The 72089-nt window shown below is 39.7% G+C and overlaps 1 pseudogene; it reads left to right on the forward strand.

The window, feature by feature from the left end:
* The first annotated feature begins 22131 nt into the window (after positions 1-22131).
* On the forward strand, positions 22132-56464 carry LOC118854940 (annotated as a pseudogene).
* The last annotated feature ends 15625 nt before the right edge of the window (positions 56465-72089 follow it).

Below are 72089 nucleotides of genomic sequence, written 5' to 3' on the forward strand. Positions count from 1 at the left end.
TGGGAGAATGCTTTTGCCTATTTGGACTTGCAAAGGCATATAAAACACAACAACAAATAATTCCAGTGCACCCCACCCCACCCCTGCCAAAATACAATGTTATATGTCTGTTTCATTTCCAATCACCTTAAAATTAAATCTGTATACTCAAAATAATTCTACTTTAGTAGGTCAATAAAAAGGACAAAAAAAACTGCAAAGGAATTTTTATGTCTGGGTGGTTCATTGCTTCTCAGTGGCATTATATTTGTTCTACCTGACTTTTAGCTCCAAGGATGATGAAATAAATATATTTCTCATTTCCCAAGTTCCCCATAGGGAGGGCCATAAGTAATAGATAACTCCAAAGCCCAAGGAAAGAAAAAAAATGCAATGAGCCACACTTAAGGCTCTAGCTATTTTCTCCTCATCATTTTGACTGATGAGAATGGAGAAAACGGATCTATTTTAATGTACCATCTTTCTTCATTTTTTTTTAACTTGGAAGTCTCCAAGTGCTGTGTGGTCTTTGGAAAAGGTTGGATTGCAAAGAAAGGGGCTATGGTCGAAGGGAATTGAATTCTTGGAACAAAGGGAAATACAATCATAGTAATTATAAATACTTTCTGCTTTCCTAGAAATTCAGAGAATGATAGACTCTGTAGTTGTTGAACAACTTTTATCTTTCTGCTTCTTTTGGTTTTATATATGCATGTTTACAATTAATACATTTGAGCCTGTGTTGACTCGTCAAGGAAAAATGATGGAATTCTGCTTGGTCTAGTGAAATCAGGAAGACTTCTGTCAGAAAATTGGTTTGGGTTGAAATAAAGACTGGGCAGAAGTCCAGGTATCCACCTAATGGCCCTTTGTTTTCAGAAGCAGATGGGGTTTTAGTTGATCTAATTTAAAAGGATGAAATTATATTGTTACAAAAAAAATCTAAAAACAATTATTGCTTTCACAGAATGTGTGTTTCAGAAATTATAAAGTAGAGGCAAAGTAACTTTTTAATTCTTAATATGTAGGACTGTAGTTGATACATAATCCATGTCAACAAATTAGGGCAACACTCCATTAAACATGTCATTGATGTTCTGGAAGGCAAAGGAACTAGTTTTACAATCAACAAAACTGAGTATAATACTTCAGGGGCAAATGGATATTTAATGAAATTGAGGAATTCCCAGCATTCCTGATGAAAAGAGCTTAATAGTTTCCTATTAAGGAAATTACATTCAAACAGAAGATTCAAGAGCAGTATATAAAAAGTGAACATGAAAGAGTAATCATAAGGGACTTAATAAGGTTAAACTGTTTACATTCCAACATAGGAAGATGATATTTGTAAATCCTAAGAACTGTATCATTTATTAATGCAGTTAGGAGGAATATACGTAGACAGAGGGTATGGGTGTGAGTTGACTATGATAGGATGATTTAAAAATAAGGGGTGAGAAAGAGGGATGCATTGGGAGAAAGGGGAAAGAAGAGGAAGAATGGGGGAAATTATCTCACCTAAAAGAGGAATAAAACATAGAGCTTTTACAGTGGAGCAGAAAATTGGGAGTGGGGTGGCAGGCAACACTTGAACCTTATTCTCATTGGAATTGGTTCCAAAAAGGAATAACAAACACACTCATTTTATTATAGAAATATAAGTCATCAAACAGAGAAGTAGGAGGGAAAGGGGATAAAAGAAAGAGTTGATAGAAGGGAAAGCGGATTGGGGGGAGTGGTGGTCAGTAGCAAAGCAGACTTTTGAAGATGTCTGGGGTGTTTACATCCTCCCATTTTGCCAAGGGAATTCATCACATACTCGGGGTAGGCATTTTACCTATTCTCTGATTGGTTTGAAGACTATTGGTTATCTTCAGCCTGGTTTAGCACATCTGCCAAGACAGTTTACCAGGGTGTGGCTGCTGTGCATGCTACTTCTTGGAGCCACAGGTGAGAGTTGAGTGAATCAGGTAGACCCCAAAGGTGGATGAACAGCCTTGAAAAGGGCTCAGAAAACCTTTACACCAAAGGTGCTAGTTCTCCCTGAACACCCCAAATACCCCAGAGATTCTAAGTAGCAGAGGTGAAAAGGAAGAGGATTTCAGTATGGGGGACATCCTGTATTAAGATATATATGTGAAGGATTGAATGTCACCTTGAGAAAGGACCCAACAACTTGGATAATTTGACTGGATCATATAGTATGTGAAAAAAGACCTGTAAATTGAGGGTAGAGCCAAATTTTAAATGCCTCAAAAATATAAGGTGAAAAAGTTTGCATCTTACCTTATCATTGAGTCACTGAAGATTCCTGAGCAGTAATCTGTCATGGTCAGGCTTTTGATTTAGGAATCTTATTTTGGTAGCTGTTTAGAGATGAGTTGGAAAGGGGAGACACTAGAAACCAGGATTCTAATTAGGAGACTTATCCTGGAGAGCAGTGATAAGGGCACAAACCATGGTAGTAGTCAGTTGAGTATAGAAAAGTGGACAGATGTAAGATTTCATCTGGCAAGGCTGAAGGAAATAAGAGTTCAGAAGGACTTGGGAAGTAGGGGGTTAAATCTAAATAGACAAGTAAGATGGTGGTATTCTCAACAGAAATTGGAAAAAAGGTGTTAAGTTTCAAGTAGGAAGCCATGTTGAATCTGAGATGCCAATGGGACATCTAGTTGGACATGTCCAATAAGCAACTTTTGAAATCAGGAGATAATGAGGCAGAATATGTACTCCTGGCAGTTATATTCATAGGGAAGATAACAGCCCAGAGGGACTTATGACATCACCAACTGAGAAGTTATAGAAGGAAAAGAGAAGAGCTTTCAATAGAGAACGTTGGGCATGCTACAATCATGGCACTCACAACATATAATCCTAATAATGTGGCCACTTCAGTATGTTTCCAGTTAGAAAGTAAGAAATGTTTTCCCTATTCACCATGAACTTAAAGCTTGCCATCCTTTGTTCACTGATTTTTATCTAAGCTCATGTCATTAATGCTCAGTGTTTTGGAAAATCATTTGGGATCATGTTAAGATATTTTTGAATATCAAATGATATAATTTATTAATGATTTTTTTCTCTTATACCTAAAAAAGGATGGATGCAAATAATTTTCAACTGCTGGAAGAACAGGGAAAGATAATATTTGCTTTAAAAATATTAATTTTTTAACACTCATTTTTTGAAAAATTTGAGTTCTGGATTCTCTCCCTCCCTCCCACCACTCCCCAACCAATTGTGAAGGCAAGAAATGTGATATCAATTATATATGTGAAATCATACAAAACATATTTTAATGTAAACCATTCTGAAAGACAAACAAACAAGAAAAATTAAGTTTAAAAAATTATGCTTCAGTCTCCACTAAGACTCCATTAATTCTTTCTCTGGAAGTGAATAGCATTTTTCATCATAAGTCCTTTGGAATTGTCTTGGACTATATTGATCAATTGTATTGATCAGAATAGCTAACTCATTCACAGTGGATCATTGTACAATATTACTGTTACTGTGTACAATAGTCTGCTGGTTCTACTCATTTCACTTTGCATTAGTTCATGTACGTTTTTCCAGGTTTTTTCTGAGAGCATCCTGCTCTTCATTTCTTATAGCACAGTAATATTCCATTACATCCATATACCATAACTTGTTCAGTCATTCCCCAACTGATGGGCATCCCCTCAATTTCCAGTTCTTTGCTACCATAAAAGAGCTGCTTAACACAATACCTGGCACAAAGTACTATATAAATGTTATCTAGATCATGATGATGATGATGATGATGATGATGATGATGATAAGAAGAAGAAGTAGTTGGTTGCTGTCCTTTGTCCTTAAAAAGGACCCATGTGACATCAGTATGCTAGAGGTAAGTAACAGTATGTCCAACTGTGACTGATCAGACCAATACAGGTTTGGAGTACTCTACCACACAATTAGTCTATATGAACATTTTGGGTGGATTCAATGAATTTGCACCTCTCACTTTTATTTTGAGCTACTATAATTCTGTTTTGCTCGTAGAATATAACACCTTGACTGATGAGGGCACACCATGCTGGGAGGTCCTGTGCCAGTGTCTCCCATGTCACACTATCACTTATAAACTTCTTAAGAGAGACCTTGAGAGTGTCCTTGCATCACTTTTTCTAACCACCATGTGAATGCTTGCTCTGTGTGAGTTCTCATAAAATAGTCTTTTTGGCAAGCATATGTTTTACATTTGAACAACATGTTCAGCCCATTGGAGTTGTGCTTCCTGAAGGAGAGTTTGAATGCTTGGCAATTTAGTTCAAGAAAGGACCTTAGTGTCTGGTATCTTATTCTCTCAGGTGATCTTCAGAATCTTCCTAAGACAATTCAGATGGAAATGATTCAGTTTCCTGGAATGGTGCTGGTATACTGTCCAGGTTTCATAGGCATACAACAATGAGGTCAGCACAATAGCTCTGTAGACCTTCAGTTTGGTAGGCAGCCTAATACCTCTGCTCTCCCACACTTTTCTTTGGAGCATCCCAAACTCTGAGCTAGTTCTGGCAATGTGTGTATGAACCTCATTCTCAATGTGCACATCCCTGGAAATTATACTACCAAGGTAAGTGAACTTATTTACAGCATTCAGAACTTCTCCATTTGTTGTAATCGATGGTCCCACATATGGATGGTGTGGTGCTGGCTGATGGAGCACCTATGTTTTCTTGGTGTTAATCGTTAGGCGAAAATTAGCACAAGCAGCAGAGAATCAATCCATACTTTGTTACATCTCAGCTTCAGAGGCTTGATAGAGTGCACAATCATCTGCAAACAGAAAATCATGTACCAACCCTCCCTTTGGTCTTGGCATGTAGTCTTTTCAAGTTGAAGGATTTACAATCAGTGCAGCAGCTGACCTTGATGCCACGTTCATCCTCATTGAAGGTATTTGACAACGTGGCTGATAAAACAATAACAACATTATCATCATCATCGTCATCATCATCATCATCATCATCATCATCATCATCGACAACAACCATAGACTCATTGTCTCCTCAGGAGTCAGGCTCTAAGAAAATCTTGGCCAGACTCTGGCAGCCCTTTGACACCTGGGGAGCAGGCAAACCTCTCCATGCTTTTATATCCTATATACCTGTGGTATCTTCCAGATGTGCAGAGGAAGGAAACGGGGTATTTGATTTGGCTGCCCTCTCTTCATTGGTCAGTAAATGGTCAGGAAACATGAAGCATAAGAAAGGTCACGAACACGAAGTGTAAAAATTAGCTGTATGACCCTTGGAAACTAATTTGACCTTTCTAAGCCTCAGATGTCTCATCTGTAAAATGGAAATATTGATGGTTTCATTGTGTAGTGTAAGGGATGGGGCTGAGGGAGGCAGAGTAGCTTGTTTGGGTCAATGCCAACTGGTAAATAATTGTATAAACATGGGTTGCAATGAAGCTAGACTAGCATTTTCTCTGACACAATAAATATTTGCCCTCAGCAGAGAATCTGGGACTTCAAACAGATCAGGGATGAAAGCCCACCCCTTTCCTGCCATTTCAGATAGATAATATCTTTTATGGTTCACTTTCTCTTCTTTAACCTCCATCCCCTCAGGTATCTGGCATACTACAGCAACTATCCTCTCTGTTCTGAATGCCTAATATCCATTCTTGTGGCCTTTGATAGCAAGACTCTAACATTTAAGTCCTGGAATACTCAATACAGCCCCCAAATATTTTAACTCAGCAGAATGGTTTATTATGTTCTTGCGGGCCTGTAAGCAGCCAGTACCATATAGATAAAGCTTCAGTGAAAGCCTACTAGTAATAACTGATATTCATAGAGAACTCTAAACTGCAGTGCTTTGTATGCATTTAACTCATTTGAGCCTAACAGCTCTGTGAGATGACGCTTGAATTCATCTAATGCTTTAAAGTTTATGAAACACCTTGCATAATTCTTTTTTTTGCCATTTTACATCTTTTATTTTATTTTTTTAATTTAAATTTATTTATTTAACATTATTTAGTTTTCCGCATTGATTTTCACAACAGCTTGAATTACAAATTTTCTCCCCATTTCTACCCTCCCCCCACTCCAAGATGGCATACATTCTGGTTGCCCTGTTCCCCAGTCAGCCCTCCCCTCTATCACCCCCCTCCCCTCTCATCCCGTTTTCCCTTCCTTTCTTGTAGGGCAAGATAAATTTCTAGGCCCCATTGTCTGTGTATCTTATTTTTTGGTTGCATGCAAGAACTTTTATTTTTTTGTTTTTGAACATCTGTTTTTAAAACTTTGAGTTCCAAATTCTCTCTCCTCTTCCCTTCCCACCCACCCTCCCTAAGAAGTCTAGCAATTCAACCTAGGCCACATGTGTATCATTATGTAAAACCCTTCCACAATACTCATGTTGTGTAAGACTAACTACATTTTGCTCCTTCCCAACCATCCCGCTTTATTGAATTTTCTCCCTTGACTCTGTCCCCTTTCCAAAGTGTTTGTTTTGATTACCTCCACCCCCATCTGCCCTCCCCTCCATCATCCCCCCCCCTTTTATTTCATTTTATTTTTTTATCTTCCTCCCTCTTCTTTCCTGTGGGGTAAGATACCCAACTGAGTATGTATGGTATTCCCTCTTCAGGCCAAATATGATGAGAGCAAGGTTCACTCATTCCCCCCTCACCTGCCCTCTCCCCTCCTCCCACAGAACCGCTTCCTCTTGCCATCTTTATGCAAGATAATCCACCCCATTCTATCTCTCCCTATCTCCCTCTCTCAGTATGTTGCTCTCTCATCCCTTAATTTCCTTTTATTTCTTTTGGATATCTTCCCTTCATCTTCAACTCACCCTGTGTCTGCTCTCTCTCTTTTACATATATATATATATATACACACACACACATATATATATATATATACATACATACACATACATACATATACACATAGATATATACATACATACACATTCACTTATATATATATACATAAACATATATATATATATATATATATATGTATATATGCATATTCCCTTCAGCTACCCTAATACTGAGGTCTCATGAATCATACATGTCATCTTTCCATGTAGGAATGTAAACAAAACAGTTCAACTTCAGTAAGTCCCTTGCAATTTCTGTTTCTTGATTACCTTTTCATGCTTCTCTTGATTCTTGTGTTTGAAAGTCAAATTTTCTATTCAGTTCTGGTCTTTTAACTGAGAAAGCCTGAAAGTCCTCTATTTTATTGAAAATCCATATTTTGCCTTGGAGCATGATACTCAGTTTTGCTGGGTAGGTGATTCTAGGTTTTAATCCTAGCTCCATTGACCTCCGGAATATCACATTCCAAGTCCTTCAATCTCTTAATGTAGAAGCTGCCAGATCTTGGGTTATTCTGATTGGGTTTCCACAATACTCAAATTGTTTCTTTCTGGCTGCTTGCAATATTTTCTCCTTGATCTGGGAGCTCTGGAATTTGGCAACAATATTCCTAGGAGATTTCTTTTTGGGATCTATTTGAGGAAGTGATCGATAGATTCTTTCAATTTCTATTTTGCCCTGTGGCTCTAGAATATCAGGGCAGTACTCTTGATAATTTCTTGAAAGATGGTATCTAGGCTCTTTTTTTGATCATGGTTTTCAGGTAGTCCAATAATTTTTAAATTATCTCTCCTGGATCTATTTTCCAGGTCAGTGGTTTTCCCAAGGAGATATTTCACATTGTCTTCCATTTTTTCATTCCTTTGGTTCTGTTTTATAATATCCTGATTTCTCATAAAGTCACTAGCTTCCACTTGCTCCAATCTAATTTTTTAAGTAGTATTTTCTTCAGTGGTCTTTTGGACCTCCTTTTCCATTTGGCTCATTCTGCCTTTCAAGCCATTCTTCTCCTCATTGGCTTTTTGGAGCTCTTTTGCCATTTGAGTTAATCTATTTTTTAAGGTGTTGTTTTCTTCAGTGTATTTTTCAGTATTTTTGAGGGTCTCCTTTAGCAAGTCATTGACTTGTTTTTCATGGTTTTCTCGCATCCTTCTCATTTCTCTTCCCAATTTTTCCTCTACTTCTCTAACTTGCTTTTCCAAATCCTTTTTGAGCTCTTCCATTGCCTGGGACCAGTTCATGTTTTTCTTGGAGGCTTTTGTTGTAGGCTCTATGATTTTGTTGTCTTCTTTAGGCTGTATGTTTTGGTCTTCTTTGAATCCAAAAGAATCCAAAGTCTGAGACTGAATCTGGGTGTGCTTTCGCTGCCTGGCCATATTCCCAACCAACTTACTTGACCCTTGAGTTTTTCAGTGGGGTATGACTGCTTGTAGACTAATGAGTTCTATATTCCACATTTGGGGGGGAGGTGCCAGCTCTGTCACACCCGCACTACTCCTTCCCCAAGAACCACCAGCCCGGGCTGGGCTTAGATCTTCAGCAGGCTGTTGCACTCCTGCTCTGATCCGCCACTTAATTCCTCCCACCAGGTGGGCCTGGGGCCAGAAGCAGCAGCAACTGTAGCTGCCCCACCTCCGCTGCCCCCGGGGCTGGAAGCCGAACCGTGAACTCCTTCCACTCCTGCAGCTTTTCCCACTAACCTTCTCTGCAGTCTTTGGTGTCTGTGGGTTGAGAAGACCAGCAACTGCCGCAGCTCACCGACACAGGGCACCAGGGCCCGCTCCGCCCGGCTCCTGGTCTGGTTGATCCATGCCACTCAGGCTGGGCTCTACTCCACTCTGTTCCCAGCTCCCAGCTCCCAACTCCGTGTGGGATAGACCTCACCCAGAGACCATCCAGGCTGTCCTGGGCTGGAGCCCTGCTTCCCTCTGCTGTTCTGTGGGTTCTGCCATTCTAGAATTGGTTCAGAGCCATTTTTTTGTAGGTTTTTGGAGGGACTCGGTACTGAACTCACACTAGTCCCTGCTTACCAGCTGCCATCTTGGCCACCTTGCATAATTGTAAATCTCGTTTGATCCTCACTACAATCCTGTGAGTAGATTTTATACTTTTACCCATTTTATAGCTGAGTAAAGTAAGGCTGGGAGAAATGAAGTGTCCTGCCTGTGTTCTGAGTGAATTAAGAGCATTGGAGGAGCAGGTGGAGGTAGGATTTGAGTGAACCATACTGATTCCATCTTGTGACTCAATTCTGGCGCTAACTCAGTTTCCTTTTTTTCAATTATGGATCTATTCCAATTCCTGTCTTGGGGGAAAATTTTAGTTGTGTTAATTGTGAGCAAACTTTATTGAATTGTTTGAACCTCACCCTGCATGTCTGGGAAGCTGGGCCACACCTACCTGCTGCTCAGAGACCCTTAACTAAAGACCTAGGTTATACTGACCAGAAACCTGGTCATATCCAAAGATTGATGCAAGGAGTTTTCTCACAATTATACGTCTCAAGCAACCCATATGTCTTATCTGAAAACTCTCCCCATAATGATTAATCAGTTATCGTTTCCATGTTCCTTTGTTCACTTACATTTGAGGGGAATGGGACACATCTTTTTCTGAATTCAGAGTTGTGCCTGAATTCATTCTCTCCCACCCAATTTGTAAAGTCCTCAATCTCTCCTCCAATTAAAAATCAGATTACCTAATGTTGTATCCTAGTTAATAGTTTCCTTTTAAGTAGTTGTTATTTGATTTATTGTTTTTAATGTGCAAAAATCTGTTTCCCCCTGTATTTGGGGTTCACTGGCAGAACTGAGGAGAGTGACTGGTCCTGATTTGTTAGGCGATTGGCCTGCATTGCTTGTAAATCAACATGCTCAAAAACTTGAACCTTTGTTTCCTCAGTCATTTCCTCTTTCATGTGCAACAGATCAAACAATTAGTAAGTGTACAGCATTTTAGTCCACATTTTATAGATGAACACACTGAGGTTCAGAGACTGGTCACAAGGCTGTTGGATACCAGAGATGAGAAAATCAGAACAAGGTCTTTCTGATTCAAAGTCCAGGACTCTGTCCCGTCTACCTGGTTTCCTTTTGCTAAGCTAACCAATTAATAAATAAAACATGGAGTGTGCATTAATGATAGTGACATTGATTCCATGCACATGCAGAAATTATAGTAGGTTCTATGACAGACTACAGACAACATTTTATCCAATGATCTTCTGAGTAGTGATACTAATCAAGATGTAAGATGGGAGGAGATGTGCTCTGTGAAGATATTCTCCATTGTCAAGAAAGATGTCCTGTACCTAGTGCCTGAAAGGAGAATCTTTCTCTACTGATTAAAAATTTAAAGAGTTCTCCAAATGAACCTCCAACAATTCACAGATAAAATTTTCTAATTGTATCAAGTCCCAGAATACTGAAAGGCCTGATTCATAAAATTTATAATTATTTGAAAGATGTAAGTCTAACAATCCTCAATGGAAAAACTCATTATTAGTCCATCACAGGCTTCTGAGTAGGAAGCCTATTGAATTATTCCATCTGTCTCTGAATCATTGTATCTGTATCGGTTATCTTCTTTTGCTTCTATACTGCATCTGTAGCATACCTATCTGAGTTTTTTTTTCATTGATATCTATATTTCTATCCATATTAATGTCTCTACCTATTCTGTGCATCTACATCCATACTTCTGTCTATAGTAATAGGTCTCCATCTCATCTGTATCTGAATATATTCTTTCCTATGTTTATTTATGTTATCTGACCTTGGCTAAGTGCTGTAAGTGAAGGATGAGCTGTGGCAAAGTTTAATTAGCAAAATAAAATGAATCTAGATGTTATTTAGGAAAGTATATAGTGTTGTAAATTATTCCAAAATCTTTGTTACTATCAAACCCCATTCCTTTAACAAAACTCTCAAAATGACCCAGAAAGCTATAATCCTGGAGAAATTCAAATACACATGTTGGTAAGACACATAAATGGGAGAGGGGCGGAGGCCGACTGCAGCATACTACCAGAGATAAAAAGCACATGAAGTGATATAGAAGATTTAATTGAGGACATGCGTGGGCAAAAACAGAGGATGATTCAAGGGGAAGAGCAGTGAACCTGAAACAAAGAGCTTACATTCAAATCTTGCCTCAGACATATACTTCCTTTACGATCTTGGGAAAGTCATTAATCTTCATTTCTTTCCTCACCTAAAAAATAAGGAATTTACAGTAATGGGTCCTAGAGTCCTTTATTTATAGACCCTATCTATTATACTAGGTACTGAAAATGAAAGATAGATGATCTGAGTAGTACATTGGTTCTACTGAAATATTAAGTAGAAGAAGACTTCTGGTATTATACACAGATCTTCCATTGAGGGTTTATCTAAATGCACAGGCAAGAATTATGTGAGATCGGAAAGTAAGGGGAGATGTTACTGTATGTGCATCAGAGAAGAGAAAACTGATCTCTTCAGGTATCAATGTGGTAAATAAAATTACTTTCTCTTGGAATGTAAACCCTTTGAAATATTAGCTAAAGAGGTGGCTTCTTGGTCTTTTTGATGCATAGAATTAACATAGATTAAGTGTTCAAGTTAATCCAGAAGGACTACTTTTATGTGGGAAAACTAGAGTACCTATCAAAGGCACATGCAGCCAGAGTGTGTTTATATTGATTTATTATTGTTATTTTATCTTATCCCAACAATGATAAAGCCTTTTTGGGCAAGGACACTAAGTTTTCAACATTGTAATCCTTGGACTGTCTAAGGAAAGTGATTGCATTTAATAGGTACCTAATAGATTGATGAATTTTGTTAAACTCTACTGATTTTAACCCTCTCAAGATTTGAGGTGGTTGTAATATTTCTACAGATGATATTTTTATTCCCATGCAAAAAAAGGGTTTTTTTTCTTACATGATCATGGAGATAAATTGCTGGATTAACCTGTAGTTCCTGAATTCTATCTAAATGGAAATAAACTAATATTCTGTGGTTTTATTTACGAACATTGTGCAAACACAATTTCAGGAATTTTGTGCTCTTAGAGTTATGAATGGGTGTCCTCCTTATTGTGCTTTGGTTTAGTAAAATTAGGTGCTGTAAGAGGATGAATTGTAGCATAATAATGATCTCTGAAATGTGGTTTTTGTCATTTCATCTCATTATTCTTCTTGATTTTATTCTTTTTAGTGTGTTATGGGCAGCATGATTTTGTCTTTGAAAAAAATGTTAAATTCATAGTTTCATGGAGCATCAGAACTACAAGGTACTGTCAGGGTCATCTTGTCCAAGCCTCTCATTGTACTGAAGAGGAAGCTGATGTTAATGGAGATGAAGTGACGTGTCTATTACACAGAGAGTAAGGAGCAAAGTTAAAATTTGAACCCACATGCTCAGAATCTCATAGTCTTTCTTTTGAATTGAATTGCCCTGAATTTATGTGGAGTTACTAAAAGAATGTATATATAAATAGTAATAGAGATTATCTTTTCAGGGATGGGCTGTTCTGTATGGTTTCTGAGATTCCTTGAAATTCTCAAATTCTGTAATAATATGAGACCTAGCCTCAGAGTCAGGAAGACCAGTTTTCAAGTTAAAACTCAGACACATACTGGTTCTGTGACCCCAGGCAGGTTACTTAATTTCTCAGTTTCCTCCAACAACTCTCTAAGACTCTAAGTTTCAGATCAAGTGCTGACCTGCATTTGTTGCGAGGCTTCAGAGGAAATTGGGTGCCACAGTAGATAGAGCAATGGGCCTGTGGCAAACCTAGCTCCAGACACTAGCCATGTGACCCTGGGCACTTAATTACTGTCTGCATCAGTTTCTTCAACTATGAAATGGCAATAATAAAGCACCTACTTCCCAGGCCTATTGTGAGGATCAAATGGAATAATATTTATGGTTCCTGGCACAGAGTAGATGCTTAATAAATGCCTTTTTCCTTTTTTATTTGGAGTCCCCTATGGTATCAATACTGGATTTTTGGGTCCAAGTTTTCTAATTTACAGTCTGATTATTTCATTCATTCACCAATGATTTTATACTAGGAATGATAGAACAACAAAAAAAGTTAACATGTAGTGTTATCCCAATAGAAAAGAGGAGATAGTTAAGGAATATCTATCTATCCTCCCTGAAATCATTCCACTAGGCCCAGATGGTCAATGTCACAGGATAATGACAGAATGTGCAGGTATGACTGCTGACTGCTTTGGATGAGTCTTTGTAAAATGGAGAATGGAAGAGTTGAGTCAGGACTGGAAATGATTTAACGTGGTCTTGGTTGTCAAAGAGGGTAAGAAAAAATTATTTAATTATAGGTCAACAAGACTTCAAAACCTCAGAAAAGTCTAGAGCATACTATTCAAGGAGTGGTTTGTGAGTACTCAGAAATAAATGATTCCTAATAACTAATCCAAGTTCACTGAGAACAAAGAGTGCCACAGTGATCTCATCCACTTTTTTGAGAGTTAATAGACTCATAGAAAATCAGCATGTTATGATTAGAAAGTTTGCCTCAGAACTTAGAAAACTTAAGTCTCCCCCTGCCCTGCAACGTGTACTGGCTGTGTGACCTTAGTCAAATCACCTTCTTAGTGCTCTAGACCAGTGGTGTCAAACTCAAATAGAAATAGATACTTGAAGGCCACAGGCTGACTTAGAAAAATCAGCAAGATTATCTCTGTTATATTTTTATTTGTTGCATCCAATATTTCCAAATATCATTGAAATCTGGATCCACCTGCTGAGTTTGACACCTCTGCTCTAGAGAGCTTTCTAATACTGTGAGGTGCATTGGTAGATGCATCCATCATTCAATAAGTATTTATGAAGTGCCTACTGTGTGCCCAGCACTCTACTAGGTGCAGGGGATACAAATATAAAGAAAGAAATAATTCTTATTCTCAAAAGCTCGGAATATACATATATACACATAAGTAATATGTACATATATACATATATGTAGTGTGTATATACATATTATATATGAGAGAGTATATGTGTATGTATGTATATATACACATATATGTATTAGTGTAAGTATATACAAAATAGTTAAATAGATGATAGATCAGGAGAGAGGGCCCTAGTAGTTAGGGAGATCACAAAAGTCTTCATGCAGAACATGGTACCCAGCAGGAAGGGAGAGACTCTGTGTGGTGGAGGTAAAGAGAGGGTACATTCCAAGCATGGGGGTTGGTCATTGCAAAGACACAGAGATGGGAGATAGAGTATCATGACTGAGGAACAGAAAGAAGTCCTATTTGGTTCACAGAGTGGGAAAGAAAGAGAAATGTCCAGTGATTCATTAGAAAGTTAATTTGGTGTCAGGTTGTGTAAGAATTGAAAAGCTAAACAGAGGAGTTGATATGTTATCCTAGAGGTGATGGACAGCCACTGGAGTGGATTGGGTAGTGGAGTCTCATAATCAGCTTTGTACTGGAGGAAATGTTAAAAGTAATATTTAGGACCTACAGGAGTGGAAAAAGCTTTGAGTCAGGAAGGAAGACAATTAGGAGAATGATACAATAATTTGGGGTAAATGAAGAAATTTAAATTAAAAATGATTTGATATTCCATAAAACAATGAGTTGAAAAGAGTTTAAATCATGTTAATTGAGTAATGGCTCTGCTGTGCCCCGCCCCCCCCCAGATAACAAGATAACCCACTGACAGATGCCTTCTAAGTTGGGCTCATTTGACTTCTTGTCAAGCATGGCAGAAAAGTATCTTGTACTTGCCTCAGTTCTAATTTATTTGGTCTCCTCAGGTGATTGGTTTTCCTGTTTATTGTCTTGCTGTTTGCCTAAACCCCATTTTTTTTCCGTAAGACCTGTTGATCCTTGGTGGGTTTCATCTTTTGATGATTCTGCAGATTTTGTGGTCTCTTTGTTGTTTCGTGTTTACTGTCTTTCAAATACCTTTTTCACATATGGTTTGGACAGGCGGATTGCAAGTCTGTTTTTTTTTTTTCTATTGAACATGCCAGTTGACCCCCTGTAAGATTGAGAAATAGAAAAACAATGGTACCAAAAGCTGCCTCTTCCTGATTCTCCTCCCAGGCCTTTCATGTATTTCTGACCCAGGTGCCCGGTTCTCTCACATTTCCCTGGATCCCTTCTAATCAGAATAAGGTAATCTGATATTGAGGTGTAAGAGGCTTATTATTACCCTTTCCCAAAGACTTTTGCAATATTAAAAGACCTTTTGAAGCTGTGGCAGATGTTATACACATGAACAAAAAATTTGGGTGACATTTTGGGGGATGGGTGGGGAAATAGACTTAACCATTCAGTAAGTGTCAGGAATGGAGTTTTACCTAGATTCTTCCCCACTCCAAGGTCAGCTCTTTAACCACTGAGTGAGAATGCTGCCTCTACATGTCAAGGTATCAAACAATAAGTATTTTTAAAGTGCCAACTATGGGCCAAGCACCATGCTAAGTTTTGGGGGATACAAAGACAAAAAATACTTTATTCTGAGGAATTTTCAGGCTACCAGGCCTGCAATCCTGGCCTTGGAGTCAGGAGGACTTAGGCTGAAGCTCTCTCTCTCTCTCTCTCTGATATATTCTGTTGGTATGACTGGGCAAGTGATTTAACCCTTCAGTGGCCCAAGAACCTCTCTAAGACTATAACTTGTGGAAGGGGTGCCTGCCTGAACTCTATTTGTGACAATCTGGGAGCATCATTAAAAGCACAATGCACTTTCCCAAATGCAATGTAATCTGTTCACTTCCTCTTTCATTGGCCCCAATTCTGGGTTCTATTTACTGCCTATCTACAGTTCCTGTTCAAGATTTAGAAATCAAACAATCATTTCTTGATATTGCCTACCATATACCAGGGTTATGGGGCATAACCGGTGTTCAAGGAGAATTAACACCTCTCACCTGTGGCTCTAGGAAGCTGTAAAATGCGCAGTGGCCGCACCCTGGTAAACCATCTTGGTAGATGGGCTAAACTAGGCTTAGGGTAAACAACAGGCCTCAAACCTGTCAGCAAGTTAGGGGGATGTCAGCCACAAGCAAGTGAAGACTTCCTCCAGCAGAATAGATGGATCAGAACAGTTTGTTCCAATGGCTATGAAGGTGGATAATGCAGGTGCTGTGGAGTGTTTAGAAACTGGTCAGAAATTGAAGATGCTAAGTCCATCCACTGCCTGCTGGGCTATCATCCAGACTGTGTTGACTTTTGGACTGCACCTGGACTGAGATGACTCCGGAGGAGCGGGTGAGACTTTACAACTTTGTGCAATTCTGCCTCACTTAAATGCAATTCACTCCTGAGTCAAGACATCATCCTATGATGTCATTGGTCCCCTTGGAAAAGGAAGTACAAACAACACTACCCTATACCAGGTACTCCACTAGGCAGTAAAGGATACAGAGGGTAAAATGAAACATTACCTGCCCTCAAGGAACTTTAATTGTATTGGGAAACAACTGTTCTCATAGTAAGAACAAATATACACAAAGCAAATATTAGATAATTTGAGAGCAAGGATTCAATGAAATCTTGGGGGGACTTAGGAGTGTTCTCTTGTAGGAAGTGTTACACTTATCTGTTGATATGTTTACATACATCCAAAGTCAATGAACTGACATTGGAACTACATATCTGAGAGAGAGGCATCTCTCATTGATTTAGTTTTTTTTTCCTGTATGAAATTAGAAAGATCTCCTTTCATATTTCTATGAGTCTTTGAGAAGGACCTGTAAATGCTATTACTGAGTGACTGACCTGTAATAATCTGGAACTTGGTGCTATCAATATATTATCATCCACATACAGGAACATCATGAAATAAGACCTTTACACCATTGACAAATATCTTTAGAGGCCATGTACTTTCTTGATTTATCTTTTTGACTTTAATAATCAGAGAACTGTTGGGATTTGGGTGGGGGTGGGACGCCGCTTAGGGCTGGGTGGAGGGTGGGGCAGGGACTACAGCTTTCCGGGTATAACGCTTTTCCGGGTATATCGCTGGGCGGTGCCGGCTTAGGATGAAGCCCGTCCATATAAGGCAATGTTATAGCTCTCGCCACTGGATTGGCTGCAATAGGATATATAATGTACGGGGATAGGGGAAGAGAGTCAGAGTCGAGCAGTCGCCGTGGAAGATGTACCAATAAAGACCGTGAGCGAGATCCTCTGGCGTTCTGTCTGGTGAATTCCGGTCTGGGTGGAGGCCAGGCCGGCCGGTGACGACCGAAGGCTCGGTGTAGGAGCAGAAGAGGTCCCCCGGGGAGGACTGCCCGCGACCCCCGGCCCAGGAAGAGGCCTAGGGGGAACGCGGCAGGTTGGCGCCCGAACAGGGACCGGCCTAGGACGGCTGGACCGTTGCAGAGTTCCGGAAGAGCCCCGGTGATAGGGGGGACTAGCCCGACTAGGGCGGACCAGACAGCTTCTCCGTGCAGGTAACGGGGGAAAGGCCCGGAGATGGGGCAAGCGCGCAGCCTCCCTTTGCTGCGGCCAGAGGATCGGGACTTATTAACTTTACAGGTCAGAACTGCTTTGTCTAAACGGGGGTTGTCCGCCTCCACGGAGCAGCTAAAGCGGCTCGTGGAAAAGTTGCTGGTGGTGGCTCCGTGGCTCATACACTCGGGGTTTCAGCCGGACCGTTTTCCGGTCTTACAGCAGCAAATGCTGTCTTATCAAAAACAGTGCCCGGGTTTTCTTCTTCCGGAGGACTTTGGCTTGATGGCCGCCATTAAGGGGTTGCTCGACCCCAGGCCTCCTCCGGACACCAGCACGGCAGAGACTCAGACGGAGACCCGGCCGCTCGGTGGGGGCCCGGGAGGGGAGACTGATCTGACTGAGGTGGTGGTAACTGGGCCAAGGCCCGCGGCCTCTGCTCCCCCGTTGTACCCTTGGGAGGATATGCAGGAGGCGGGAAATGAGCGGCCTCAGGCGGAACATACAGGACAATGGCCCCTTTTAGAGACGAAAAGACTAGTCTCGGAGAACTGCTACCACGCTTCAGGCGCAGTTCGACTTTTTGGAGCGGTGGGCGCACCCAGCAAAGATGGCGCCGGTTTCCGGCCGAGGGAGGAGTCGCGGGCGATTCCCTCCTGCGGGGAAGGGGAGGCGCGAGGGAGGGGTGGTGTGCCAGAGGGCCGCCCACTGCCCCGCCCTCCAGAACAGGAATGCAGATCTACTTCCTCTTTTCCCCACTCTGACGGCGAAAGCGAAAGCCGCTATGAGCGGCTCAGCCCGGGGGATAGATCAGGCGGGTACCTTCCTCTGATACCTCGCGCGATCCGCGAAGCTATGCGGTCCGGAGAGGTGGTGGACTCAGAAATCTCTGAGGCATTTCCATTATTTCTGGATAATGGTACCCGAGTTTTTCAGCCCCTGCCGCTGAAGACCATTAGGGAATTTAAGCAGGCGGTGCAGGAGAATGGCCCCGCTTCCCCGTTGGCACAGCGCCTTCTTTCTAATATGACTGTCTCCACAGTCTGGACCCCGCGTGATTTCGATGACCTCGCGTTGGGGGTCCTGAGCCCTGTGGACTACACGGCGTTCCAGGCTATCAAAGAATCGGAGGCTAGAGCGCTCCAAGCGCGCACCGGGGGGCCCCCGGGGCGGGTAGACCTGTTGTTGGGCCGGGGACAATACAGTGATCCCCGGGTACAGGCCACTTTTAGTAACCAGGAGCTGGAGGATGTGCGGGTAGTGCATCAACAGGCATGGCAAAGGCTGGGGCGTACCTCTGCAGGAACCCCAGCTGGCCTGGCCGATATGCGCCAGAAGCCAGGGGAGAGCGCACTTGAGTTTGCCACGCGAGTGCGGAGATACGTGGACAGCACGTTTGCAGGGCCGGGCCGGGAACTCATCATTAAGCAGATCCTCCGAGAGGGGTTCCGGGGGGAGGCGAAGACAGCTCTGGCGGCCTTGCCCCCCGACGCCACCCCGGACCAAATGATAGAAAAGGTGATGTCCCTCGCTCCTCCCTGTCCCATGGAAGTCTTGGCGACGGCCATAGAACGGGACCGGAGGGATCGCTTGAAAGAGGAGGCCGCGAGAAATGACGCCCTGATAGAGGCTTTGAACCGCCTCGCGGTCTCCCGGGACTCCGGATCCGACCGTCGGTGCTTTAAATGTGGTCAGCTGGGTCACTTTCGGGCCCAGTGTCCACAAAGCTGCGGGTCGGGACGAGGCACCCCAAATTGCTTCCGCTGCGGAAAGCCTGGCCATATGGCGAAATTTTGCCGCTCCGACCAAAGGAACCCCACCCAGGAGTCGGGAAACGAGCACGGGGGCCGAGAAAGCGGGCAACTCGCCCCCCCCGGGTCCAGTCCTTACGGCCCGAGACTCAACCACCCTTCCCTCGTGGGGGGCAATAGAAATCCCGGTCCAAGGGCCAGCAGGAGTGCTCCTGGCCACGGGGAACCCTTTTCAGTCCCGCTATACCGTTCCCACCCAGGTGCTGGCCCCCGGTGACCCGTTACTGGTAGTTAACCCACACCCTATTCTAGTTGATATTTTTCCAGGTGAGGTCCTCGCTCAGGCAGTGCCGTTCCAGGACACAGAGGCTGATTCTTGCCTTTGGATGGAGAAGATCACAATGGACCGCCCCATGATGATCCTCCTGGTGGAGGGACAGCCAGTGCGGGGTCTCGTAGACACGGGAGCCGATCGCTCCGCGCTGCCCCGCAACCAGTGGCCTCCTCAAATTCCACGCCGACGAGCTGGCAAGCCAGTAAAGGGAGTGGGAGGAGTAGTGGAGGCATGGGAGGCCGCCAGGCCTATGACTTGGAGACGGGACGCGCTTGAGGGCCAGTTTAGCCCTTTGTGCGTTCCCGGTCTCACCTATGCACTATGGGGTCGTGACATCCTTGCACAGCTCGAGGTTACCTTGTCCGGCCCGGATACTTTAAACTCTTGAGGGCCACTGATCGTGACACGGGCACCCCCACACCCCGAATCACTTGGACATCTGCCACGCCAGTGTGGGTAGACCAGTGGCCCCTCCCGTTGCAAAAGCTCGTCGTAATGGAGGAGATTGTCCAGGGTCTGCTCCTTCAGGGCCAAATTAGGCCCTCCGCTAGCCCTTACAATTCTCCTGCCTTTGTCATTAAAAAACGCGGTGGAAAAGGCCGCTGGAGACTCCTGGTGGACTTGCGGGCCATCAACCGTATTATGTTACCAATGGGGAAGCTCCAGCCCGGGCTTCCTTCTCCCACGGCCATTCCGGCTGGATGGCCTTTGGCCGTGGTGGACATAAAGGACTGCTTTTTCTCCATTCCCCTCCACCCGAAAGACACCCCCAAGTTTGCGTTCTCTCTGCCATCTACTAATGTTTCTCGTCCCCACAGGCGGTTCGAGTTCAAGGTTCTCCCGCAGGGAATGGCCAACAGCCCTACGCTGTGCCAGAGACATGTGGACGGGGTGCTGGAACCGGTCCGTCGGGACCACCCTTCAGCTCTCCTTCTTCATTATATGGATGATATCCTGGTGGCGGCGCCTACTCAGCAATTGTTGGACCCTTGCTTGAGAGATGTTCGGAGGACGCTACACCGTGCGGGCCTGTTCCTGGATCCTGAGAAGGTCCAACTTACGGTCCCGGCTAAGTATCTTGGCTCGGTGGTGGGGGAGACCTCCGTGCGGCGCCCCTTTCCTGTGCTACAGGAGGCGCGCTGCAAGACTCTTAATGATTTTCAAAAACTTGTGGGCTCGGTGCAGTGGGTCCGCTCTTATCTTCCTATTCCCCCCGGGGATATGCAACCCCTTTATGACCTTCTCAGAGGACCCACGGACCTTAAATCTCCTCGAGCTTGGACCCCTGCAGCCCGCGATGCACTGCATCGCATCATTGCTCGAGCCACGTCCGCGCTGACACGATATGAGCCAAATAAGACAGTTTATTTTAGGCCCCTGCAAGACGGCCTATTACCATGGGGTGCCTTGTATCAGGCCCATGGAGTAATTGAGTGGATCTATGTTTCAGGCGCGGCCTCCTCGCTGGAGGGGCGCTTGGACGCTTTGGCTCGCCTTGTAATAGCAGCCCGGCGTCGCTGCCTAGCGTTGCTAGTCTGTGTGCCCACCCTGGACGCACCGTACCTTGTTCCCGTCCTTCCTGAACTGATGCAGGCGTCCTGGGCGTGGGCGGTGACACTGCTTGACGTCCCGGTGGGCGGCGGCCCTTTGCCCAAACTCTTGGAGACCATCCCCCTTTTCCCCATCTCCCTCGCCCCGTCCCCGGTGAGCCCGCAACCGGTACAGGGGCCCCAGATTTTTACCGATGCTTCTAAGGACCACAGAGTGGCGCTGTATATCCCCCATTTGCAACAGTGCCTGCGACTGCTCTCTCCATATCCCTCGGTGCAGCCCAGTGAGTTGTGGGCAATCCTTCAGGCGCTCCAGTTGTTCCCTGATACGCCTATTAATGTGATTTCAGATAGCAAATATGCCGTGGAGCTTGTTTCTGGCCTCCCAGACTCCTTTATTTCTCCCGGTGTACCGCTCCACCCACTCTTTTCACAGGTCCAACAGGCTCTGCAGACTCGTTCGGCCCGCGTTTACCTCCTCCATGTCCACTCTCACCGGACGACCGCAGGCCCCATCTATTCGGGGAATGCTGTTGTGGACGCCGCCCTCCGGTCGCCGCCTGAGACTTTCCTTGCTGTCGCGGATGAGGTTTCCGAAGATCCGGCCCAATTGGCCCATTCCCGTTGGCACCTCTCCGCCCGATCTCTCCGTCATCTGTACGGAATATCTCGACAGCAGGCCAGAGACATTGTCAAAGCTTGTGCCTCTTGCGCCCCCTTTCAGCCCCGCATCCCGGAAAGAGCTCGCAACCCCAGAGGGGACAGTTCTAACGCTCTCTGGCAGATGGACATGACGCCCGGGTTCTCCACGTCTCAGTGGACACGTTTTCGGGATTTGTCAGCGCCTCCTTTCAGCCTGGGGAGACGGCCCGCTGTGTTATTGCTCACCTCTACCAGGCGTTCGCACACATCGGCCTTCCTACGGAGATCAAGACGGACAATGGCCCTGCCTATGTCGCAAAGGCCTTCGAGGACTTCTGCCCCATGTGCCCGACACCTGGACTTCGCCTGCTCTGGGGGTTCCTCATCGTTCACCGGGAGCGGCGGTTCTCTCTTGGGAGAAAGAGGGAAAAAATTGGACCTTGACTCCTCAGACTGTTCCCCCCCAGGACGTTTGCGTCCAACCCCCTTTCTTCTGGCTCCTCATCAACGCATCTCTCTCCGACCCCCTTCTCAACTGTTCAAAGGTTGAATGTTACCTCTCCCCTTGCTGGAATGGCTCCTTTGCGCCGACTGCGGTGGTGGCCCTACCTGGCTGCTGCGGCGGCCTTCCTCGCCCTGCTTATTGCGGTCCGCGTTCTTTGCGCCCGCATCTCCCTGCTTTCTCGCTGCCAGCGGGTTGGTTACCGCGCCCTGCGGGCCGTAGGTGTGGGGGAGGACCCCTCAGGTTGGTTGGATCTTGATTCCGCTTTGTGAGCACTGCCCTATGTTTCCCCTTCTTCCTTTTAATTTTAGTTTAAGGGGTGAATTGTTGGGATTTGGGTGGGGGTGGGACACCGCTTAGGGCTGGGTGGAGGGTGGGGCAGGGACTACAGCTTTCCGGGTATAACGCTTTTCCGGGTATATCGCTGGGCGGTGCCGGCTTAGGATGAAGCCCGTCCATATAAGGCAATGTTATAGCTCTCGCCACTGGATTGGCTGCAATAGGATATATAATGTACGGGGATAGGGGAAGAGAGTCAGAGTCGAGCAGTCGCCGTGGAAGATGTACCAATAAAGACCGTGAGCGAGATCCTCTGGCGTTCTGTCTGGTGAATTCCGGTCTGGGTGGAGGCCAGGCCGGCCGGTGACGACCGAAGGCTCGGTGTAGGAGCAGAAGAGGTCCCCCGGGGAGGACTGCCCGCGACCCCCGGCCCAGGAAGAGGCCTAGGGGGAACGCGGCAGAGAACTAGTGGACAGAGTTCTATCTGGGCTTGTCTTTGTCAAAAAATCTTACATGGTTGTATTGTATTCTCTACTCAATTCTTTTTTTTAAATTCTTCACATTGCATTACTTAAAAAGTTATTTTCCTTATAATATCCATGCTTGGAAATCTTAATTAAATTATAGTTTGTATATAATACATTCTATCTAGCAATGTCCCAAAGTTTATTTTACTATTCTTTTAGAGTTGAACATTTATGTAGCTTTCTTCTTTTTAAAAAAGACAAATAATGCTGCTATGGAAACTTTTGCATAGATACCTCTTAAAACTCTTTTAGGATATATCCCCATCAAATGAAATTAATAAGCCAAAGGTGCAGTTATTTTTGTCAATTTTTAATGAATATTGCCAGATTGCTCTATGAAATTATTTTTTTAAGATTGCAACCATACCTGTAATGGATAAGCCTATTTATCTTTAATTATTTCTGACAATTTGGTTGGAATAAGGTATTACTTCAGAATTGATTTAATTATTTAATTGATTTTATTTATTTAATTGATTTAAATTGATTTAATTATCTCTTTGATAATTAATAGTTAATAAGATAATTAATAAGATTGATAATTAATAAGATAAATTTTGTATTTCCAATTTGAAAAACTCTTTGAATCCTTGACACTGTAGACTGATGAAATTTCGTAAAATTTTTAATAACTCTTTACACATTTTTAAATGTCAAAATTTTAATCTTAGCTTATATTCTAAATTAGTGATTGCTTTGCTTTCTATGTTTCTGAGTCTCACAAAGGGATAAAGCATGTGCTGCTTCTGACAATTTCTGGGCCCTTTAGCCTTCTCATTATAGTGACTGAGTTAAAGCTGTTAAAAGTCAAGGTCAATATCTTTTCCTTCTTCCAGTTCACACTTTTCAGCACTGATGGCTTGTTTGAATATTATCAGCTTGGAGCCACCAACAGGTTTTTATCTGATGTTGAGTTGGACCTTAGCCCTAGCTAGTGCCTGATGTTAGGCCACATAGATAGCTTATTTTGAAATTCCTCCTAAATCAATAAACAAATAACTTCCTGTCTTATAGGATACTTGCAAACACACCCTAAAGTGTCAGCAAACAACAAAAAAAACCCCTCAATGTTGAAACTTCATCAATCAATATTCATTTCTTTAAAAAGAAAAAAAAAGGAAGAAAGAATAAAAAAAAAACTTTCAACTCCTCTGACCTTCTTTTCTTCATCACTCTGCTTTCCTAATCACTATGGCTATAATGGAAATTTCAGAAACATTTTCAGCCTCACACTGCTGAGCTTGTCTCTTCTCACATCTGAAATTCAAAGAGCACTGAACATGGCTGAAGAAAGGCACAAGGGAGAGCTTTTATCTTTGGCAGGTGACATGGCAAGACAGCAGGAGAGTATGCTGCATTAGGGGATCCACAGGAGGCACTGAATGGCTGCCCATTCTTTGACCTCCCCTAAGCCTCAAAATGTCAATGGAGCAATTCCTGGCAGGCAACATTAACCCTCCCTCTTCTCCCTTGGGCTGCCATCAATTTAAAATGAGTCCCTTACATTTACCGGATGACTACGACTCCACTGACTTCCAAGGACTAATAGTGACTGAGTTGCTGTTAAGTAATGTTAGGAAAATCACGAAACTTACAGTAACTTGTCTGCCCCAATTTCAATGGCTGGCAGCTGGAAGCTGCACAGAATCCACCATTAAGAAGTTTCAGAGCTTTCCTTCCCATTTAATTGCCTCTCCCACATCATCTGGGAATGTGAGAACTCCACAGGACAAATCAAGAGGAAATTGTCTCTTCCTTGATTCATCATTAACTTTATTTAATGTTAATAGAATATGCTGGCTGTCCCTGATGTGGAGAGAGCAAATAGTTTGGACCACATGCCACAGAATCTTAGAATCTCAGAATGGGATAGGATCACAGAAGTCCAACTCATAAATGAAACATCTACAGCAGCCCTAAGCAGACATTTTCCAGTCTCCATGAGAAGACCTGTAATGATAGGGAAATAGCTGCCTTCCAAGATGGTCCAGTGTATGTCTGGAAAGTTCTAATTGTCAAGAAGTTTTCTCTAATTTTTCTCTAATTTGCTTCAATATAACTAGATATATTGGTACTGTTTCTATTCAAAATCATTTTTTACTTTCTTCCTCAGCTGGCTTGACTTTGACCCCCAAGACCTTGGGCCTTGATTGGTAAGCTTTGACCTGATCTCACCTGGACCCAGGAATAACATGCTGCTTCCTAGACATCTCCATGCTGTGCCTCCACATAGGAACCATTTTTCTCTCCCTTTCCAACTCTAATTTTGGGAACGATAATCAAATCAGCACTGTTACTCTAGAAAAGGATATTTCAGTCTTCTGACAATCTTTTTTGGACACTCATCCCCTGTGTCTGCTTTCTCTCCTGATAGATTGTAAGTCCTTGAGGGCAGTGACTGTCTTGCTATTACACACACACACACACACACACACACACACGCATGTATATATGTATTTATATATACACATACATACAAACACATATATATGTATTTTTTATTTGTTGTTTAGTCATTATGATGCTGTGAACCACACTATCCATGGGATTTTTTGGCAAATATACTGGAGTTGTTTGCCATTTCCTTTTCTAGCTCATTTTACATATAGGGCAAACAGGTTTAAGTGATTTGCCCAAGGTCACACAGCTAGTGTCTGAGACTGGATTTGAACTTAGGTATTCTGGCTCCAGACCCAGGGCTCTATCCATTGAGCTACCTAGCTGCCATACATGTGTATACACACATACAAACATACGTGTGTGTGTGTGTGTATGTGTGTGTACACATACATTAATTGAAAAAAGCAGGAACATTTACTAGAGTAGGGAATAAATCAATGAAAAAGAATGTATTAAGCACTTACTCTATGCCTTTCTGACATTACTTTTATAGGGCCATGAGACTTTTTTGAACTGTTTCTTAGTACCCTGTCCTTGCTTCCATCATAAGTGGAAGATTTTCTTTTAAATCAGAAGTTGTCCCCTTTTGACCTTCTTTATGTGTTTTCCAATGAAGTCTTTGGTGTCCCACCAAGCATAAGATATATGCCATTTTCTCTCTTGTTTCAGAGTAAGGATTCTTATTCTTACCTGCAACCCTAACTCCTCTCCCTCTGCTCTTGATTCTCCCTTTTTCCATCCTCATTCAGGACCTTGCTCCATCAATCATCTGCTCTTTTTTGCATCTTGTCTATCAAATGGTACTTATAAACATGTTTAGGAAATTAAGTACAAAACTCTCCTCTACTGTGTCTTCCCTATAGCTGCTTTAATTCTTTAATCACCAAATTTCTCAGAAAGAAGGGTCATACTAATAGCTTCCACTTCCTGAAACTCATTTTTTGAGGAGTGAGGAAAGGGAAGTCAGGGTCTTCTTTCCCATACACCAAAATTCCATTTTTTCTCCTTCATAATTCCATTTTCATTTTTTTAAAATAGAGAAAAACAAACCTATTCACGAAATATGTTGTCAAGCAAAATTATAATTGCATATTGACCATTTCAAAATATAGTTAGGTAGATATTTTAAATAGATATGTAGATATAGCTGTGCTTATATATCTATATTTATCTACTACATATACATTTTGTACATATACATACTTATATTCATAGACACATACATAAGTATACATATATAAATATGAATACATATGCACATAATATCCATATTCATATAAGTATAGATACAGATATATCATACACACATATAAAGTATACATACACATATAATATAGACATCTATGTGCACACTATATATACATCATAAACACATATATCCATCCATATGTCCATCCATAAACATATGTGTGTGTGTGCGTACACACACACACACACACACACACACCCCTCATTCTCTACCCTGACGCCTTCATCTTTTGGTCAGGATGTGAGCAACATGCTTTATTATCAGTTTTCTTGAATTGTGGCTGGTCATCACATTTATTAAAGTTCTTAAGTCTTTCATAATTATTTATTTTTACCATGTTGTGGCTAAAGTGCAAATAGTTCTTGTTCTACTCATTTCTGTCTGAATCAGTTGATAAAATGAGAAGGATGGACTTAATGACCTTTCAGCTCAAAATCTCTGATCCTATGAAACAAGAAAGCAAACAAGACATACTTATGGAAACAAAGTGGTAGTACTTAAGGATCACGGGAGATGAAGAAGGTGATACAAGAAGGGTAGTCATCAGTGTACCATAAATGCTTTAGTCTTATTCCTGAGGTTGTCAAAGACAGAAGGAAAGAGACCTTGCATTAGGAGAACAACAACAAAACAATAGACATCCTTTTTTTCATAGCAAAGAACACACACAGTGGGCTCCCATCTGTCAAGGAGTAGTAAAACTCATGATTAAAGCTTCAGGGACAGATAGGTGGCGTAGTAGAAAGGGCTCTGGACCTAGAGTTGTTAAGGGGCAGACTATCCTGCCCTAACTATGCCAATTAGAGGGTGAGAGGATACTGATATTAAAGAAAGATGGGTTCCTACCAGCTTAATTATTAATAAGTTTTATTAGGGATAATCAGGGTAATTAGGTTGTTTAAGGGAGTTTACTCATAAGAGACCAGTTGTCTTGGTTGGCAGCCAGACAAAGTAACATCATGAAAATACACACCGACCCTAGACCAGGTAATGTATTGTATAAAAAACAGAATAAAGAAGGCATAGTGCCAGGATTACCCAGGGTCATGTGCAAGTTCTCCCATGGAATAGTTGTAGCTTTTCTTGCTGTGGAGTCGGAGGTCACATTCCCATTCTGGCCATCCCCCATACATCAGTTAGAAAGACTTTGTTTAAATCCAGCCTCAACCATGTGGTCCTGGAAAAGACACTTTACCTTTGGCTACCTCAGTTTCTTTATCTGTAAAATGGCAAGGATAATAGCATCTACAAATCACAGTTGTGAGGGTAAAATGAAATACTGTTTGTCAAGCTCTTTGCAAAACCTAAAGCACCATGTGGTGTTGGCTTTTAATCTGAGCTATTAACAGAATATTGTTTTGCTTTGACAAATGGCAAATATGAAAAAAAAATTAGGGAAAATTGTACTGTATGAATGGATACAGAGTAAAGTAGCAGATCCAGGAGGATAATTTAATCATTGGCAACACTTATGTAAACAAATCAATACTGAAAGACATCAGAATTCTTATTAACTTAGTGATTAAGGCCACCTTCAGTGAACAGATAATGAAGCATGTCTCCCTTTTCTCAGAAGGGAGGTAGAGAAGTACTTAGCTATGGCATAAAACATTCATTTCCAGTAACGGTCACCAAGTTACTTCATTTTGCTTAACTCTTCCTTGCTTCTAGAGGGCTGAAACTATTTGTCAGGGTATGGTAGTGGTAGTCATTATGGAGTTAAAACTGTACAAAAAATAAAATCTATAAAGTAATCATTACAAATATTGCTTCTACTGGAAAGCACTTTGGATCTATATCCAAAAAGTTACCAAACTACAGACTCAGATAGACCAGTACAGAGCCCATACCCCCAAAGAAAAGTAAGAAAATAGGAATAGTGTCCGTATGTGCAAAAATATTTATTGGTAGATCTTTTTTGTGGTAGGCTAAAATCAGAAACTGTGGGGCTGTCATAACACTGGGGAATCAATAAAAAATGTAATGGACTATTATCATGCTGTAAGAAATGACGAAATGGACAATTTCAGAGGAAACTATATGGCATGCTTTATACATTCATGTTGGTTACTATCATATTCCATAGGAATATCTTGGGGAGAAGAAACCAAAGAAGGAACTATCAATGACAAGAACTAAGGGAAATATAATAGGAAATAAGAAGCACATTAAAACAAAAAGAGAGAGAGAGAGAGAGAGAGAGAGAGAAACAGCAAAGGGACCCAGATGGGAAAGGATGTATTTATGTAAAACATCAAAGTCATTCTAACCCATGGATACCAGGGGATTATGGAACTCACGTTAATGCCTGAGATCACAGTTTCAAAATGAGCATAGAAGTAAATGGCTTAGCAGGTGGTCAGGGGAAAGGACAAAGGGGCCTCTCATGGGCACTGGAAAGAACCTTGATGGCAAACAGAATTTATAGTATTATGTTCACAGATAATTAGAGCCAGCTAGCATTTAGTAGAAATTGATAGTTTGATAAAGGCACAAGCTCTTTAAAATATAGCCAATTAGATGCTGAGGGCCAAGCACAAACACTATCATCTCAACATTCTTCAAGTAATAAAATGATCTGAACTTGGGTCTAAAAATCAAGCTTGCCACAGGGCTAGGATGGGAGATATATGGCTCAGCAGTAATTCATGATAGAGGGGGCAGAGCCAAGATGGTGGCAGGAAAACAGGGACTCACTTAAGCTCTTCTCCAAATCCCTCCAAACACCTGCAAAAAATGGCTTTGAACAGATTCTAGAACTAGAGAATGCATGAAAAAGCAGAGGGAAGCAGGGCTTCAGCCCAAGATAGCCTGGAAGATCACTTGGAAGTGTCTATCACACCATACTGGGAATGGAGCATAGCCCAGCGTGGGCCTCACCAGGACAGACCAAGCACTGAGGAGATGGGGTGGAGCAAGCTGTAGGGCCCTGAATCACTGAGCTGTGGCAGTTACCAGACTTCTCAACCCACAAACACCAAAGACAACTTAGCAGGTCAGTGGGAAAACTGCTGGATCAGGATGAGAGGAGTGTGCATGTGTGGTGTGCCCTAGCCCCAGGGTGGCGGATGTGATACAGCCTGAGGCTGCAGCAGCAGGAAGCTCCTGCAGCTGCTTCCAGAACTCCAGCTGCAGTTGCTTCCAGCCCCAGGCTCACCTGGCAGGAGGAATTAAGCAGTGGATCAGAGCAGGAGTACAGGGAGCACTTTGCTGGCATAGAGGTAAGGTTTTCTTGCTTTGCCATGCTTGGATGTGGGTTGAGTCCTGGTTGATGGTTCTTGGGGGAGGAGGAGTGCTGGTATAGCAGAGCTTCCTGTGTAGAAGTAGCTCTGAAAACAGAAACATAATGCCTCAGAAGCTTGGGACAAAGCACTCTTCATTCTGAAGGCAGTCATACGCTGACAAAAACCTCAGGGATCAAGTAGTTGGCTAGGAACATGAGCAAGCGGTGAAAGACTCAGACTATCGAATCTTCTTTTGGTGATAAAGAAGATCAAAACATAAAGTCAGAAGAAGTCAACAAAGTCAAAGAGCCCACATCAAAAGCCTCCAAGAAAACTATGAATTGGTCTCAGGCCATGGAGGAGCTCAAAAAGGATTTGGAAAGGCAGGTAAGAGAAGTAAAGGAAAAGTTGGGAAAAGTTGAGAGTGATGCAAGTGATGCAAGAAAGTCATGAAAAACAAGTCAATGACTTGCTAAAGGAGACCCAAAAAATACTGAAGAAAATAACACCTTAAAAAATAAACTAGCCTAAATGGCAAAAGAGGTCCAAAAAGCCAATGAGGAGAAAAATGCATAAAAAGGCAGAATTGGCCAAATGGAAAGGGAGGTCCAAAAGACCACTGAAGAAAATATCACCTTAAAAATTACATTGGAGCAAGTGGAAGCTAGTGACTTTATGAGAAATCAAGAAATTATAAAACAGAACCAAAAGAATGAAAAAATGAAAGACAATGTGAAATATCTCATTGGAAAAACCACTGACCTGGAGAGATAATTTAAAAATTATTGGACTACCTGAAAGCCATGATCAAAAAAAGAGACTAGACATCATCTTTCAAGAAATCATCAAGGAAAACTGCCCTGATATTCTAGAACCAGAGGATAAAATAGAAATTGAAGGAATTTACCAATTACCTCTTGAAAAAGATCCCAAAAAGAAAACTCCTAGGAATATTGTCACCAAATTCCAGAGCTCCCAGATCAAGGAGAAAATACTGGAAGCAGCCAGAAAGAAACAATTTGAGTATTGTGGAAACACAATCAGAATAATACAAGATCTAGCAGCTTCTACATTAAAAGATTGAAGGGCTTGGAATATGATATTCCGGAGGTCAATGGAACTAGGATTAAAACCAAGCATCATCTACCCAGCAAAACTGAGTATAGTACTCCAGGACAAAATATGGATTTTCAATAAAATAGAGGACTTTCAATCATTTTTGAAAAAGGAAAGAAGAAAACTGAAGAGAAAATTTGACTTTCAAATACAAGAATCAAGAGAAACATGAAAAGGTAAACAAGAAAGAGAAATCATAAGGGACTAACTAAAGTTGAACTGTTTTGGGGTTACATTCCTACATGGAAAGATGATATTTGTAGCTCATGAAACCTTTCCAAGTATTAGTATTAGGGTAGTTGAAGGGAATACACACACACACACACACAGACACACACACGCACAGATACACACACACACACATAGACAAAGGGCACAGGATGAGTTGAATATGAAGGGATGGCATCTAAAAATAAATAAATAAATAAATAAAATTAAGGGGGGGAGAGAGAAACATTGTGAGAAGGAGAAAGGGAAAGGTAGAATAGGGTAAATTATCTTATAAAAGTGGCAAAAAATCTGTTCTATTGGAAGGGAAATGGAGGCAGGTGAAAGGGAATGAATGAATCTTGCTCTCATTAGACTTGACTTAAGGAGGGAATAACATACACAATCAATTGGGTATCTTACCCTACAGGCAAGTAGGGGGGAAAGGGATAATAGAGAGGGGATGATAAAAGGGAAGGAAGGGCAAGGAGGGAGGTAATCAAAGGCAAAATCATTTGAAAAGGGCCAGGGTCAAGGGGATAAAATTAAATAAAGGGGGACAGGATAGGATGGAGGGAAATGAAGTTAGTCTTTCACAACATCATCTTTCCATGTAGGAATGTAAACAAAACTGTTCAACTTTAGTAAGTCCCTAATGATTTCTCTTTCTTGTTTACCTTTTCATGCTTCTCTTGATTCTTGTGTTTGAAAGTCAAATTTCTATTCAGCTCTGGTCTTTTCACTGAGAAAGCTTGAAAGTCCTCTATTTTATTGAAAATTCATATTTTGTCTTGGAACATGATACTCAGTTTTGCTGGGTAGGTGATTCTTGGTTTTAATCATAGCTCCATTGACCTCTGGAATATTGTATTCCAAGCCCTTCGATCCCTTAATGTGGAAGCTGCTAGATCTTGGATTATCCTGACTATTTTTCTATAATACTCAAATTGTTTCTTTCTGGCTGCTTGCAGTATTTTCTCCTTGATCTGGGAGCTCTGGAATTTGGTGACATGGAAGTGTTTCACATAATGACACATGTGCAGCCTATGTTGAATTTCCTGCCTTCTGAGGGAGGGATGGGGAGGGAAGAAGGGAGAGAATTTGGAACTCAAAGTTCTAAAAACAATTGCTCAAAAAAAAGTTGTTTTTTACATGTACCTGGGAAATAAAATATACAAGCAATGGGGTAAAGAAATCTATCTTGCCCTATAAGAAAGTAAGGGGAAAGGGAATGGGGGGGGGGAGTGGGGTGATAGAAGGGAGGGCAGACTGGGGAAAGCAGCAATCAGAATATATGCCATCTTGTGGTAGGGGAAGGGTAGAAATGGGGAGAAAATTTGTAACTCAAAATCTTGTGGAAATCAATTTTGAAAAATTAAAAAATATTAAATAAAGAACAAAAAGAAAAAAAATAATTCATGGTAGAGACTACAAAGTTCCATAAGTCAGCAGTGTAACATGGCAGCTGTAAACCTAATGTAAACTGAGGTTGCATTAGTAGCAAAGTGCTAGAAACAAATGAGATTTTCTTAGGGATTGTTTAAATAATTTATGATATATGAAAGTCAGGGCATATTACTGTCCTGAAAGAAATAATGAATGTGATGAATTCAGAGAAGCATTTGACAACTTATATGAACTAATGCAAATGGTGGATGCAAAACTAAGAAAAAAATACACAAAAAATGATTTTAGCAATACAAATCTAGGGAAAAAGAAAAACACAATGGAAAATGAATCCTGTGAAATTATAATGACAAAGTTTGATTCCATTGTAGAAACAGGAGAAGGCACCTCATTCCTTTCTTTACAGAGGTGAGAGACTATGGAATGTAGTATTCAATGCTATTTTTTTTTTTGGTGATCTGGTTAGTTTTGCTCATCATTTTTGATAGCTGTCTAGAAGGGAGAGGCAAGAAGGACACACTGGCAAATGTAAATGAAATGAAAACAGAAGATATACGATAAAATGTATGTTTCAAAATTTTGATTTAATAGAATCACAGAGTCCAGAGTAAGAGAGATTATAGCAACACTGTGTTCTGCCCAGGTTAGGCTGCATTTGCAATGTTCTATTCAGTGCCATGGTTTACTAAAGGACATTTACAAATTAGAGTACATCCTGGGGAGGTTTATGAGGGAATAAACATCTTTATAGCGACTACTATGTACCAATCACTGTGCTAAGTGTTTTTTTAACAATTATTTTCTCATTAAATTCTCACAAAATCTCTGGGAGGTAGGTTCCATTATTATCCCCATTTTGTAGTTGAGGGCATCTTGAGCAGTAGGTACTCTTATTATCCTCATTTTGCAGATAAGGAAACTGAGGCAAACAAGGTGAGTGAATTGAACAAGGACACACAGGTGGTAGGTGGCTGAAGCTGGATTTGAGCCCTGGTCTTACTGACTCCAGGCCCAGAGCTCTATCCATTAGGCTACCAACAGTAAGAGGGAGGAGCTAATAACCATTCCTCATCAGGAATTATAGAAAGAACTAGGAATATTTATTTTAAAGGGAAAAATTTGAGGGACTAATGTAGTTATTTGCCTTCTAGAATTTATTGGCTGTTATGTGAGGGTGAGGAATCAGATCTGTGCTGCTTGTCCTCAAAAGACAGAAAGTACTAGGGGAAATGGGTAGGTTTTCGGAGAGAAATATTTTGGCTTGATTTGAAGGACCAAAAGTTTCCTGACAGCTAAAATTATTAAAAGACTAGTCTGGAAGGAACCATGTGTCTCTTAGGTGGGTAGCTTCTCTTAGAGAAAGGTAAAGTTAAGTGTATAGTAAAGAGCACTGGATATAAAGTCATATGAGCTGTGGTCCATTTCTCCTTCACTCCCCCTGCCCTCTTTTACCATTTGCTATTTGGGTGACATTGGTTGATTCACTTTATCTCTTGGGACTCAGCTTCCTCATACATAAAATGACCAGATTGGGTGAAATGATCTATTACTCTATGAACAATCTAGAAAAATTGATAATGTTTTATTTTATTCCTAATTTTAGAGAGATGAGAGCTACTAGGACAAGGTTCTATAAGGTTTACATTTCAGATGCATTAGTTTATTTGTTTTTCATCACAAAGGAGGATTCAGTTGGACATGGGTGGGATGTGACTGTGATATGAAGACAAAAAACATCAAAAAAGTGAATTTTAAAATATTTTTAATGACTATCATATTTTTGTGAGGTCTAAACCTATTCTGAGAGTTGGATAATACGACACATGCTTGTTGAAAGACAGACCTAGCTGAAAATATTTATTTTACCTGTTTACTCAGGATATGCACCCAATGTGTATCCAGACCTGTCTTTAAAAGATGAACAGGGAGAACATACTTGCCCTCTCTTAAGGTCCAACATTGATGATATGATAAGGAAAATGGTTTTCATTATGCAAGGGGAAATATTTAACATTTTGCATTGAGTGTGTCAGGGCCCATTTTAATTATGTGTTGTTACAATTTTCCAAGTAGAGTGACAACATATCATTTAAGAAACTTCTAATCTTCTTGCTTCTGGGATCTATTTTAAACCATTTCTGGGAACCAAATACACTAGAGAATTTTGGGAATTAGTTAATTGCTGGGACTGAGGGATTTGTACTTAGAGTACAGGTTACCAGTAATGACTAATAGTTTAGACAGTGCCCTCAGCATCATGCTATTAGAGAATCAGTTGATAAAAGTGGACATTTTGAGCCTGTTAAAAAATGATGTGTGTGTGTGTGTGTGTGTGTGTTAAGAGGCTGTCTTCAAATATTTGATGAGCTGGTACATGGAAGAAAAGTGAGACTTGTTTTACTTGGATCCAGATGGCTGAACTGGAAGCACTCACCAAGATAATATGCAATTATTAAGCACTCATTATGTACCAGGAAATGTGGGAAGGGATGAAAATAGAAATACAAGGAAAAAGACAATCCTAGCCCTCAAGGAACTTATATTCCTTTTTTTTAATTCACGGAACAAAACAAACATTTCCATAATACAATTAAAAAAGATTATTGCACATGAAACTGCAAATCTACCATATACAACTTGCTATTCCTTACAAATATACAACAAAGTTATCATGTAAATTTCTTTTTTCCCTTTCTTTTTCTTTCCTTGCCCCTCTACCCCCTCCCCCACCTTAGAGATGGCTACCTTTAGACACAAGGTGTATATCTATCTATCTATCTATCTATCTATCTATCTATCTACATATATATATATATTTACAAACACATATACATATATATACACACACATAAACATATACACCCACCACATACATATATACATATATATGTATATACATATACACATACCGACATACACATATATGTGAGTATACAGATACACATGCATATGTATGTATACGTATTTGTGTGTGAAATTATTCTATATATCTATTTATCTGTTTTAATGGGGGTGGGAGGAAGATGTTACATATAAGAAAGATGAAGGTTGTGAAAATATGCCCATGGTTTGGGGGGGGTTGTAGAGGGCATGGTGGAAAAAGAAGTTCTGAGAGTTAAGAGTGTACCCCACAAAAGAATGAAGGAATGAACATGGTTGGCCTGGGCCCTTTCCTGAAAATGGAAGTTCCAGGAGGAACAGACCGACCAGAGGAAAGAGCTCTAGGCATGGAGTGATCTTCCACTGTGAGAAAGCTGCTGGATCATGATGAAGAAGGAAATGTAGAGTCAGGAGCAATGTGTGAAAGTTGCAAGGGGCAAAATTTGTACTTGATATCTAGGGAAAAACAAACAGACCAGATGTCCTGTGCTCACATTCTCTGTTCTCTCATTGATCCTACACTATTTCTCAATGCAAAGTGTCTCTTTGGTATCTAGGTGTGGGCCTAAGGAGCACCTATGAGCACCCTGGGGCCAGGAGAGCCAGAGAGGTGGCACAAGATATGCTAGATTTAGAGGCAGGAAAACCTGATTTCAAGTCCACTGTGGGCAAGTCACTTACACTCTCTCTACCATGGTTTAGCCCTTAGAGGGCGCCATATCCAGATGATATTTCCAAATGCCTGAGAGCAATAGAAAAAAAAAAAATCTTTAGCCTACTGTCAATCAGATCTTTGTAATTTCTTCAAGGGTCTTAATCTGGCGTCTGTGTCAGGTCTCCATTTTAAGACTTGGGAAAAAAAAAACAACACATGCCTGTTGAAAGACAGACCTACCTGAAAACATTTATTTTACCCATTTACTCAGGATATACATGCAATGTATATCCAGTGCTGTCTTTAAACAGGAACAAGCTACTTGAGATTCTGGTGAACAGGGAGAAGCTACTGGAGATTCTATATATACATACACATACACATATACGTATACACACACACATATATATACATACACACATATATTATGTATATAGCCATGTGTATATTATATATATACATATATACACACTATATATATATATGTGTGTGTAATGCATGCATATATATTATATATACACAAATATAATTCAACATAATTAGTTTGCTTTGTAATCCTGTATATTTTATTTTATGCATTTAAAGATATTATTCTGAAAAGGGGCCCAAAAGCTTTAATAGACTGCCAACAGTGTGCACCATACAAGGTTAAAACCTCTGTTCTAGATGAAATTCTTAAGAAATCAGACATTATGTTCATTAAAGGTTCAAGTCCTCCAAAGAAATGTTTTTCTTCATTTTCATATTGGTGAATAACAAATAAATGCATTCCATGATGAAACATACTCAAAGATTAAGAATTATTAAAAGTTTAGAATCAATTCTAGCTAAACTGATGCTTACTTGTCTAACTGATTATTTTTGCTTAACAAATCATTACTAATAAATATTTCCTTAAGGAAAAGAAACTAGACAGTTTTTATGTGAATCTGATGCTTAGAAGCAGCTTTTCTTAAGTAATTTTCCTTTTGCAATAAATATTAAAAAGCCTCTAAATTCAATTGCATATTAAAGCAGGTTTCTGTAATAATCATAATTTAAATCTCCATCACAAATACCAGCAAGTCTATGGCATATAGAAGCTTTTAAGATGGAAAAACTGAACCATTTTAATTCCATTAGTGACATTTGAGGGACACATTTAGTTAGCTAAGCACTATGTTGTATGCTTGCTTTGTTAAATAAATTTACATTAAATATACTAATTTTGCCAATTCTTCCATAGAAATAATTGTAATTTTATTTCCATTTATTGAGTAGAAGGAATTGATTTATTAACACTAAGAAGAAGCAGAGGCAGCAAGGTGTAATGTAGCAGGTGGAACACTGGATTCGTGGTCAGGACGAACTGGATTCAAATTTCATCTTCAGTATTTACTCACTACGTGATTTTGGGCAGGTTTTTCAAGCTCTTTGAGCCTCAGGAAACTCTATATGTCTGATTCTTAGATGAATGAAATCAGAAGTTATTGACATATGAGCAAAGCATAAAGGAGAGGGCATAAAATAAAATGCACAAGATTACAAAGCAAACTAATTATATTGAATTATAGTTATCAAAATATATTAGGAAAAAAAATCACAGACCCCAGACTAAGGACCCCTGCAGAAACTACAAAGATCTCATTATCAGCAAGCTAAAGATTAAAAATTTCCTACTGGTGTCTCAGGCATTTGGAAATATCATCTGGAGATGGGGACCTCAAATGGCTAAACCATGGTAGAGAGGGTATAAGTGACTTGCTCATGGTGGACTTGAAAACAGGTTTACTCGCCTCCAAATCTAGCATATTATGCCCTGTGCCACCTTGCTGGCTCTCTGTCCCCAAGGTATTCATGAATGCTTCTTAGGCCCGTACATGGATACCAAAAATATACTTTACATTGAGAATAGTGTGGAGTCAGTGAGGGAACAGAGAATGTAAGTGCAGGAAGCTCTGTTTGTTTGTTTGTTTTCCCCTAGACATCAAGTCCAGATTTTCCCCCTTGCAACTTTCACACATTGCTCCTGATTCTAGACTTCTTTCTCCAACATGACCTAGCAGCTTTCTCACATTGGAAGATCACTCCATGCCTGTAGCTCCTTCCTCTGATTAGACAGTTCCTCCTGGAGCTTTCATTTTCAGGAAGGGCCTACCTAGGCCAACTATGTTCATGCCCTCATTTTTCTGTGGGCTACACTTTTAAGTCTCAGAACTTCTTTTTCCACCATGCCCTCCACAGCCCCTTCCCCAACCCATAGACATATTATCACAACCTGTATTGTTGTTCAGGCATTTCATTTGTATATGGCTCATCATGATCCCATTTGGAGTTTTCTTGGCAAAGATACTGGAGTGAGTTGCCATTTCCTTCTCCAGCTTATTTGATAGATGAGAAAACAGGCAAACAAGGGTAAGTGACTTGCCCAGGGTCACCTAGCTGGTTAGCGTGTGAAGCCAGATTTGAGTACGAGGAGATGAATCTTCCTGACTCCATGCCTGGCACTCCATCCGCTGCACCATTTATGTGGTGTTTTATTAAGTATTTCATAAAGTCACAGAATCTAGGAACTTAAAATTTGGAAAGTACTTCAGCATCCATGCTTGTAAGTCCATGCTTAAAACCCTACATATGGCATTGCTTCAGATACTCATTTGTGCCTCACAAGTCAGAAAACGGAGGTGATCTAGGTTTTATTGTGTTCCTTTGAAAGATGAGGAGCCTAAGGCTCACAGATTAAATGATTTACCCATGGCCACACAACGCTTTAGAGATAGAATTTAATTGAAGCCTTCCTCCTCCAAGCCCATCACTTTAGCCATGATGCCAGGCTGGATCATCTCACTCTAAACCCTGTGTTCTAAGGTCCCCTCCAGCATTACAGTTCTGAATTCTATGAGCCTGGGTGCCCAGGGGAAAGGAGGAAAGTGCTGCAGTGAAACTTCATCTCCTTAATGATTTTGCCTAAGGCTGGCCCTAAATGCAACTCTAGGATGAAAGGGGAAGAAAAGCTCATTTTACTGACTTTAACATAAGCTTAAAATAATCTCTCCTTCTGAGATGCCATCTTTCCAAACTCACTCGTTAAGGAGAAAGGTTAAGCAGAAGACTAGATCTTCTAGAAATAGCAGCTGGTGCAAAGGAAGGCGTTACAACGAATTACATTTGGTATAGTCAACCTCTGCCCCAAAATGTGGGCTGGAAAAGAGACTAAACCCCACAAGAGCCATTAGAGGGATAGGGAATTAATAGCCATAAATAGAAGTTAATTGGGATCATGAGGCTTTCACTGTGATTGGTTTTGTAGTGTGAGCTCACAAAGGGAGAACTTGATCTCTGTTTTGAGATTTTTGATCCATTCGCCATTCCTCCTGGGAAGGTGAATTTGTGTCTCTTTACTGACTTTAAGCTTTATTTAAAAAAGTTCAGAGATCTGTCAAAGACATGCCATGACTTAGTCCAAAAACAGTTTTCATTTACATGAATAGTCTGGAGGTATGTGCAAACCAAAGATGAATCATTTTTGCTATTTTTACAGGGCCAAGTACTAATAAATGGCCTCTCTCTTATAAGATGCCCCTCCCATACAGCTCCTCCCCTCATGCTAACAAACTTTAGTTAAAGTTAATAAGACCTAAGTTAAATTTGCAGATAGCTCAAAAATAACTTTGTACTGAGAGCTGTTTTCAAAGACAAGAATCTATTGTTGTTGTCACTGGTCCTCTTGAAAAAGTGAAGGAAGAACAACAAAGAGAAAGCACTTCTTGCAGATCAAGGCAACTGGGAAGCATAATGGATACATAAAGTCCAGGATTTATAGTTAAGATGTCCTGGATTAGAACCGTGCCTCAGACACTTGCTCATAGTGTGTTCCTCTGCAAGTCACTAATCATCTCTGTGTCTCAGTTTCTTCATTTACTTAATGAGAAAAAAAATGGTAGCACCAATGTCACAGGACTCTTGTATAAAATGAAATCTATCTCTAAAGTGCTTTGCAAATTTTAAAGTGCTATATAAACTTCTTTTTCGGTTTTCCTCCTCTTCCCACTCTGAGGCTGGGAGGCTGGGCTATGATAGATGAATTGCCAGCCCCGTGTGCCTCCACACCTACCCCACCTTCCATCTCTACTATCCATATATTTGTTGTTTTGATTGCTTGCATTTGTATTCTCAGCACTTAGCACAGTCCTGGCACTTCATGGATGCTTACTCATTCAAGGTCCAACCTTTCTTCTGGCCACTGCCGCTTTGTGTTTGCTAGCTATTTGTCAACAGCCTGTGGACATCCAATCCAGATGAAACTTCCTTGACTTCTACCTTTGAAATCTCTGCCAAAGCCTCCTTCTCTTTTCTGTAGTCACACTGATTCCATCCTAATACCAGGACTCCTTGCCCCTTATTGAGTTGATTGCAGTAGGCTGTTAACTAATTCTCAATGGCTCTCTTCTTCCTGACCTTCAAACTCATCTTTCATATGCTATTGGATTAATTTTCCTTACAAATAGATTCAGTCATAGTACCCCACTATTCAAAATCTTTTAATAGTTTGCTGTAGACCACTGACTAAAGTCCCAACTTTGGCATTCACCATATCAATAAATTTAGAGCTGGAAGAAGTCCTATTCTGGTTTACAGCTCAGGTTGACTATGGCCTTCCTAAAATATGGCACCTAGCACTGAACACAAATGTAGTCTGACTAGGGAAGAAAAAAGGTTTAGTGCCTCCCACCTTTTGGATAGAATTATTTTCTTATAGCTATCAAGTTAGCATCAACTTTTTTCGTCTGCTATCTCACAGTGTTGATTGATGTTGAGCATATTATCTGCATAGTACTACCTCTGTCTTTTGTTTGCTCATCCATTCCACATCCTATGTCTCTAAAGTGGACTTTTTTGGACCTCCATGTATAACTTTACAGTCATTCCTATGAAATATCAATTTATTGTATTCATCCCATTTTTCTAAGGGGTCAAAATCTTTTTGGACCATGATTCTTGCCTCTTCTTCCTGGCCTTGTGAGACAAGCTAATGATAACAAAAATTGGATTTTATTTTTGGATCTATTGGAATAAAAGTGGACCAAGAAATAGAGGAGCTCTGGACTGGATGATTGGCGATAACCAGAAGCCAAAAAATGTAAGAGCTACTCATTTCTTATTTTGTTTTTTTTTTCTTCTGTTTATAAGGAGAGTGCTTTTTACTAGAAATGAAAGAAAAAATGTCTTTTAGAGAGGTGATAACCAAAATAAGTTAGCAGATGAACTATATTGTCAGATACTGAAAGAATGGGGTGATGTGATTTCTTAGCCACTGTCAGCATTTGAAATATCTTGGAGAATGAGAGGTAACATAGAACTCGGGGACCTGGGTCCATTGCCCCAGCTCCACCATTTGTTACCTATGTGACCTTGGGAAAGTCATTCTCTGGATGTCAGTTTCTTTATTGGCAAAATGAAGTGGTTGGATTAGATGACCTTTAAGGTCACTTCCAGCTCTAAACCAGCAATAACCTTATTCTTGGATTTTCTCATTCTATAAATGGAAAAGGAAAAATGTTGCTTATGTTTTCCAAGAAAGGGAAGAGAATGGAATTCCATAACTCTAGACCAATAAAGTTGACTTCAATTCCTGGAAACATTCCAGGAGAGATTTTTAAAGGGGTGTTTAATAAACATCAAGAAAAGGAATCCATGACTTCAAAGAGCCAGAATGGCTTCATCAAGAATAGTTAATCTCAGATTAAACTTCTTTCCAATTTTAATTTTTTTTGCCTAGCATTACTAAGTGGACAGGTCAGGGGAATGCTATAGGTATAGTTTACCTTGGCTTAAAAATAGAGTGCTCCAAGGATCTGTGTTTAATTCTGTGCTATTTAAAATTTTTACCAATGCCTTCAGAGAAGGCATATGAAATATCCTTATCAAATTTTCAGATAACACTAGGAGGAGTGATTGTGCACTGGATGACAGCAAAGATCCAAAAGGACCCTGGCAGTCTAGAAAATCTGGCTGGATATAATTAGAAAAAAATTAATAAGGAAAAAAGTCATCTTACATCTGGATTGGTTCAAGAAACTAGGTTCATCAGTACAAGGCGGAGGAGGAAAAGGTGGCAATTTTTAAAAGACATTAGGTTTTAAATGGACTTAATAGATGTGTGACACAGCAGAACAAAAGGTGAATGTGTTCTTGAGATGTATTGAGACACTTCTTATAGGAATAAAGGGCTGATAGTCGTTGAGCACCCTGTCCTGGGTCAACCATACTTGGAACACTGTATTTGGGTCTGGGCACCACAGGCTATTGATAAAGTTGAGAACATTCAGAGAAGAACAGCTTGAATGATGAAGGACATTGAGCTCATGCCATATAAATATTGATTAATGTAACTAGGATTGTTTAGCTTAGAGGAGAGAAAACTAGGGGGGTGGGAGCATTATAGCTAAGTTCAAATATTTGAAAGGCTGTCATGTGGAAGAGTGATTATGTTTGTTTTATTTGAGCTCTGAGAACAGAACCAGGAGTCATTGGCTGAAGTTGCAGTTAGGCACATTTAGGTTTAAATTTAGGCAAAACTTCCTAAAAATTAAAGTTATTCAAAAGATGAATGAGCTGCCTTGGTATGTTGATATATGAATTTTATAAGAATAAATTTGAATTTTGCAACCTTGTAAGGTCAATATCAACAATATTTTAATTAATTAATATTTTAATTCCTATTTTAAAGAGAAAAAAACTAAATCTCAGTTAGCTTACATGGCTTGTTTTTATGTGATTTTTGTTTAGCAAAAGCTTTTTGGCTTGATCAAGGTCACACACCTAGTAAGTGACACCTTCTCCTGATTATGGGACTAAAATCTTTCTATTGGATTATAGTTGAGGAGTTGATTACATGGCATCACTTTCATGCCCCGTGTACCCCCCAAAATGTTTTCTATTTGCTTTATTATTGCACAAATTGATCATTTTCAGTTAGTGCAGAGCTACTGAAATGGCTTAATTATAAACACACATTGCAATTTCACAAATAGTTCTATGTGTATTTTTCTCATAAGGTGGTACAAACATAACATTACCACACTGGAGGTATCATTGAAAGTTTTTGAAACAAGGGACCTGGATTATGAACTATTACTGCATTGATATTTGTTGGTGCTTTAGGTAGGCTTAAAAGTAATTATGGTAGCATTGGATTGCTTAAATTAGAAACAACTCTTTGGGGGTTTCACATACACATATAGTGCTTTGCAGTTATTAATGCCATTGTCCTGATTTAGTGAATTGAAAGCCATCTGAAAAGTTGGGAAGCCAAAGGCTATTTCCTGCCTCTGACACAGTGGCCATGTGATTCTGGACAAGTCACTTAAACGCCCAATGCGCCAGGCAGTTCTCCGAGAATACAAGTTGTAGAAGAATTGGTGAGCTGAAAAAAAAAAAAGTTCGGGGGGGCGAAGCCAAGATGGCGGCTGGTAAGGAGGGAATAGTGTGAGTTCTGTACTGAGACCCTCCAAAAACTTATAAAAAATGGCTCTGAACCAATTCTAGAATGGCAGAACCCACAAAACAGCAGAGGGAAGCAGGGCTCCAGCTCAGGACAGCCTGGATGGTCTCTTGGTGAGGTCTATCCCACACGGAGCTGGGAGCTGGGAGCTGGGAATGGAGTGGAGCAGAGTCCAGCGTGGGTGGCGTGGACCATCCAGACCAGAAGCCGGGCGGAGGGGGCACTAGCGCCCTGATTCAGTGAGCTGTGGCAGTTACCAGACCCCTCGACCCACAAACACCAAAGACTGTGGAGAAGGTAAGTGGGAAAAGCTGCGGGAGTGGAAGGAGTTCGCGGTTTGGCTTCCAGCCCCGGGGGCAGCGGAGGTGGGGCAGCTACACATGTTGTTACTTCCGGCTCCAGGCCCACCTGGTGGGAGGAATTAAGCCGCGGATCAGAGCAGGGGTGCACAGCCTGCCGAAGATCTAAGCCGAGTTCGGGTTGGGGGTTCTTGGGGAAGGAGCAGTGCTGGTGTGGCAGAGCTGGCACCTCCCCCCCAAATGTGGAACATAGAACTCTGTAATCTACAAGCAGTCATACCCCACTGAAAAACTCAAGGGTCAAGTTAGTTGGCTGGGAATATGGCCAGGCAGCGAAAACGTACCAAGATTCAGTCTCAGACTTTGCATTCTTTCTTTGTTGACAAAGAAGACCAAAACATACACACAGAAGAAATTAATAAAGTCAAAGAGCCTACTACAGAAGCCTCCAAGAAAAACAGGAACTGGTCCCAGGCCATGGACGAGCTCAAAAAGGAGTTGGAAAAGCAAGTTAGAGAAGTAGAGGAAAAATTGGGAAGAGAAAGGAGAAGGATGCGAGAAAACCATGAAAAACAAGTCAATGACTTGCTAAAGGAGACCCTCAAAAATACTGAAAAATACACTGAAGAAAACAACACCTTAAAAAACAGACTAACTCAAATGGCAAAAGAGCTCCAAAAAGCCAATGAGGAGAAGAATGCCTTGAAAGGCAGAATTAGCCAAATGGAAAAGGAGGTCCGAAGGCCACTGAAGAAAATACTACTTTAAAAATTAGACTGGAGCAAGTGGAAGCTAGTGACTTTATGAGAAATCAGGATATTATAAAACAGAACCAAAGGAATGAAAAAATGGAAGACAATGTGATATATCTCCTTGGAAAAACCACTGACCTGGAAAATAGATCCAGGAGAGATAATTTAAAAATCATTGGACTACCTGAAAGCCATGATCAAAAAAAAGAGCCTAGATACCATCTTTCAAGACATTATCAAGGAGAACTGCCCTGATATTCTAGAGCCACAGGGCAAAATAGAAATTGAAAGAATCCATCGATCACCTCCTCAAATAGATCCCAAAAAGAAATCTCCTAGGAATATTGTCATCAAATTTCAGAGCTCCCAGATCAAGGAGAAAATATTGCAAGCAGCCAGAAAGAAACAATTTGAGTATTGTGGAAAGCCAATCAGAATTACCCAAGATCTGGCAGCTTCTACATTAAGAGATCGAAGGGCTTGGAATGCGATATTCTAGAGGTCAATGGAGTTAGGATTAAAACCTAGAATCACCTACCCAGCAAAACTGAGTATCATGTTCCGAGGCAAAATATGGATTTTCAATAAAATAGAGGACTTCCAAGCTTTCTCAGTGAAAAGACCAGAGCTGAATAGAAAATTTGACTTTCAAACATAAGAATCAAGAGAAGCATGAAAAGGTAATCAAGTAACAGAAATTGCAAGGGACTTACTGAAGTTGAACTGTTTTGTTTACATTCCTACATGGAAAGATGATGTGTATGATTCATGAGACCTCAGTAATAGGGTAGTTGAAGGGAATATGCATATATATGTGTTTATGTATATATATAAGTGAATGTGTATGTATGTATATATCTATGTGTATATGTATGCATGTGTATGTTTGTATATATATATAGTGTGTTTTTATATATATATACATATATATATATATATATATGTACATATATATGTAAAAGAGAGAGAGCAGACACAGGGTGAGTTGAAGATGAAGGGAAGATATCTAAAAGAAATAAAATGAAATTAAGGGATGAGAGAGCAACATACTGAGAGAGGGAGATAGGGAGAGATAGAATGGGGTGGATTATCTCGCATAAAGGTGGCAAGAGGAAGCAGTTCTGTGGGAGGAGGGGAGAGGGCAGGTGAGGGGGGAATGAGTGAACCTAGCTCTCATCAGATTTGGCCTGAGGAGGGAATACCATACATACTCAGTTGGGTATCTTACCCCACAGGAAAGAAGAGGGAGGAAGATAAAAAAAAATAAAAGGGGGGGGATGATGGAGGGGAGGGCAGATGGGGGTGGAGGTAATCAAAACATACACTTTGGAAAGGGGACAGGGTCAAGGGAGAAAATTCAATAAAGCGGGATGGGTTGGGAAGGAGCAAAATGTAGTTAGCCTTTCACAACATGAGTATTGTGGAAGAGTTATACATAATGATACATGCGTGGCCTAGGTTGAATTGCTTGACTTCTTAGGGAGGGTGGGTGGGAAGGGAAGAGGGGAGAGAATTTGGAACTCAAAGTTTTAAAAACAGATGTTCAAAAACAAAAAAAAAAGTTTTTGCATGCAACTAAAGAATAAGATACAGAGGCAATGGGGCGTAGAAATTTATCTTGCCCTACAAGAAAGGAAGGGAAAAGGGGATGGGGGGGGTGATAAAGGGGAGGGCTGCCTGGGGAACAGGGCAACCAGAATATATGCCATCTTGGAGTGGGGGGGAGGGTAGAAATGGGGAGAAAAATTGTAATTCAAACTGTTGTGAAAATCAATGCTGAAAACCAAATATGTTAAATAAATAAATTTAAATTAAAAAAAAAAGAAAAAAAAGTTCTATTTTAGGTGGGTGAGGGCAGGATTTCAAGCTACAAAATAAACCAGCTTGATATTTAAATGTTAATAATATTATAAATTTCTAAATGTTCTTTTCCAAATGCTTCTTATTTACAGCAGTGCTCAACTTGTCTATCACTCTTTTACATTTGTTGTTTATTGTCTTTCATTTTCCAAGAGGAACACTGACATCACAGATGATGTTTTGACTCATGAGTGAATTGGATTTAAGTGAGTCAGACTTGCAGAAATTCATCAGCCTCACTCTCTCTTCCAAAGTCATCAAAATTTAGTGTTAGGAAAAAAAGTCAACAAGACTGGTGATGGCTTGGGATGCCGTGGATGACCTTGGTGTCTTCAGTCTTTGACCATGCTCTAAGTGCTCCACAGCACATGCTTCATCCACTTTCATGGATGTTGGAAGAAATTGCTCTCATCTACCCACTCCACTTAGAGTAAGTCTTCACATATTTGGGCTAGACATCAACCTGGTTTAGCCCATCTGCCCAGACTGTTTACCGGTATGTGGTTGCTGCTCCGTATGCTACAGCTTCTCAGAGGCACAGGTGATAGTTGAGTGTCAGGTGGACACCAGAGGTGGATGAACAGCCCTGAAAAAGGCTTACACCAGAGGTACTTGGTCTTCCCTTAACACCCCATATGCCCCTGTTACATTTAAGCACAGCCTGGAAAGCATCCGTGAATTTGAGATGGGAAAGTCTTCATTCTCTTTAACTTTCAGGGCTTTCTTTGATTTATGTCAGGGACCAGAAACAGCAGAATAAACCAAAAACTTCTTCCTTTTAAAAAGCGGATCATTTTTCATCACAGTTTATTCCTTCGGTTTTGGCTTTCTCCAACCCACCCCCAACCCCATGCCTCCTGCCACCTTCCCACCCCCAATTTCTATTTGAATGAAGACCCTCTGGGTTTCTATTCATGGAGACAGTGGGAGAGAGGCACTGTATTCCCTTTAGTCCCCAGGAATTGCTGCCATGCCCAACATTGTTAATTGACTTGTGAGAAACAGAAGTGGGCAGGGTGTAATCAAGGGTGGGCGAGGGTGAGGGGTGGTACAGGCAGCAGAGATGGGAAAATTGGTGACTTCAGAAAGAGTTAAGGCATATGTGACTTCTATTTCTAGTGCCTTCAGCTTGGGGCTTACATATCATTATCCCTTGTTGAATGTCTTTGAATGATATTTGAACACTGTTAATTCTTACATTTAAACAGGCTTTCCATTCCTGGGCCCCTCCACAGGTATTCCACTTTTATTAAGGGGTCTCTGAGTCCAGGAGGGTGACTAATTTTTTATCTCACAAAATGGAGATTAACTCATAGCAGGTGGCAGGGCAAAGAGATTGAGTTCCCTAAGCACTAGAATCTGGTGTTTGTTTTTAGTTACAGTAAGAACAAAGTTGGAGAAAAAGGAAGGATCATTTCCCCTTCACAGGAAGGACAAAGGACAGAAGGTGGAGCATTAGATTTGGAGTGAGGATGACTGGGATTCAAATCCTTCCTCAGACCTGTGTATCTAACTGAGTGTCCCTGAGCAAGCCACTTATATTCTCTGGACTTTTCTCTTCTGTAAAATGAAGAGTTTGGTAGATCAAATTCTCTTTTGCTTCTAAATCTCTGATCCAAGGCACAGATGCCATTACAAATCCTCAAGGAGACTATGGGTAAATATTACACAGAAGGAGAGAGAGAATTCTTTTTTAAAAGTTTCTGTGGAAACAGTCAATAAGTAGCATGGGTAAAAGATCAGGGTTCAAGTCCTTCCTCTGACATCTCTACCTTCTGTGACCAATGGAAAGATAGGTATCAGTGGGGCACTTTCCCCAGCAAAGATTTTCTTTACCATGAGGCTTAAAGATCTCCCAACTCTCTGTCTGCCTCAGTTTTCTCAATCGTATGATGGAGCTCCCAGAATTGTTATGAGGATTAAATGAGATATCTGCGAAGGGCTTGGCATAGTACCTAGCACATTATTGTTGTCCTTGTACAGTCATTTTATGTCATGTCTGACTCTTTGTGACCCCATTTTGGGATTTTCTTGGCAAAGATACGGAGATTGCCTTTTCCTTCTTCAGCTCATTCTACAGGGTGAAGTGACTTTCCCAGGGTCACACAGCTAGTAAGTGTCTGAGGCCAGATTTGAACTCAGAAAATGAGTCTTCCTGACTCCAGATGTGGCATGCTATATATAGCAAACACTTAATAAATCCTTGTTCCTGTCCTTCCTTCTCTTTAAAAAAAATAGAAACCCTGGCCAGGATTCTATAAATTCAAGACCTAAATCACCTGATCTGAGAGAGTGAACCTTGCATTTCAGTCAAAATGGTTCCAAGTCCAATGTCACCCACTACTTACTGTGAGTCACTTAATCCCACTCTCCTTCCCCAATTGGACAAAATAAACATAGGCTCTCCCCTTAATTTAGAGAACATTGTGAAAATGAACTAGGCAGAGCTGGGAAGGAGCTTCAGCTCCATGGTGATCAGGTATTGTGAGCGTGCCAGTTAGTTTCCTGGACGTTCTGATAAGTGAGCTCTCCAGCGGGGAATGGGTTGAACAATGCGTGTTCTCTCTCAGTGCCATTTGTGAGGGAGGCAGCCACTGCAGAGAGAGCAGCACATAATGGCATGTTTGTGTTCCCCATTGATTTACAAGAGAAGCTTCCTGGAATAGAATTTTTTATCACATTTTTCTGCTCAAGGGGTTTCTTTTCTTGAGAGGCAGCATAGCCTTGGTGTGGTGTAGTAAGAAGAGGCCAGGAATCCAATCTCTCCTCTGACACTTATCAGCTGTGTTACCCTGGGCACATCATTGAACCTCTCTGTCTTAGTTTCCTCATAGGTAAAAATGGGAATGATAATAGTACCTACCTTGTAAAGTTGGTGTGAGGATCAGATGAGACAACATCTGTAAAGTGCCTTACAAACCCTAAGATGCTCTATTAAATTTAGTTATTATTGCTATGGGCTTAGGGTGAGATCTTCTCAGGTTTAAAGATACAGATTCCTAGGAAGGATACATAGATGGATGGACAGAGGAAAACAAAATATTTATTAAGCATTTACTATGTGCAAAGTACTATGCTAAGTACTCAGGACACAAAAAGCATAGTTATTCCCTGGGGAAGGAAATGGAGAAAGCATTTTATAGTTGCTACTATGTGCCAGCCAGTGTGCTAAGCAATTTACAAATATTATCTCATTTGATCCTCACAATAACTCTGAGAGGTAGTTGTCTTTATTATTTATTCTGTCACAGTTGAGAAAACTGAGGCAAATAGAGGTTAAATAACTTGTCTAGTGTCACACAGCTAGTAAGTGTCTAAGGCTACCATAACATTTTAATTGAATACAATAAGGGTCTTCTAACTAAATGCAATGAGATGATGGGTGTATTATTATCCGTGAACCTTCTTCATTCATTCCTCATTCACAACAGGACTAATGTGGAAATGTGATTAATATGACTGTACATGTATACTGTATATCAGATTTCTTGCTGCCTTGGGGGTGGGGGGAGAAGGGAGGGAGAAAAATTTGGAACTCAAATTTTTACAAAAATGAATGTTGAAGACTATCTTTACATGTAATTGGGAAAAATAATATACAATTAAGGGGAAAAAATCTATCTGGAGGAGTTGGAATTCTGCTCTAGGAATGGGGAAGTGCTTCATTAAGTAGCTATGATCTCTTCTGTTCAATTCAATAAATATTTATTAAAAATTCCAAAAAAGAAGCAAACAATAACAATAACAACAACAATAACCTGGCCATAGAAAGTTACTATGGTGACAGGGAAGATCAAAATACAAACTCAGAGTACAACAAAGTCAAAACTGCTACATCCAAAGCCTCAAATAAAAATGTGAATTGGCCTCAGATCCCAAAAGAATTCCTGAAAGAGCTCAAAAAGAATTTTAAAAATCAAATAAAAGTGGTAGAGGAAAACCTGAGAAAAAGAAAATAGAGTTATGCAAGAGAGTCATGAAAAAGAGTCACTATCTTGGAAAAGGAGGCACAAAGATACTGAAGAAAATAACTCTTTAAAAATGCAATTTTCCAAATGGTAAAAGAGGCACAAAAATCCATTGGAAAGAAGTCATCCTTAAAATGCAGAATTGGCTACATGGGAAAAAATGTACAAAAGCACACTGACAAAAATAATGCCTAAAAATTAGAATTGGGCGAGTGGAAGCTAATGACTCCAGGAGATATCAAGAAACAATAAAACAAAATCAAAAGAATTAAAAAATAGGAAATGTGAACTATCTCATTGGAAAAACAACTGACTTGGAAAAAAGATCCAGAAGAGATAATTTAAGAATTATTGCAGTAAAAAAATCGCCTAGACATTAAATTTCAAGGAATTATCAAGGAAAACTGTCCTGCTATCCTAGAATAAGAAGGTGATAGAAATTGAAAGAATCCATGGATCACCTCCTGAAAGAGATCCTGAAGTTAAAACTGCTAGGAATATCATAGCAAAATTCCAGAGCTCCCAGGTCAAGAAAAAAATATTTCAAGCACCCAGAAAGAAACAATTCAAATATTGTGGACTAAACAGTCAGGATAACACAACATTCATTCATTCATTCATTCATTTGTTTATTTATTTTTATGTTTATGATATTTTATTTCTTTCCAATTACATGTCAAGACAATTTTTAGCATACATTTTAAAAAGATTTTGAGTTTAAAAATTTTCTTCTTCCCTCCCCTCTCCTCCTCCTAAAATGGTTGGCAATTTGTTAGAGGTTATACATTTGCTATCATATAAAACATGTTAGTCACAATTGTGAAAGAAGAAACAGATCAAAAGAAAAAAACACAAAAAATGAATAAGTTAAGTAAAAAAAAGTATGTTTATATATGAATTCAGAGTCCATCTGTTCTCTATCTGGATGTGGATAGCATCTTCCTTATAAGTCTGTAGTACTTGTCTTGGACCATTGTGTTGCTAAGAAGAGTTGAGTCAATCATAGTTGATCATTGCACAATGTTGCTGATACTGTGCACAATGTTTTCCTGGTTCTGTTTATTTTACTTTGCATTACTTTGTACAAGTCTTTCCAAGTTTTTCTGAAATCTGACTTTTCATCATTTCTTATAGCACAATAGTATTCCATTACATTCATATACCACCCCTTGTTCAGTCTTTCCCCAACTGATCAGCATTCTCACAATTTCCAACATTTCGTCACCTTGAAAAGGCCTGCTATAAATATTTTTCCACATGTAACAGGTCCTTTTCCCTTTTTTATGATCTCTTTGGGATACAGACCTAGTAGTGCTATTGCTGGATTAAAGAGTAGGCACAGTTTACCTGCCCTTTGATCATAGTTTCAAATTGTTCTACAGAATGGTTGAATTAATTCTTACTTCCACCAACAGTACATTAGTGTCCCAATTTTCCCACATCCTCTTCAACATTTATCATTTTCCTTTTTTGTCATATTAGCCAATCTGATAGGTATGAGGGGTACCTGAGAGTTTTTTTAAATTTATATTTCTCTAATGAGAAATTATTTAGAGCAGGGCTTCTTAAACTTTTTTCCCCTTGCAACCCCTTCAGCAGTTCTTAAACTGTGGGTCACTATACGGGGTTGTGTAAGAAGCACTGGTCTGTGGTACCCTTTAGCAAAATGTAATTTCCCTCTTTATCTCTTTTAATTAGATCTATTTTTGATTTTGCTTTATATGAGATCAGGATTGCTACCCCTACTTTTTTTTTAACTTCACCTGAAGCATAGTAGATTCTAATCCAGACCCTTACCTTTACTCTGTGTGTTTCTATATACATTAAGTATGTTTCTTGTAAACAACAAATTGTAGGATTCTTGTGTTTGATCCACTCTCGTATCCACTTCCATTTTATGGGAGAGTTCATACCATTCACATCCACAATTATGATTACTATATATTTCCCTCCAATCTATTTTTCTTCCTGTTTTTCCTCTCTATCCTTTCACCCTTTCCCTCCTCAACAGTATTTTGCTTCTTTCTCCTGCTTCCCCTAATATGCCCTCTCTTCTCTCAGCCCCTCCCCACCACCATTTATTTAATCTCCTCTCCTCCTAATTTCCTGTTGGGTAAGAAAGATTTCTATATTCAGCTGATTGTGTATATTATTCCTTCTTTGAACCAGTGCTCATAAGAGTAAGGCTCAAGTGAAGCCCATTGTCCAACCTTCCATCTTTCATACACTGTACCTTTCCCTTCTATCTTTCCCTTCTTTCTGCTACCAGTGTACTCCTCTTCTCATCCCTTAATTATTTTTTATGTCCTTCCTTCAAATTCACTATATACTTTTATCATCTGTTTATGTATATTCCTTCTAGCTGTACTATTAGTGATACAATTTTTAAGGAGTACATGTATCATCTTCTAATGTGGGGATATATACAGTTCAGCTCCATTATGTTTTCTTTTCATTTTTACCTTTGTAGAGTTCTCTTGGGTCTTGTTGGAAATTAGGTTTTTTATTCAATCCTGGTCTTCTCCTTATGAAAGCTTTAAATCCTTCTACTTCATTGGATGACCATTTTTCCCCCTTGAAGTAGTATAATTAATTTTCCTGAGTAGGTGATTCTTGGTTGTATTCCTAGCTCCTTTGCCTTCTGGAGTATCATGTTCCATGAACTCCAGTCCTTTAATGTTGCAGCTACTTAGTCCTGTGTAATCCTGGTTGTGGTTCCCTGATATTTGAATTGTTTCTTTCTGGCCACTTGCAATATTTTTTCCTTGACCTGATAGTTCTGTAATTTGGCTATGATGTTCTTGGAGTTTTTATTTTGAGATCTCTTTCCTGAGAGGATCAGGGAATTCTTTCAGTGACTATTTTGCCCTCGGATCACAGGATATTAGGGCAGCTTTCCTAGATAATTTCTTGAAGGATGCTGTCCAGGTCTTCCTTTGATAGTAGTCCAATGATTCTAGCATTGTCTCCTGGATCTATATTCTAGGTCATTTGTTTTTCTAATGAGGTATTTTACATTTTCTTCTTTTTTTCATTCTTTTGAATTGTTTTGATTGCTTCATGATGTATAGAATCATTAGTTTCCACTTGCCCAAGTCTACCTTTGAAGGAGTTGTTTTCCTCAATTAGTTTTTGTACTTCTTTTCCATTTGGTTAATTCTACTTTTTAAGCAGTTGTTTTCTTTTTCCAAGTTTTTGGCTTTTTTCACAATTTTCTTTCATCATTCTCATTTGATTTTAAGTTCCATTTTGATCTCTTCCATGAGTTCTTTCTGAGCTTGAGACCACTTCCCATTTTTCTTTGGGGTTTTGCTCATAGGTGTTTTGACATTGTTGTCCTTTTCTGAGTTTGTGTCTTGATCTTCCCTATTACCATAATAACTTTCTATGGTCAGATTTTTTTTATTGTTTTCTTTTTTTGCTCATCATTTTTAGCCTTTTTTCCTTTCTTTTAAATATGAGCTCTGCACTCAGGGTGGAAGGGACACTGTCTCAGGTTTGTGTCAGGAGCTGTAGGCCCAGGCTCTTTACCTGCTACTGCACTGATGTTGCCCAGAGGGCCATGGGGGGCCTTATTATCTGGTGCTGTGCTGAAGGAGGTGTTGGTAGTGGTGGGGTGTCTGGCATTGCTGGAGCCTGTAGTTGTCTCGCAGCTAACTTTGTGCTGAGCTGGAGTCCTAATGGTGGTATCTGGTGTGTGCTAAGGCCAGTGGCATTTTTCTGCATTTCTCCAGGGCTACAATGAAGCACATATGGGTCAGGCCTCTGAAGGCTGCCTGTTAGCCCAGAGCTATGCTGAAGCTGAACCATATGATGGGGACCTGGCATTGGTGACTGCCTCTTTTCTTAGGCACCCACAGGACTGGCACCTACCTGTTTGTCTGGGGCTGTGTTGAAGCATGTGGAGCTGTTGGAAGTTGCCTGCTCTACCAGAGCTAGCTGAAGCAAGGGTTGTTCTGGCTACTGGAGGCTGTTTGTTTGCTTCCAAGTTGCTTCAGCTAAAAGGCAGAATACAGTGGTAGGTGAAAAATTAAAGACATTGCTTAGCATAGTACCTGGCACTTTGTAGGTACTTAATGAATACTTGTTGATTTGACATTGAGGATGAAGGAGATGAGGGTAGGAGCAAGGTGCCTCAGGAATTCAAAGGATGGAATCTGGGACACAGACAGATTATCCTTAAAAGGATATAAATGAATTATCCTTGAAAGGCATACCCTTAAAGATAAACTTCTCTTCCTCAAGAATTAGAATGGGAAGGATGAAAAGGTGAGTGTTGGGATGAAAAGGAATTGTTTAATTCAATTCAAGGAGACTTATTGAACATCTACTAAGTGCCAGGTACTATGCTAGGTGCTGGAGATAGCAAGACAAGAATGAAACAGTTATTGCCCATAAGAAGCTTACCTTCTTTGGGGTAGGGCAGGGGTGGAGGTGTTTGGGGGTATATTGTTAATTTATTTTTGCTTAATAGAAAGATCTTTCCCATCCATTAAATAGGCCCATGTGACCTGCTTGAGTCACATGGAAGCCTGAGTCACATGAGTCTATGGTGGGAGGAGCTTGCTGAATGGGTGGAACAGGAAGGGTGGAGCAGACCTAAGAGGAAGTTGGTCAGAGCAGTCAGAGCTGAGGGGGAGAGAGGAAGCAGGCAAACAGGCAACTAGCTGAGAGTTTTTGTTTGTGGGAAGGCCCTGGCAGGGGGAAGGCTTGGGTATGATGGTGCCCCCTGCATTGTTATTGTGTATAGGTTTCTTTGTTGCTGTGTTGGATTTGGCTTTCTGGTGTTGGGATTCGGCTTACTGGTGACTGAATAAATGTTTTGGTTCTGTCGTCCATGTGGAGAGTCTGTTATATTTTGCGATTCAGAACTACACCGTGATGCTGAGTGAAGGGAGCAGAACCAGGAGAACATTATACAGGATTACAGACGCACAGTGTCAGTGAAGACTAACTTTGATGGACTTGGCTCTTCTCAGCAACACGAGGTTCAGAGACAGCTCCAAAAGATTCATGATGGAAAAAGCGATTCATGTCCAGAGAAAGAATTATGGAGTCTGAATGCAGATGGAGGCAAACTATTTGCTCTCTTTTTTGGTCAGTTTTTTGTTTTGTTTTGTTTCTTCTTTCTTGTGGTTCATTCCATTGGTTATAGTTCTTCTTTACAACTTGACTGTTATGAAAATATGTTTAGTGTGAAGGTATATGTAGATTGCACACAATCTTGGGTGGGGAATGGGGAGGGGAGGGAGGAAGAGAAAATTTGAAACTCAAAAACTTGAGGAACTGAATGTTGTAAACTAAAACTAAAATAAATTAACTAATAAAAAAAGAACTATACCAGCATATTCATAGCCACTGTCAGTGCTGTGAACATTGCATCGGTGCTATGGGTGGTGGTGCAAGCTATATAAAGCAAAAGAAATAGAAGATACCTATATATGCACTGTGATTTTTAGAGAGAAGGCATAAGTCTAATATGGAGGACAATTTGCTTAAAATAGAATTGAAATTCCTAAGAGTCCACTAAAAAGAAAGAGTAGAGTGGGATAGATTCACAGAAGTGATGGGGTTCTCCTTCTGGTGTTGCGACGGTGATGGCAGTGCCAGTGCTGGGGAGTGAAGAGCTTGGGGACAGTTGGATATCGCTATCCCCACCATGGAGATGTTGTTCTGGTGGTCCTCAAGTGTTCCACACTGAAGCTGAAGAAGCCACCGTGGGCCCACATGCCATCCGTTATGATGGTGTATACCCTCGTGGTGGCATCTTATTTCCTCATCACTGGAGGAATAATTTACAGTGTCATTGTGCAACCTCCTGTATTGGGTCTATGACAGATGAACATGCACATCAGAGACCAGTTGCTTTCTTGGCATACAGAGTAAATGGATAATATATTATGGAAGGACTTGCATCCAATTTCCAGTTTACAATGGAAGGTTTAGATTTTATAATCCTAGACCCATCCAACGCAACAAATATTCCCAAGCTCAATACGTTTCTTCTTCTGTTCATTGGTTTCATCAGTGTTCTCTTGAGTTTTCTCATGGTGAGAGTGTTCATGAGAACGAAGCTGCTGGGCTACCTGCTGGATTAGAGTTCCTTTTGTGAAGCCACAACAGTAACTGGATTCACCCCTTTTAATGGTGTTCAAAGCCTGTTCTGCCCTCCAGGACAAAATGTGAAACATGGATTGACTGTGTCTCAGACTGACGTAAGGAAAAGTCTGGTGTAAAAATGCAGAAAGTTTTAGTCCATTTTTTGGAAAAAAAACCCTTTGGTCCAATTGATGTGATCAGATTATAATAATAATAGTAATAATACCATTTTCTATATTGACCTCCTCACCATTCATGTCAACTAATCACATCTGTCCTTTTCGGTTTTTTCCTCCCCTTTTGAAGAGAAACTATTTTTCTTTGTATAACGAAAGTACTGAATAAAGTATTTATTTATTTCCTACAAGCCCATTTGTAAATTTCATCTTTTCAGGAAAAGGCACTTCTGGTGAAGATGTGCACAAGTAAATTCAGGGAGCTGGAGCCTCCAGGCTAATAACTCTATCTAGGGATCCACTTTGCCTTGACCCTTCATTATTTTAAGTGTAGCTTTCAAAGTCTGTGATTTTATATGAGACTGTGTTCCCTAAACAATAAGATGTATGGAAGGAGCCAAAATAAATCATTTTTCTATTAAAAAAAGAAACAAAAAAAGGAGTGATGGAGCTGATGTGGATTGGTAGGAGAGATTGATTGGTTGGTTGGTTGTCTTTTGTTCTTGCAGAGGACAAAAATGACATCACTATATTAGAGTCAAGTTATACTGTGTCCAACTGTGGCTGATCAGACCAATACAAGCTCGGAAATCTCTACCACGGGTCAGGCACATATAGTCCATGTGAACATTTGGGGTAGATTCTCTAAATTTGTGCATCTCACATTTCTTTTGATCTACTTCAATTCTGCTTTGCTCATAGAGCACAACACTTTCTCTGATGTGGGCATGCCATGCTGAGCAGTCCTGTGCCAGTGTTTCCCATGTCACAAAATCAGTTCTGAAGTTCTTAAGAGAGAACTTGAGAGTGTCTTTGTATCACTTCTTCTGACCACCATGTGACTACTTTCCTTGTGTGAATGTTCCACAAAATAGTCTTTTTGGCAAGTATACATTTGGCATTTGAACAGTGTGGCCAGCCTATCAGTGCTGTGCTCTCTATAGTAGAGTTTGAATACTTGGCAGTTTAGTTCAAGAAAGGACCTCAGTGTCCAGTATCTTATCTTGCCAGGTGATCTTCAGAATCTTTCTAAGACAATTCAGATGGAAGCAATTCAGTTTCTGAGAAAGGTCCAGGTTTCACAGGCATACCACAATGAGGTCAGCACAATGGCTCTGTAGACCTTCCTTTTGGTAGGCCACCTAATACCTCTTGTCTCCCACATTTTCCTTTGGAGCCTCATTGAGCTAACTCTGGCAAAGTGTGTGTGGACCTCATTTACAATGTGTACATCCCTGGCAAAGTATACTGCCGAAATAAGTGAACTTGTACAGAGTATTCAAAACTTTTCCATTTGCTGTAACTTATGGTGCCGCATGTGGATGGGGTGGTTCTGGCTCATGAAGCACCTGTGTTTTCATGGTGTTGTTAGGCCAGAATTAACACAAGCGACAGAGAACTGATCTATACTTTGTTGCATCTAAGCTCCAGAGGCTGCATTGAGTGCACAGTCATCTGCAAACAAAAATATCGTGCACCAGCCCTCCCTCTACTTTGGTCTTGGCTTGCAACCTTTACAAGTTGAAGAATTTACCATCAATACAGTAGCTGACCTTGATGCCGTGTTTGTCTTCATTGAAGGTGTTTGACAACATGATTGAAAACATCATGCTAAAAAGAATGTAAGCAGCAAACAGCCTTGTTTCACCCCATTGGTGACTGGGAAAGCATAGAGCATCGTCCATTATCCAGAACCTGGACAAGCCTGCCATCATGAAATTTACATACAATACTGCTGAACTTCTCTGGGCAATCAAATTTTGACATAATTTTCCATTAGCCCTTGTGACTGACAGTATCAAAGGCCTTTGTCAGATCTATAAATATTGTTTATAGACCTTTATTCTGCTCCTGGCATTTCTCCTGGAGTTGTTGGGCAGCAAACATGATGTCAACCATTCCTTGGCCCTTTCTGAACCCACACTGGCTCTCAGGTAGATGACCATCTTCTAGGTGAAGGGTCAGCCTATCAAGGAGGACACTGGCAAGAATCTTGCCAGAAATGACTAGGACAGAGACACCCTCCCCCTAATCTATTTACCCTTAAAGAGATGGATAGTGGAAGTTTAGGGATAATGGGGCATAACCTTAAACTCAGACTCCTGGGGGATAACCTCCTCTTGCCTTATAACCCAGAAAATTTCAGTAACCTTTTTTCTGAGCGATGGACCCCTACCCCCCACTTTGTAAATTTCAGCTGGAGTAGAATCAGTATCAGGTGCTTTGCCACATGAAAGGAGCCTAATGGCATTTAAAACCTCTTCTTCAGTTGGAACTATGACTAGGGAGGGATTGACTTCAATCTGAAGTAAATGGTCAGTGGCTTCAGCATTGATTGATGACAGTCTGTTGAGAACACTGTGGAAGTGTTTGCCCATCTTGCTAGGATCATATTCTTATCACTAATCAATAGGGCTCTATCAGCAGTGTGTAGTTGAGATGCACCATTGGTCTTTGGCCCATAAATAACCTCTAGGGCATCATAAAAGCACTTTGGATTGTTCCTATCAGCATAAAATTGAATTTCATCTGAATTCTTACTGAGCCAAGATTTCTACATCTCTCTAAGCTTCGCTTGTACTTACTTTTGACAGCATTAAATGCTGCCTTCTTAGATATGGAAGAACGATCCTGCTGGTAAACACTGGAGTTTTTGTTTTTTATTTAGCAGCTTCTGAATTTTCCCATCATTTTTGTCAAACCATTCTTGATGTTTATGGATGTTCTGACCCAGATGAGCAAATGCAGTGTTATACTCCAAATCTCTGAAAGCTGCCCACTCCTTTTCTGCTCCACTGTTGTCAACTTATTGGCTCAACTTTCCCTCCAAGTTAACAACAAACTGTTTTTGCTCAGAGAAGCTCTCTAATCTGTTGATGTTAATTCTTCTGGTAGTCATTTTCCCTTGGGGTCAACACTTTCGTTGAATGCAAATATTTAGCTTGGCCAGGATAAGTCTATGATCAATCTAACACTATACAGAACACATTGCCTTCGCCATTCTTAAATCCTGTTTGTCTCTTTTCTTTATAATCACATAGTCTATTAAATGCCAGTGTTTGTTCTGAAGGTGCATCAGTGAGGTTTTATTGCATTCAGATCAATGGAAGACAATGTTGGTGATGAGAAGGTGATGAGATGTACAAGTCTAAAGCAGTGAGCATTGCCGCTGCTGTTTCAAACTCCATTCCTCCCAAGGACTCCCTACCATGTCTGGTATTCTGACCCTACTCCAGAATTAAAATAACACAGAATTATTGTCCTCTTTTGGCATATTGATGATAAGGTTCTCCAGGTCTTCATAAAATTTGACCTCATCAGGGTTCATCGTAGGCGATGATGGTGGCATGGTGTTTCCCTGCAAGTGGCAATCACATTACCACAAGCTTGCGTCATTTACTCCTACCAAAGCAGGCATACAAGCTTCTTAAATAGATTAGTTTTTATTGCAAAACTTACACCAGCTTCATGGTGCTCCCCTTCACTGTGGCCACTCCAGAAACAAGGTGTATCCAGCTCTGATTTCAGTAAGCTGGCTTTCATTTGCCAGCCTTGTTTCACTCAGGACTGCTATTTAGATGTGATACCTGCTGAGTACTCTCTGGAGAGGAGCTGTTCATCTTTCAGGTCTACTGCATTTTGCATTGTCTATAAGTGTGAGCACATTTCATGTGCTGATGGTGAATGGAAACATCTTTGCTAAAGGTTTTGTACATTTTTAATGTGTGTTTTGAACACAGGGAAGGATCCCCAACTGTTGCAGTAATCAGGGCAGGGTTGGTAAACAGACAATTTTTAGGGCACCTTTTCTAGCCACTTCTTCACACCAGGAGTTTAGCAGTGAGATCCTTAAGAGGCTGCTGAGACACCCAGGGGGCTGCCAAATCTCACTGCTTCTTTCAGTGAGAAGATGACCCTATGGCCTGGGCTACCTGTGTGTAGCACTCTGACTACAGTTCTGTACCTGCTGCTTTATCCATTGTCTGTTGACACAGGACTTTGAGATAGGTATAATTGTAAAATGATATGAGTGATGTTGTTTGATTATTGTGTAAATTGGATTTCAGTGAGACAAAGTTGCACGAAGTCCTTGGCTTCACTCTCTCTTCCAGAGTTGTCACAGTCTAGTGGCAGGACAGTCAAGACTGTTGATGGCTTGAGATACAGTGGATGACCTTGGCCTCTTTGATGTCCAACGAAGCTCTAAGTGCTCCACAGTGCCTGCTTCAGCTGTCTTAATGGTTGTTGGAACAAATTATTCTCAATTGCCCATTCCACCAGAAGGAGTCCTCACATGCTTGGGGTAGATGAGTTTTAGATCCCTTAGTTACCCTCAACTTGGTTTAGCCCATCTGCTAAAACAATTTACTGGAGTGTCCCAGACTAGTTTGGAGGGGGAATGGAAGCAAGACAGATAAGAGGTCCCTGATGCTGTCTGGTGGTTAAGCTAGGGGTCAGTAGAGTCCTAGAAACATAATCTTTCTGCTTCAGTTTCTTTATCTATAAAATGGGTATAATATTGGCACCTACATCCTAGGCTTGTTGTAAGGATAAAATAAGATATTTGCAAACCTTATGAAAACCTTAACATTATGTATATATTTATGAGTTATAATTATTTTTATTACTATTCGCATTATTATTATTTTATCATGTTTGTTGTAACCCTCTCCATGCTCTCACATTAGATAGATAGACCATGCTAAGAAAATAAGGAAGCAAGATGTTCCCTACCCTTCGTTTATATTCCAATTGAGAAAGTCTGAAAATTTCTAATGCAGTGTCAGAGAAATGTGTTAAATTTTTATCATCACTCCAACTAAAGCAGGAGACTATAGAGATATATCATTCCACTTTTGCTGCAAGTGACATTTGAAATAAATCTTCGTTTAAAGGGATGAGAAAAAGAAGGGGAATATTTTTTAAAAATTGATAATGGAGTTCAATGGTGATTAAAACTCAGAGGCTTTGTGTTCAGGCTATGGATATTTTCTGGTTCTCTGGTTCAAATTGTAGCATACTTTTAATGTCTGTTAACTTCAGAGCTGAGAAAAACATGGAGAGCCAATATGGGAAAATCTATGCCATTACTCTTTCCACATTAGCTGCCTTGGGGTGAATTTTGTATTTGAGTCTTCATCCAGAGTTATCAAGTGAAACCTTTAAATGATGTTAATGCAAGTTTATTTACTTGAAAATCTGTCCCTGATTCTGACAAGTAGACTTGGTAACAACAGCACATGGTCCATATAATCAGATTGCTATGTCCAGATTTGAGTCTGAATGGCAACTTTATGCAATAACGGCATTATTTTACAATCTGTCAAGTGTTTAGCCATAATTACAGTTCCCGTATACAGAAAGTGTGCCTGTATATAAAGCATTGTTTCCTCTGTGTAAATTTCCCCTGAGCTCTAATTAACTGGTGGAACCACTTGCTTGTTCTCTCCTTTATTAAATATCTCAGAATGTCAACTATCCTGGGAGTAAAGTACATTTTATAATTAGAAATGTATGTCAACTCCTTGTACAATGTTTATTTTCATATTGGTTATTTATAAGTAAATATGAAAAAAGTGAAGACTACAAAATGAACATAAACACACTGAAAATAGGTGAAGAATATTTATTGACTTTATAGGTCTCTTGACCCTTTGGCTCAAAACTGGTGTTCTGAGCATTTTCATTATTATTTTTAAGGGAGCCTACGGCTGTCCTTTTCTTAAAGGAACAACTTAGTTTTCAGAAAGAATACTGATAACGACTTACATTATTTCTCTGTAGGAAATGTACAGTTTTAGCTTTGGAAGGAAAAAAAAGAAGTGAACTACTGATTAAAGCCCAAGTTTAGAATGCAATAAATCTAAGTTTTAATCAATCATCTTCCACTTATTTCCTGTTTGACCCATAGCATTGACTTTCTCTTGATCTATTTTGTAAATGCTTAGCTAGGAAGTTGGATTAGATGACCTCTGAAGTCTTTTCCATCTTGAACACTGATTAATTCTATTCTTTATCAAAATTGTTCACAAGCTTTGTCCAAACATAGTGATCATTTCTTAACTGTAATTTTTCAAACATATTTCTAAGTAGCACCATGACTATAGCCCTGGACATGGAGTCAGAAAGAGCTAAGGCTAAATCCTTCCTCAAATGCTTAGTAGTTCTATGATACTGGGCAAGTCACTTAAACATTTTGGTCCTCAGTTTTCCTTATCTGTAAAATGGATTTGACAGCATCTATGTTCCCTCCTATTTCTACATCTATGAGTTTTTAATTTTTTTTCCTGAATGATAATAATGCTCTTCACTCAATCAATAAACATTTATTAAGAACCTACTATGTACCAGGCTACATAATTCATTAAGAGATAGGAAAACAAATATATCATGTCGCATAAACATTCTATGTACATGGTCATAGACATAGGAGCAATAAAGGACTTTAAAGGTAATCTAATCCAACTTCTGCCATTTTATTGATGAGGAAACTGATTTTTGAACCAAAATCTCATTGTATCTGACAAAAATGAAAGTTGCTGTTGGGATGTGTATCATTGGGAGCAAGCAACAATCAAAGAATTTACTAAATATTTACTAAGTCAGTGTTTATTATGTTCCAGGCAATATGCTGGTCTCTGAGGATACAATAAAATGCAAGACATACATCCCTTGACCTCAAGAAAATCACATTATGATGGGAAAGATGAAATGTTAATAGCTGTGTGCATATAAGATATATACTATTTGCAAAATGGATAGAAGGCAGACTGACAGGGGAAGATATTGGAAGCTGGAAGGACCAGGAAAAACTTCCTGCAGAGAGTGGGATTTGAGCTGAAACTTGAAGGGAGATAGGAAAGCTCAAAGAGAATGGTAAAGGAGCAGAGTACTCCAGATATTGGGGATCGCCTTTGCAAAGAAAGAAACAAGGTAAAGAGATAGGGTGCTGTGTTCAAGGAACAGCAAGTAACAAACATAGCTAGATCATAGATGACATGTAGGGGAAATAAGCATAAAAAGACTGGAAAAGTAATGAAGGGTCTAGGTTGTGAAAGACTTCATTTTTATGTTTATTTCTTGGTTTCTTTATTTTTTTTGAAAATATTACATTAATTTTTAATAATTCTGAGTTCCAAATTCTCCCTCCACATCTCCCCCAACTATTGAGAAGGCAAACTATTGATGGTACCATCATACTATCTGCAAATAGTTATAGTTTTGTTTCCTTATTGTCTATTTTTATTCCTTTAATTTCTTTTTTCTTGTCTTATTGCTATAGCGAGCATTTCTAGTACAATTCTGAATAATAGTTGTGATAGTGGACATAAATGTTTAACCCCTGATCCCTTTCAGGTGGTTTCAAGTTTATCCCCATTACAGATAATGCTTGATCTTGGTTTTAGATAGATATTTTAGATAGATCATTTTAAGAAATTCTCCACTTATTACTCTGCTTTCTAGTATTTTTAATAGGGAATGTGTGTTGAATTTTATCAAAGGCTTTTTCTGCATGTATTGATGATTTTTGATATGGTTAATTATGTCAATAGTTTTCCTAATATAGAACCAGCCCTGCATTCCTAGTATAAATCCCATGTAGTCATAGTGTATAATATTTGTGACATAATGCTTCAATCTGCTTATTAGTATTTTAATTTTTTTGCATGGATGATTCATTTTGGAAACTGGCCCATATATTTTTTTTTCTTTCCCTGTTTTTGCTGCTCCCACTTTGGGTATCAAAATCATATTTATGTCATAAAAGGAATTTGGTAGAACTTCTTTACCTAATTTTTCAAACATTTTACGTAATATTGAGATTGATTGTTCCTTAAATATTCATTTGTAAATCCATCTAGTCTTGGATGTTTTTTCTTGGGGAGCTCATTAGTGGGCTGTTTAAATTCTTTTTCTAAGATAAGGTTATTGAAGTTTTCTATGTCTTCTATTAATCTGGACAGTTAATATTTTTGTAAATATTTATCCATTTAACTTAGATTGTGAGTTTCCTTGGCACATAATTGATCAAAATAATTCCAAATAATTGCTTTAATTCCATCATCATCAGTAGTGCATTTATCTTTTTCATTTTTTGATTCAGTAATTTGGATTGTCTTTTAAAATCAAATTAAAAGTGGTATATCTGTTTTCTTGTTTTTTTGAAGCAGTCCCTGCCCTCAAACAGCTTATAGTCTATGAGGGAAGAGAACACACACACACACACACACACACACACACACACACAAATATAAAGATAAATGCAATGCAATTTCTTTTAATCTATTATTTTATTATTCCTATTAATTTATTTTTAGTTTTCCACATTCACTTCCTCAAGATTTTGAGTTCCAAATATAATTTCTTAAAATATGATGTCTAGGCTCTTTCTTTCGTTGTGGCTTTCAGCTGGTCCAATAATTCTTAAGTTATTTCTCCTTGATCTATTTTTCAGGTCAGTTGTTTTTCCCATGATGTATTTAATATTTTCTTCCATTTTCATCTTTAGACTGTGTTTTCTTGGTTCATGATGTCTCATAGAATCATTAGTTTCTATTTGCCCAATTGTCACTGTTAAGAAATTTTTTTTAGTGCTTTTTGTGCCTCTTTTCCCATTTGGCCAATTTTGTTTTTCAAGGAGGTGTTTTCTTTAGTATTTTTGTACCTCTTTTACCAAGCGGTTAATTGCCTTTTCATAATTTTCTTCCCTCTCTCTCATTTTATTACCTAATTTTTCCTCTATCACTCATTTCTTTTTAAAAAAAAAAATTGTACTTCCAGGAATTCTTGTTGGGCTTGTATTCAATTGACATTTTTTTCTTTGAAGATTTGTTTGACCTCATTGTCTTCTTCTGAGTTTGTTTTTGATCTTCCCTGTCACTATTGTAGCTTTTTATGGTGTCCTTATAGCTTAAATAAGAGATCACCAAACATTTAAGAGCAATTCTGGATTTTAACCCATCAAAATAATATGGATGTTGAATCAGTATACCATATTTTTTTTTCTCGCTATTGCTCAATTCATAGCTAAAAGGCATGGTCAGACGTTTAATTCTCAGTGAGGCTACAGAGTAGATTCCTCTCTGGGGTAGGCATCTAGGCAGCATACTAATTCCTCTTTATAACAATAATAACAACATATATTAAGCCCCTACTATGCCAGGCACTGTGTTAAGTACTTTGCAAATATTATCTCATTTGATCTTTATGAAGTTATTTGCATGAAAATCTTCTTCCCTCCATTTAATTTCTCTTCCATAAAGTCTGCCTTCCCTGTATTCATCATAACTTCTACAACTATGCTATTAATCAAGAATAAAAAAAATTAGGACTGTGCAGGGGCAGCTAGGTGGCACAGTGAATAGAGCACTGGCCCTGGAATCAGGAGGACCTGAGTTCAAATCCAGCCTCAGACACTTGACACACATACTAGGTTTGTGACCTTGGGCAAGTAACTTAACCCCAATTGCCCTGCCTCCCCACCTCCAGAAACAAACAAAAAATATTAGGACTGTGCTAGGAAATAGGGAGGACAGCTAGGTGGTGCACTGGATATAGTACCAGACCTGAAGTCAGGAAATCTTGAGTTCAAATCTGGCCTCAGACACTAGCTTTTTGACCCTGGACAAGTCATTTAACCCTGTTTGTTTCAGTTCCCTTATCTTTAAAATTAGCTGGAGAAGGAAATGGCAAATCACTCTAGTATCTCTGCCAAGAAAACCCCAAATGAGGCCTCGAAGAATCAGACACGAGGGAAATGACTGAACAACAATGACAAGAGGATGAGAGGGCGGGGAATGATAAATCCACTTTAACGTGAGTAAGGTCATATAAGAAATGGAAGATGAGGAGGCTGTTGTAGCAAAGTGCTGGAGCTCAAGATGACCTGAGGGAGCTCAAGTTTCATTACTTTCCCACCTTTCTTGTGACCCTGGGCAAGCCCCTTCACCTCTAAGTCCCCAGGCAATCACACCACAAATTGCAGTGAAGGTGGCAATCTTCCCTGTGCTTATGAAATCACAAGGAGGTGGGGGTAGGGGGAGAGGAAGCAATGGGGTAAAGGAGGGTAACAAGCTGGCATTTTCATCAGTATCTCCAATGAAATAAACCATCTAAATTGAAAAAAAACAGCATCCATTATTGTGTATGAATACCGCATTTTAGAGGTTACAAAAAATTTCACGTACATGTGTTGACTTCAAATGAAATATTCATAAAGCACTTAGCACAAGGACTGGCACATGTTGTTTTTGAATTGTTGCAGTCATAGCTGACCATTCACAATCCCATTTGGGGTTTTCTTGATAAAGATACTTGGGTGCTTTGCCATTTCCTTCTCCAACTCATTTTACAGATGAGGAAACTGAGGCAAACAGGGTTGAGTGACTTGCCCATGGTCACACAGCTAGTAAATGTTTGAGGTCAGATTTGAACTCATGAAGACGAGTCTTCCTGACCTCAGGCCCAGCACTCTATATACTGTGCCACTTAGGTGCCTCCACAAGACACATAGCAAATACTTAATAAGTATTTCTTCCTGTCCCCTCTTTTCTTTCCTTTGATGCTTTCATCAGTCCTCTGAGGCAGCTGCTGTAGTAATCATTTACCCCCATTTTAAAGGGGATGAAACTAAGATTTGGAGTGGTTAATGCTTCACCCAGGCTCACACATGTCATGATAAGTGTCAGAGGGAGGCTTCAAGCTTGCATTACTCTTCACTGTCAAGTGCTGCTCTCTTCCCACCTCTCCATAGTGTTTCTTCAAGTCAGATGGTGACATCTTCACTTTAAATGTTGCCTCCAAAGGGGAGGTGGGGGTAAGGTTCTTCCTGGATGCTTATTTATTCAAAACATGTAAATGGAAGAGCTGGGATCTGTAGCTAGGTCCTCCTCTGACTCCAAATCCAACACTCTTCATATTTAATCATGTTGCTTCCTAAATTAAACACACACAGACACCAACACAGACACAGACACACACACACAGACACACACACACACACACACACACACACACACATGTGCGTGCACACACCCCTACCTCCAGGTGTTATTTACCAGCTTTATTTGTTAAATAAGTCACTTGTAAAATCAACCAAAGGTGCATTTATGCTTCAGGAATTTTGTGTGTCTCTCTTTTTTTTTAAGCTCAGTAACTTACCCAGTAATTTACTTGTGTGAGGATTTTAGAATCTCAGTATTTTGCTTTTATTATAAACTGTCTTATTTAATTATGTAGACATCAAGGAGAATGTATTTAAAAAAAATTCCAGAAGCTTATTTTTCAATGGATTATACTTTAAAATCATGAAATTTTAGAAGCTGGAATCAGTCCTTCCATCAAATATAGATTTTTTTTAAATTTTATTTTATACTCAAACACCAGAATACAAGTACAGAATAGAGAAAAGAAACAAAAACATATTATAAACTTAAATATTAGAACTTAAATACAAAGTAAGGAAGGGGGAAAAAGCATGCTGTGTGCATAGCAGAACTTAAGAGAGGATTCAAAATATATAATAATAAATTTTCAAGAAATCCTTTATGATAAATACTACATGTTGTGTTGAAAGCTGTCCATCTTTTCTTTGCTTCCTTGTAAGTTTTTTTTTTTTTTTGTTCTCTGCACTTTTTTACTTTGTTCTTTTTTCCCTCCCCCCACAAGGCTACAATTAAGTACAGATATATTTCTCTATAGCTATAGATATATACATACACATATACATATATACATATGTATATAGATATATACTTTCCCAAACAAATTCTACTCCTGACCTTTGTTTTTATGTTTGTGCATGTCTCTTGTTTCTTATCTTTCCTGCTTCTTCTACTTTACTTCTACCCACTACCTTGCCCTCCTATTACTTGCCTACCCCCTTCCAAAGCTCCCTCTCCTACTCTGCCATTCCCATTGATCTAAACACCATTCTATACCCCCTTTTACCTATTCCCTTATCCTTATCTCTAAAGCTCCCTCCAGTGTCCTCTCCCCCCATCCCCATCTCCATCCCCTTACCATTTTATTTCTTCTGAATTTAGAAGATTTTTATACTCTTCTAAATATATCTGTATTATTCCCTCTTAAAGCCATTCCCTATGAAAGTAGATTACAAGAACTACCAGCCCTCCTCACCTCTCTAATTTCTCCGTATCAATTCTTCCTCTTGCACCTCATTTGTATAAAATGATTACTCTTTTTAGCTGTTCCTAAATGGTTTTACTTTTTAAATTCATATCATATTCAGGTTTACCCCAGTCTTTCTTATGAGCTACCCAATTATTAAAAAGAATCTTAGACATACATTTGCATTTTACATATATAAAAAGTAAATGGTCTGTCCTTACTGAGTCCCTTGTAATCAGTCTTTGGTATGTACCTTATGTTTTTCTTGGCTCTTGTATGTCAAATGTTCTATTAAATTCAGGTGTTTTTTTTTTGAACAAAGTCGTGAAAGTGTGACAGTTGATCAACAAATAATTTTAAGCACATACAATATGATAGGCATTGTGCTAGGTCCTGGTGATACAAAAAAAAATGAAATTAATTATTTAAATTCAAAATGCATATTTCCATCAGACTGGAGCCAAGGACCATATCTTACATAGTTATAATTTGAAATATGTGTGAATTCATATGATTCATTATTTCCTCTAATCCAACCTAGTTCAATTCATGCCTGAGAAATAATTTACTTAATTTTTTTGACAAAGGATTGGTGGGAAATGGTGGTAAACTTACCACTCTTGAGGGAGTCCTTTCCACTTTTAAGGGGCTATAATTTTTAGATTTTTCCTTATGTTTAGCCAAAATAGGCTTCCTTTACTCAGAATCATTGTTCGTAATCCTCTTTGCTGCCAGGTAAAACAGGTTTGATTCCTTTTCTACATGACAGTACTTCAGATGTCTAAAGATCCTATTCCCCACTAAATCTCCTCATTTCCACACTAAAAACTTCCAGTTCACTTAAGCAAGAACAATATGGTATTCATGTATGTGAAATATTGTTGCCCTTACTGATTGACTCAGTTTTTGAAATTCAGCACCTTCTCAAGCCCCTCATGAAGCTCTCCCCCTAATTAAAGGGTGGAGCACTAAACTCCTCCCAGAACCTTCCTTTATAGAGAGCTGAGACCTGGGCCTTTCCAGGTTTTCCATTTTCCAGCAACAGCTCTGCTTGGTTTTGATTCCACAGAATATCATGCCCCTGTACTTGGTACCCACTGATGCTCCATTCTTTTCAGCTTCTTTTTGTGTGTTGTCTTCTCCAACTAGATTAGAATCCCCTTGAGGGGGGAGAACACCTTTCTTTTTCTTATTTGCATCATTTGTGCTTAGCACAGCACAGTGTCTGGCACATAGTAGCTGCTTAATCAGTGTTTAATAAGTTGAATTGTCTTTCATCTTGGTTATACCCACAGGTTACTTGTGCCCTTTATAAGTGCCCTCTAAAGAGTGAAGTGAGCAGAACTAGAAGAATGACATAAATGACAACATTATTAAAAAACCCCACAAACTTTGGAAGCCTTTACAACTCTAATAAAACAATTCCAGAGGACTGAAGGCAAATTAAATTATCCCAACTCTGTCAAAAAAGTAATGGACTTAAAATATAAAATGAGGCAATTTTTTTGGACATGAACAATGTGGAAATTTATTTGCTAGTCTATGCATTTTCAATATGAGTATTTTATTTATCTTTCTTTTTTCTTTTTTTTGTTGTTCGGTTGATGGGGGAAAGATAATAAATGCTTGAAAAAAGTTTAAAAAATTAGAAAGGAAAGACTAGACAGTTCCTTATCATTAAAATGAAAAAAAAAATGTCTTGCCAACACCCAGAACCAAATGCAATACTTCAGATGGGGTTTGATCAGAGTGTAGTACAACAGTAGGAAATCACATTCTTTGTTTGGGACACTATAAAGATAGTGCTAGTTCTATTGCTTAGAATTTGAGCACCAGACTTGATTTTAGGAGAACCAACCTAGGTCTAAATATCATCTCAGGCAACTTACTAACTTGGGTCTTGGGAAAGTCCCTTAAATTATCTAAACTTCATTTTTCTTATGTATGAAATGGGAGTGTGCATAGGAATTATTTTTCCAAGCTCACAGTATTGTTGTGGAAAACAAATGAAATAATATACATAGACTTAGAAAACAGAGTTCTCTATACATTTCAGGTATTGTTACCATGAGCCATTGCTTGGACTTGTGGATTGCATACCACCTATTAAATCTGTAAAACCTGTGTTCACATCCCACCTTTGACTCATAAAGTTTGTATTGGGCAGATCATTTACACTTTCAGTGTCCTAGACAAAATTTTAAGACCTTGAGTTTCAGAGCAGAACCAATGATAACTATAGAAACTTTATAAAATAGTATAGGATATGGTCAGATGAGTTGTTTAGAGTTTTATGTCACACTGTTGACTCATTAGACTTGGAATCCATGAAAAGCCAAATTGATACCTCTGAATTTGTTAATGAGCTACTGTCTATCCACATTTTCCCAATACTATATTTGTCCAGTTCAATTTTTAAATTAAATTTCATTTATTTCTAGTGAATTTCAGCTTCACAAATTTTCTTGCTGCCTACATAGATTAAAAAATGAATGATATGTTGGCTTTAGCATTTGTTGGACACATAGTAATTGTAAGAATTGACATTTAAATAGCATTTACTATGTGCCAGACACTGTGCTAAGCAGTTTACAATTATTATCTCATTTGATTCTAAAAAAAAAACCCTGGAAGGTAGGTACTACTTTTATCCCCATTTTGCAGATGAGGATGCCCTAAATGACAGGTTTGAATTTTTAATTCCATTCAACAAACATTTATTAAAAATCTACTGTTCATTTATCTGTAATATTACCATTTGAATCTATTTTCCTTGATGGAATCATGGATCTTTTAAAATTCTGAAATATCTAAAAACACCCAAAGGCTATATATTCCATTTATGATGAAATATCAAGAATTAACCTTTTGTTGATACATTTCTGTTAAGAAATTAATCATACTTTACACATACACAACCTTTTCTTGGTCTATTTCCTTACCCCTAGATTGAGAGTATTGGACTGAGAAAATCCACGTGGACCTTTTAAACTGTAGCTTTCACTTTTCCCCTTATTTATATATTTATGTGCATGTATTTATGATACTTTTTATATAGCTGTAAAGGCAGACTGGTTGAAATAGGTTGGAGAACAATTCACATGCTTGAGGTCCTGTTGGTCCTTTCTTAGAGCCAAAGAATATCATCACTGTAAGGGAACTCTGGGATCGTATAATCTAATTCACTCATGTTACAGAGGGAAAATTGTGGTGTCCATGAAAAGCAAGTGATTTCAAATAAAATTCATGGAAAAATGCTTTGTGGGCTATGCAGTACCTTGATAAATAAAAATTATAATTGCTATCATTATTATTTAAG

The sequence above is a fragment of the Trichosurus vulpecula genome, chromosome 6 (genome assembly GCF_011100635.1).
Source record: "Trichosurus vulpecula isolate mTriVul1 chromosome 6, mTriVul1.pri, whole genome shotgun sequence".
In the NCBI taxonomy this organism is placed as follows: Eukaryota; Metazoa; Chordata; class Mammalia; order Diprotodontia; family Phalangeridae; genus Trichosurus; species Trichosurus vulpecula.